General features: G+C 46.8%; 5 protein-coding genes across 8 annotated transcripts in view; 2 read left to right on the top strand and 3 right to left on the bottom strand.

Moving 5' to 3' along the window:
* The first annotated feature begins 3,371 nt into the window (after positions 1–3,371).
* Positions 3,372–23,520, top strand: LOC144737383 (uncharacterized). The gene is made up of 7 exons (XM_078620054.1): positions 3,372–3,489; positions 10,176–10,502; positions 11,492–11,770; positions 15,959–16,975; positions 18,332–18,376; positions 19,346–19,432; positions 21,520–23,520. The coding sequence occupies exons 1-7, from the start codon at positions 3,453–3,455 to the stop codon at positions 21,546–21,548; spliced, it is 1,821 nt and encodes a 606-aa protein (XP_078476180.1). The 5' UTR covers positions 3,372–3,452; the 3' UTR covers positions 21,549–23,520.
* Positions 23,521–24,435: 915 nt separating this feature from the next.
* LOC144737384 (uncharacterized) lies at positions 24,436–34,007 on the bottom strand. Of its 4 annotated transcripts, none has more exons than XM_078620058.1 (7): positions 33,771–34,007; positions 32,575–32,647; positions 31,358–31,453; positions 30,544–30,656; positions 29,048–29,174; positions 27,416–27,588; positions 24,436–24,621 (listed from the first exon to the last, which is right to left on the bottom strand). In XM_078620058.1, exons 2-7 carry the CDS (start codon positions 32,612–32,614, stop codon positions 24,556–24,558), a joined length of 615 nt encoding a protein of 204 aa, XP_078476184.1. In that variant the 5' UTR covers positions 32,615–32,647; positions 33,771–34,007; the 3' UTR covers positions 24,436–24,555. The 4 variants fall into 4 exon arrangements, with proteins under 4 accessions (XP_078476184.1, XP_078476183.1, XP_078476182.1 ...); XM_078620057.1 differs by having other exon boundaries at positions 33,681–34,007; XM_078620056.1 differs by having other exon boundaries at positions 33,658–34,007.
* Positions 34,008–34,773: 766 nt separating this feature from the next.
* LOC144737386 (cytochrome c oxidase subunit 6A1, mitochondrial-like) lies at positions 34,774–41,774 on the top strand. Its single transcript, XM_078620059.1, has 3 exons — positions 34,774–35,013; positions 38,697–38,839; positions 40,924–41,774. Exons 1-3 carry the CDS (start codon positions 34,920–34,922, stop codon positions 41,017–41,019), a joined length of 333 nt encoding a protein of 110 aa, XP_078476185.1. The 5' UTR covers positions 34,774–34,919; the 3' UTR covers positions 41,020–41,774.
* Positions 41,775–46,668: 4,894 nt separating this feature from the next.
* On the bottom strand, positions 46,669–53,707 carry LOC144737370 (ly6/PLAUR domain-containing protein 2-like). The gene is made up of 3 exons (XM_078620040.1): positions 53,562–53,707; positions 51,106–51,228; positions 46,669–47,535 (listed from the first exon to the last, which is right to left on the bottom strand). Exons 1-3 carry the CDS (start codon positions 53,611–53,613, stop codon positions 47,351–47,353), a joined length of 360 nt encoding a protein of 119 aa, XP_078476166.1. The 5' UTR covers positions 53,614–53,707; the 3' UTR covers positions 46,669–47,350.
* A 10,389-nt stretch (positions 53,708–64,096) lies between these two features.
* Positions 64,097–70,965, bottom strand: part of LOC144737397 (DNA dC->dU-editing enzyme APOBEC-3Ca-like) — a 7,727-nt gene continuing 858 nt past the window's right edge. The window contains exons 2-3 of the mRNA XM_078620076.1: positions 68,215–68,343; positions 64,097–64,126 (exon numbers count right to left, since the gene is read on the bottom strand). Of these exons, the coding sequence (XP_078476202.1) occupies positions 64,097–64,126; positions 68,215–68,343 (159 nt within the window). The remainder of the gene's footprint in view (positions 64,127–68,214; positions 68,344–70,965) is intronic.

The following is a 70,965-nucleotide window of genomic DNA, read 5'->3' on the forward strand; positions in this document are numbered from 1 at the left end:
GTGTATCAAAATGGTTTATTACGTCTTTCCAGTGATTGCTAAGCCAGAATCCATCTTCTCGGTTAAAATTGTCTCTGTGTTTGTAAATGTGGATCGCCTCATGTACGAATCTCTCATGATAGCCAGATGGCTTGCAGAGAACCTCTGTCTTGGAGAAGTCAATGTCATGTGAGCCCACTGAGTTGTAACAGTGATCTGCCACGGCTGAGGTGTTTGTCCTACAGTGTTTCAGGTCAGCTTTATGTTCACGGATGCGGTCCGAGACATGTCGTTTGGTTTCCCCAATGTAACTGCTACCACAGAGGCAACTTAGTTTGTAGACACCAGGGTACTGTATGTCTGGAACCACATCTTTTACAGACGGTACCAGATCACGGATTTTATGTACTGTGTTGAATCGGACCTGGATCTTGTGTTTAATCAGGATTTTGGAGATCTTTTTTTTTTTTTTTTTTTTTTTTTTGTTCACCAAGGTGCCTGTGCCTGACACCATCGCAATCATTGAAGACTTGGTTCATCAAGGACTGAATGCTGGGGTACCCCCCCTGGTGAGACACTGCTTAACCAATACATACTTCACCTGGAATGGAACCTTCTACAAGCAAATTGAGGGCACCCCAATGGGCTCCCCCTTATCTCCGGTTGTAGCCAACATCTTCATGGAGAAATTTGAGACGGACGCCATCCAGACTGCCACTCTACGCCCGACCTTATGGAAGAGGTACGTAGACGACACTTTTGTCATCTGGCCACATGGCCGGCCTGCTCTAGACCAATTTCTCGACCATATCAATTCCATACACCCAGCCATCAGATTCACCATGGAAGTCGAAAATGATGGCAAGCTACCCTTTTTGGATGTCCTAATCAAAAGGAGACCTGATGGTTCAATGAGCCACTCTGTCTACAGGAAAGCCACCCACACGGATGCTTATCTAAAACCGGATTCCCACCACCATCCATCCCAGAAGAATTCCCTCATCAAGACTCTATATCATAGAGCCCAATGCATCTCCGACCATGAACACATTTCCAGTGAACTCAAACACGTACGCCAAGCTCTTAAGGCTAATGGTTACTCCGACTACACAATCCGCAAAGCCATCACTCCAACCACCAAGAAGGATCCTGTTGAGGAGCCTTTCAAGACCATCACCTTACCCTACATTGCTGGGGTCACAAAAAAGATCTCCAAAATCCTGATTAAACACAAGATCCAGGTCCGATTCAACACAGTACATAAAATCCGTGATCTGGTACCGTCTGTAAAAGATGTGGTTCCAGACATACAGTACCCTGGTGTCTACAAACTAAGTTGCCTCTGTGGTAGCAGTTACATTGGGGAAACCAAACGACATGTCTCGGACCGCATCCGTGAACATAAAGCTGACCTGAAACACTGTAGGACAAACACCTCAGCCGTGGCAGATCACTGTTACAACTCAGTGGGCTCACATGACATTGACTTCTCCAAGACAGAGGTTCTCTGCAAGCCATCTGGCTATCATGAGAGATTCGTACATGAGGCGATCCACATTTACAAACACAGAGACAATTTTAACCGAGAAGATGGATTCTGGCTTAGCAATCACTGGAAGGACGTAATAAACCATTTTGATACACATTAGGGTGGGTAGAATAATACATAGTGTTATATTAAAAATGTATAAGGTATAGGGTGGTTTATAGCAATACAGTATGTAATTTAATGTTGGTTTTGCCTATGGAAGTATATAGTACGGTATAGACGCGTGTGATGTAAGAGAATAAAGTTTAGATGGAAGCATATTATATAATTTTTTACAACGTAGAATTTTTCATGTATTACTTACTGTTAGTAACTCAGCTTATTGTAGAGTATAGTAAGTTTACTGATGATGCTATGTAGTTTATACTTTAGTTTGTCATGCAGTTTATACTGTAGTTTTTTACGTGGTTGTTTAGTAACTACAGCTACATACTATTAACATTCCTTTCCTTTGTTAATGCTCCCCCACTTCCCCCCCCCCCTTTGATGCTGCTAATCCTGCATAATGCACGGGCATAGTATTGATTTGGAACCCCCCCCGCCCACCTCCTACGCATTTTCCATATGCTGAATTCCTCTTGATATGCAAATTATTTTGTTTAGGCGCTCTTCTTCCCACCTCCCCCCCCTCTAACCCAGCTTAAATATACGCTCCAAGCTTGGGGTGTTTCATTCTTCGCCTGAGGATGGCTGCTTGCGTTGTGGCCGAAACGTCGTGAGAATTGTTTTATTATGTTTTATTTTTATTATTTTATTACTTCCCTTCTACGTGACTTTACCGAAAGAACCAAGAAGAATTATTTTATTATGTTTTATTTGTATTATTTTATTATTTCCCGTCTACGTGACTTTACCAAAAGAACCAAGCAGATGAATCCCTGCAGTCACGAAAGCTTTAAATCGAAAATTAGCGGCTTTATTGCGTGGTCATTGTTGTGGCTTCGGGCAATGGAAACGAAATTCCGCGGCTTTAATAACAAGCACAGAGGGAGAGACGCCTTCTCCAGCCACCCATCTGTGACAGCGTTGAAGAGCCCTCTCGATTCAAGCCACGGGGGCGAGTCGAGTGCCGTGCGCATACCAACGCACTGTTGAACTTCTCATGCGCAATCGTACGGAGCCAACCGCGCCAATCTGTGGGCCTCTTGTAGGTCTCTATGAGTGTCTGTGGGTCTTTGTGTATGTGCGTGTGTGTTAAACCTCTTCTGCACCACCGCACGTAGCCCATTGTGCTAATCTGTGGGTCTCTGTAGGTCTCTATGGGTCTCTGTGTATGTGTGTATGTTGAACTTCTTTCGCACGACCGCACGTAGGCAACCGTGCTAATGTGTGGGTCTCTGTAGGTCTCTATGGGTCTCTGTGTATGTGCGTTTAATTTATTTTGCTCCATATTCTTAGGTTTTTTCGGTAAAGTCACGTAGGTAAAAAATTAAAATTAATAAAAGTAAAATAAAATAAAAATCACAACGTTTCGGAGGCAACGCAAGCTTCCGTCTTCAGGCGAGGTAGTTAACATCTCCCGAGCCACCGTGATGGTGATGAGAGAGGGATGCTGACTCCAAATATACAGCAGCAGGCATCGTCAGGGTCGGGAGCGAACCCACGACCTCCTGTATACCAGGCGAGGTGGTTAACATGTCCCGAGCCACCCTGGCGCCCCGTGTGAGGTGTTGGTGGCGGAACTAGAACTATACACTAACATTTATTTCCGCAAATTATTTCCACTCGGTTCAAACCGCCTCACCCCCTCCCTCCCTCCAGACTCTGAGCTTCAGCCCACAAAATGTTACTCAGCCTCCCCCCTCTATCCCCTCAGCAAACCAAATGCACACTTAATCAATATATATTTCAGCAACTGGTATCACAGTTTAATTTTTCCGGCACGCTCGGCGGAACGGGGTGCAAAGCGTCGGCACAGGCCACGATGTTGCTACTCTTCGTTCTGACGGCGAATCTCGGAGGTGGGTGAACTTAACTAATTTAACTACCTTAAGATGGTATTTTTAGGTTTTTTCGGTAAAGTCACGTAAGTAAAAATAAAATTAAAATAAAAATACACGACGTTTCGGAGGCAACACAAGCTTTCGTCTTCAGGTGGAACCGTCACAGCCACGACAGCTGTATCAAGTAATTTTTTTTATTTTTTTTATTTTATTTTTACCTACGTGAATTTACCGAAAAAACCTAAGAATATGAATCCTTGCAGTCACGAAAGCTTCAAATATAGAATTACCTTAAGATGGCTTCACTATTCTGGCAAATCGCCCCGAAGATGGTGGATGTAATTACCAGCGAAACGTCGTACTCAAATTGTAAATGTTGTAGATTCACTCTTCAAACACACCGGTGGGCTGAAGAAGCAACTAATTGGCGTTTTGTTAACGTGACACATTTCTTACTGATTGGCCGTGTCGGGTGGTGGAGGGTTGCAACACATTTATACTTACGCGATCTGACCCAAAAAAATTTATTATGAATAATACTGGTCGCGAAAGCCTACGTGTTAAACTGACCTAAAACTATGTTTTTGGGCATTCATTAATCCCGCCCCCCACATCGCTCAAGAAGTGCTCACAAGTGATGCCATCACATCTACCCCTCTATTTAAGGAACGAAACGGGAGGATTTCTCCACAAATCTGGCTGTGGCCTGATGAAGCTGGTTGCAATTACTGGCCACCACATTTACAATTTGCAGTATGACATTTCGCCAGTAATTACAATGAGCATCATCAGGTGACAGCCAGATTTGTAAAGACATCCTCCTGGAGGGAGGGGAGGGGGGATTAATGAATGCATATACATGACAATGGGTATCCATTGCCGGTTTGGTTGTTTGTATGGTCATCAACGTACATTATGCAAGCCCATTGTTCTGGCAACTCCTGTCGATTGTGTGCAACTCAAATAGCAGTACTCGTTAATGTTCAACGTCGTACTCGGAGTGTAAATGTTGTGGCTTTGCTCTCCAACACACAACCAGTGTGGCTGTACTTGTAACGAAGTGGCACGTTCTGTTCACGTGAGAAACCTTACTAATTGGCTGTCCGGTATTCGTTTTATTTGTATATATTTTTTTGGTAAGTGATTTGTTTACCTTTCCTATACTATGCACTACTCTCTGTCGTTTTTGTGTATTGCTGTTGTTGTCACGTTCTGACCACCCCGTGTCACTACTGGACATCTCTGAAAGAGCTTTATAGCTCATCAGATTCCGCCTGCAGTGTTAATACCGATTGCGATTCTGAGTTGATAATAGCATTGCCCATTGACTAACATTGCTCATGGACGAACATTGACCTTAGACTAATGTTGCATGCAGACTAACATTGCCCCTAAGCTAATACTGCCCATGTGCTACATTTGCCATAGACTAGCATGATCCATTAACGTACATGCTCATAGACTAACATTGCCCATATACTAACATTGCCAATAGACTAACATCGTCCATTGCCTTTCATTGCTCATAGCGTAACATTGTCCATGTACCTACGTTGGCCATAGGCTATTACCCATCGACGAACGACGTTCATAGATCATGGGACCTCCTTTGCCAGTACCAAAATATAATAACAGGTTTTTCCCCTTTTTTCTGGCAACAAAACAGGTGTTAAGATGTTAAAACACCAAACTGAAACATTTTACAAGGAATCGTGTCTGCATTAACCACAATGCTTGTGGTCAGAATGCAAGCAAAAAAACATACTCTGATAATATATGCATTGTCTTTAAAACTGATTGGTCTACACCAGAGACAGCTTTCTTTTGAGTTTCGTCCCAAACGATATAACATGCTTCAAATCGATTTAAACTATTGTCATTGTAGTGCGTATTTAATGTGGCGCTGCACTCTGATGTTATAGGAGAAAACATTTATTAAAAATAATATTTAATTAAGTAGAACGTGTTGTCTATATTTATTTAAAGTTGCGCAATTTGATGTGACGTCACATTTCTCAACCCCCCCCCCTCGTCACACATCGTCACAAATGTCTGACCCCCCCCCCCCCTTAGGTGCGTGACGTCATTTATGGACGGCCCCTAAGCCACTCGATGTTATCGTGACCTCCGTGTTGTATTCGAGAAGCCAGTTTCAACTTGTTTGCTTCTGTGGCTGTGGGGTTTTGGTGGCTATGTGTAACTAGGAGAGATAAGCCTTGTCGGTGCCTTACAGCCACCACCAAACCCGGGGGGGGGAGGAGGGGGGGGATCATGCTCGCATGAATACATTTTCGACTCGCATGAAAAAATAAATGTCACGTACAGTGAGGGAAAAAAGTATTTGATCCCCTGATGATTTTGTACGTTTGCCCACTGACAAATAAATGATCAGTCTATAATTTTAATGGTAGGTTTATTTGAACAGTGAGAGACAGAATAACAACAACAAAATCCAGAAAAACGCATGTCAAAAATGTTATAAATTGATTTGCATTTTAATGAGGGAAATAAGTATTTGACCCCCTCTCAATCAGACAGATTTCTGGCTCCCAGGTGTCTTTTATACAGGTAACGAGCTGAGATTAGAGCACACTCTTAAAGGGAGTGCTCCTAATCTCAGCTTGTTACCTGTATAAAAGACACCTGTTCACAGAATCAATCAATCAATCTGTAGGCCCTCTGTTAGATAGGATTGTTTCCTGAAAAAACTTTCTATTAAATTGCAGTTCATATAGGTAGGCTAAGAATTTACCTTGTTTTTTTAGCTTTACATTTTACTGTGCAATACGGTATTATAATTAATAAATACATACAGTATATCGTTTATACAGTACGGTACTGTAAATTGCTCTGTTTTGCTAAATTATAATCATTCTTTAAAACTCCTGGGTAAGCTAGGCCATCTTCGACTTACGATATTTTTGACTTACGATGGGGTCGTCGTAACGCATCTCCATCGTAAGTAGAGGACTACCTGTATAGTAGTGTAGGGTATAGTGTAGCATATCGTAGTGTAGTGTATAGTGCAGTGTATAGTGTAGTGTATAGTAGTTTATAGTGTAGTGTATAGTGCAGTGTATAGTGCAGTGTATAGTAGTTAATAGTGTAGTATATAATAGTGTAGTGTATAATAGTTTCTAGTGTGCCGTGTTCTGTATAGTAGTGTAGTGTATAGTAGTGATGTGAACAGTAATGTACTGTATACTGTAGTATATAATGGTGTAGTGTATAGTGGTGCACTGTACACTGTGGTGTATAGAAGTGTACTTTATAGTTGTATATAGTAGTGTAGTTTATAGTCGTGTATAGTAGTGCAGTCCATAGTGAATAGTGTCAATGACATTCTTGGTTCTTTCGGTAAAGTCACGTAGAATGGAAATAATAAAATGATACAAATAAACACAATTACATTCTCACGACGTTTCGATTATGTTTGCTCTGCAGTTCCCCACATTAATATTTTCCCTTTTCCAATAAGTACTTGTAGGGGTTGGGCTATGGTAGCGAACTGTGGGACGAATTTCCTGTAGTATTGAGACGAATCCTCGGAATCGTCTGACCTCGGGCGCTGATGTAGACGTAGGCCATTCCTGTATGCAGGCGGTTTTTGAGGGGTCAGTGGCATTCTCGGCTAACTACATGGCCTAGGTACCGGACTGATGTCTGTGCCAGGTGGCATTTGGCTGGTTTTAATTTCAGGTTAGCCTGCCGGATCCTAGAGAAGACTTGGCTCAAGCGATTAAGGTAGTCGTCGGGAGTGTTTGTGAGCACTATAACATCATGGAGTTAGACGACGAGGCAGGTCTCCCATTCAAAACCTGCCGACACCAGCTCCATGAGACGTTGAAATGTGGCCAGGGCCGTATGTAACCCCAGCGGCAAAAAAGTTAAAATGGAAAAATCCCTGCAGAAAGGTCAAGTGTGGAGAAAATGTTTTGCCCCGAAGAAGGCTTCGAGTGAGCCGTCGATGCGGGCGATGGGGTATGTATCTGCCAATGTGACCTTATTTAAGCGGCGGAAATGCACGCAAAATCTTAATGCGCCATCCGTTTTTCGCACAAGGACAACTGGTGCCACCCCGAAGGTCTGCTTGATGGTGCTTTAATATCGGCCTTTAACATTTCTCTGACCCTATCCTGGATGTGTAGTTGTTCGGTGGGGCTCATGAGGTGCGGATTTCCCCGTTTCTATGTGGTGCTTTAAAAGATGAGTGCACCCAAGATCATATTTGCGTTTGATAAATACATCTTGGAATGTGTGTAGCATAGAATGTAGCTCTAGATTTGAAGCTTTCGTGACTGCAAGGAATCATATTCTTAGGTTTTTTCGGTAAAGTCACGTAGGTAAAACATCAAAATTTATGAAAATAAAATAAAATAAAACAAAATCACGACGTTTCGGAGGCAACACAAGTCTCCGTCATCAGGCTGTGACGGTCCCACCTGATGACGGAGACTTGTGTTGCCTCCGAAACGTCGTGATTTTTGTTTTATTTTATTTTCATTAATTTTGATGTTTTACCTACGTGACTTTACCGAAAAAACCTAAGAATAGAATGTAGCTGTGTGGTCTGTGTGGGTGGCAATCGTGCAGTGTCTATGTTCATCTAATCTATCTGTGAGGCCTCCTGTTTATTCTGACCACTGTGTTGGATTCAAGCAGTCCCGTCCTCCTCTGAGTTGTCATGGTTCGCACTTAATTGCAAGACATGTGCTAGGATTGCAAAGGTTTCAGTTTGGTGTTTTAACATCTTAACACAACTGTTTTATTGCTAGAAAGGGGAAAAACATATTATCATAATTTAATACTGGCAAAGGAGGTCTCGTGTTGTAGCTGCTCTCCCCGAGCTCTCAATGTCCTGATAGTGACATTGTCTTTATGCTGGTCGCCTTTTGGCGTCCTCCGGTCGAACACTGTTTGAAACCAGGCTCTAAAGAAAGCTGTCTCTGGTGTGGACCAATCAGTTTCAAAGACAATGCATATACTGTCAGAGCATGTTTTTTTTGCATGTTCACTACAAGTATATGTGGTTAATGCAGACATCATTCCTTGCAAAGGTTTCAGTTTGGTGTTGTAACATCTTAACACAACCTGCCGTTTTATTTCCAGAAAGGGAAAAAAACCTATTATCATAATTTAGTGCACACAATCGACAGGAGGTATTAGAACAAATGCGCATGCATAATATAGGTTGATTACCATAACAATAACCAAAAAAGCAATGGATACCCATAGTCATTTATATGCATTCATTAATCACCTCCCAATTCGTGCTAAAAGTGCTCACGAGTGTCGTGATCACATCTACCCGTCTATTTAAGGAACGATACAGGAGGATTTCTCCACAAATCTGACTGTTGCCTGATGAAGCTAGTTGTAATTACTGGCAAAACGTCATTCTCAGATTGTACTCGTAACGAATTGGCATGTTCTGTTTAGGTGACAAACCTTACTAATTGGCTGTGTCGGGTGGTGGCGGGTTTAATGACACATGTATATATTTACGCGATCTAACCCAAACAAACCTGTATTATGGAGTGTAGTGTATAGTAGTCCAGGCTATAGTAGTGTAGTGTATAGTGCAGAGTATAGTGTAGTGTATCGTGTGTACTGTATAATGGGGCCGTTCGTAAATGACGTCACGCACCTAGGGGGGGGGGGGGTGGTCAGACATTTGTGACGATGTGTGAAGAGGGGGGGAGGGGGTCGGTTCAGAAATGTGACGTCATGTCAAAATGCGCAACTTTGAATAATTAAATATAATTGTTATAACAACACAAAATTGGATTACTTTTAATTATTAACTATTTGATTATTTAAATTTACTAAGGCCACCTATTATAATTATTCCATGAAGGAGCATTTCGTTTCTCCATGGGAGAATGGAGAAGCATACATTTTGTAAATTATTTGAATGATTGTTATTAAACATTTTGATTCTAATGATTCTACCAGGGCTTTTCATTCTGTGAAATGAATATGTGATTGCTATAATTGTCCTCTCCATTTTGCTTCGTTCTACTTTAAAGTAAAACGTATTTTTTATAGTTATAATTACTTTTAATATTTTATAATTATGGCAGAATTTCAATATAATATTCTGAACATCTGCAGTTTTAGTTACACGTTGAATATTTGCAAGTTATTTTTATGCTAAATTTCAGCTTTCCAACGCCTCCTTTTTAATACACGTGTTTCCCTACAACATCAGAGTGCAGCACCACATTAAATACGCACTACAATGATAATAGTTTAAAGTGATTTGAAGCATATTAATTTTTTTATAGTTCAGTCTTTAGTAGTGTAGTGTTTAGTGCAAAATGGAAATATGGTTTTGGGGGGGGGGGGCAGAGCTTTGTGACGTCATATTTGAGGGGGGTCTGACTTTTTGTGACGTCGTGTGACGTCATGTGACGAGGGGGGGAGGGGGGGTCAAAAACCGGACAAAATCGCGTGACGTCATTCATGGACGGCCCCAATTATGTATCGTAATGTATAATAGTGTATAGTAGTGTAGTGTATAGTAGTGTCGTATCTAGTGTAATGTATATTAGAATTTAGTAGTGTAGTGTATAGTAGTGTATAGTGTAGTGTAAAGTGCAGTGCATAGTAGTGTATAGTGTTATGTATAGTAGTGTATGGTAGTGTATCGTGTAACGTACAAATGCGTGCCGTGTAATTTTTTTCCCCCTTTCGTTCCGCAGGTCCCGTGGACGCTCTCGAATCCGTCGCCAGTTGCCCCGGAGCGTCCGTCACCCTCCCACGGAGGTGCACCATTCCGGACGGAGCCAAGTTGAGCTGGAACGTGATGCGAAAGGGAGACGAAAAAATAATAATGTATGATCTGTTCCAAGTGTCTGATTGGTCGTCTCAAGAACCCACCCCGAACTACAAGGGGCGAGTGGAGCTCACCTCTGACATGTCTCTGCTGCTCAAAGGGGTGGGCGACGGAGACCGGGGAGTCTACGAATTGGAATACAAACACAGTCACACTTTTACGAAGTGCCAGTCGTATGATTTGCGCGTCACAGGTACGTTCACGTCGGTTTATTGATTAAATGTTTTTTTCTTGTGCTAGGTGTAAAGAGGTCCCACCACCGAGCAGCTGTGTAGCTTCTCTTTCAGACAAGCGACCCAATCATAGCAGCTCAACCAAGTGGCTGATATCATCATCATCATGTGGGAATACATAGCAGCAGTCAAAAACTCTAAACGCGTGGTGATGTTCATTCTAAATTTGGAGGGACAAACCGGAGGACCCGGAGAAAAATCCACGCGACCACCACGGGGAGAGGGAGACACACAGACACCAAATATACAGCAGGTATCGTCAGAGTCGGGATCGAACTGACGACCTCCTGCATACCAGGCGAGGTAGTTAACATCTCCTAGCCATCACGACGCTGGTTACATGTCCACAAAGACAAAGGACCCCCCCCCCCCCCATGTAGCCTCTAACAGGGGGAAAGTGCTGTTACACATAATTCTTTGGCACCGAACGTAGTGTATAGTAGTGCATTGTGTAGTGTATTGTAGTATAGTAGTGTAATGTCAAGTGTATAGTGCAGTGTATGGTGTAGTGTATAGTGTAGTGTATAGTAGTGTAATGTAAAGTGTATCGTTTAGTGTAAAGTGCAGTGTATAGTGTAGTGTATAGTAGTGTAGTGTAAGCAGTGTAATGTAAAATGTATAGTGAAGTGTATAGTGTAGTGTACAGTAGTTTATAGTGTAGTGTATAGTATTGTATAGTAGTGTAGTGTATAGGGAAGTGTATAGTAGTCTATGGTGTAGTGTATAGTAGTGTAAGGTAAAATGTATAGTGTAGTGTATAGTGTAGTGTATAGTGTATGGTAGTGTATAGTAGTATAGGGTAGTGTGTAAAGTAATGTGTAGTGTATAGTGTAGTGTGTAGTCGTGTAGTGTATAGTGTAGTGTATAGTAATGTACAATGCATCTAAAAGTGCGTGCGACGCGGCTAGACGGTCGTTGTCCGTTTGATTTAATTTCCTTCGCCTTGCAGGGCCACTGCCCATGCCGTCTATCTACGTCCACCCCAACCGCATCGTCGAGGGCGACAGCGTCACCCTCAGCTGTCGCGTGCCCGACGGAAGCAGCGGAAGCGGCGACGACGTGACCGTGAGCTGGTTCCGAGACGGCTGCCCCTTGGGGGAGGATGCGGGGGGCAACCGTTCGCTGGCGCTGAACTCCGTCGACAATGGGGTCGTGGGTCACTATGACTGCGTCGTGAGCAACGCGTGCGGACGCAGCCCCAGCGCAGAAGTCAGAGTCGACGTTCACTGTGAGTGGTGTCCCCCCTGCTCGTACGGTGCATTTTGCACTGCACCACTATACACTACACTGCTATATACTACACTATACACTACACTACTATACACTACACTACTATAAACTACACTATACACTACACCACTATACACTACACTGCTATATACTACACTATACATCACTACTATACACTACACGATACACTACACTACTATAAACTACACTATACACTACACTACTATACACTACACGATACACTACACTATACACTACACTACTATACACTACACTACTATAAACTACACTATACACTACACTACTATAAACTACACTATACACTACACTACTATAAATTACACTATACACTACACTACTATACACTACACTATACACTACACTACTATACACTACACTACTATAAACTACACTATACACTACACTACTATAAACTACACTATACACTACACTACTATACACTACACTACTATATACTACACTATACATTACACTGCTATACACTACATGATACACTACACTATATTCTACACTATATACTACACCAAAATCCACTACACGGCTATACACTACACTACTATACACTACACTACAATACGCTACACTAGAATGCACTCCATTACACACTACACTAATGTACATTACACTATACGCTACACTACAATGCACTACACTACTGTACACTACACTACTGTACACTACACTATATGCTACACTACTATACACTAAACTATAATATACACTACACTACTATGCACTGCACGATACACTCCACACTACACTACGATACACTACACTATATGCTACACTACAATACACTATACACTACACTACTATACACTATACAATACTATATCCTGCACCACTATATACTACATTATATAAACTACACATTTACACACTACACTACTGTACAGTACACTATACACTACACTATATACACCACTATACACTACACTATACACACAACACCACTTTAGACTACACACTACTATACACCGCACCACTATACACTACACTATTATACACCACACTATACACTATACTCTTCGGTTCTTTCGGTAAAGTCACGTACGTAAAAAGAAAAATAAATAATATATCACAACGTTTCGATCGCAACACATGCAATCGTCATCAGGTAGAAAGATACAGCAGTAGAGCTGCTGAACAAGAAACGGCTGTTGCAACAAGAGGTTTGAGGTGGGTGTCAACCAAGGGTAAGTAGGCGGGGTCAGAGATGTAAAGGAGCATCGTCGCCGTACGCACGCACAGCAGTTGCGTTAATGATGGAGACATACAGCCTATTGAACAGCGAGAGCTACCGTTACACTATACACTACACTATATACACCACTATACACTACACTATATACACTACCCCACTATACACTACACACTACTATACATAGCACTGCTATACACTGCACTATATTCTACACTATACACTGCAACACTATCCACTACATAACTATACACTACACTACTATACACTACACTATTATACTTACACTATACCCTACCATACACTACACTATACACTACTCAACACTACACTACTATACACTAATTCTAGATTTGAAGCATTCGTGACTGCAAGGATTCATACTCTTAGTTCTTTCGGTAAAGTCACGTAGGTAAAAAAAAATAAATTAAAATTAATAAAAACAATAAAATCACGACGTTTCGGAGGCAACACAAGCTTCCGCCTTCAGGTGAAACTGTCACAGCAAAATATCTGTATCCTTATATACTGGTTAAGGGGGGAGGAGCCAGGAAGGGCTGCGGGAGAGGAGGAGCTGTGAGATGATCGGTACTGCTGCTGGAACTATGCCTTTGTAATGTAGCTGGCATATGTAGATAAGCCAGCTAGGATTAAGCCGCCTTTTGTTATGCTGCTGGGTGGGTAAATGAATTAAATACGATTCAAGCCGCCTTTTGTTATGCTGCTGGGTGGGTAAATTAATTAAATACGAAAAAGGAAGTACTGTTAAACGCTGGGGATGTTAACACTCGGTAGAGTAAAATAGTGCCTGTCAGATAAGATGGTCCAAAAATGTGTAGTTAAATCTTTTTTGTATGGTTGATAACATCTTTACTATACACTACACTACTATACACTACTCTACGCTACTATGCACTACACGATTCACTACACCACTACTATACACTAAAAAACACTACACTACTATACACTACACGAATATACACTACTATACACTACACTATTATGCACTACACTACAATCAATACACTACGATATTATACAACACTACTATACACTGCTATGCACTACACTGCGAAACACTGCCGTACATAATATAACTATACACGACACTACTGTAATTCCAGAAAAATTACCCCAAGTAAATGTGCAGCCTAATGGATATTCGAAAATAAACCAAGGTCTCCGATTGGCCGAAAGAGGCCTCCACAGGGATTGGTCGGGAGGAAGTATTTTAAAGTGATGGGAGAAAATGGTCTAAAGGAGAATTGGCAGGAAACAGAAGTGGAACCCAGAGGCGAAGGTTAGGATCCGTTGGAGGGGAACGACAGGGATTGGCTAAGGGGAAATACAGCGAGGGAACATTCCAGAAAAAATGCTACCGGAACCATATAAGTAATATAAAAAAAACTTATTTTTAAACACGCTTTAATGAAATGTATCGTACTAGTAATTAAAGAACTCCACGACTCCAAGAAGTGGCCAGGAAGCTTGCCATAACGTAAGGGACCGTGGTGATTTACAGCCAACGTAAGTTGAGCGTGGACAATTAGACCCAAGCCGAAACATATAAAAAATAATGTTTAAAACTATTTTTATTTTAATGATATAATATAGTATTGTCATCAGTATGACATAAGTATACCAAGTTTGCAGTCGATACCACATTTGGAAGTGGGTAGAAATTGAGTTACAAGATTTGAGGATACAACAGAGTGAGTTAATAAAAAATTAACCCGTAAAAACAAAGTTTTTCACTATAAATCCTTTATATGCGTGGCATCGGGGTGGCTAGAGTCCTCTCGTCCTCTGGCTTGAGATGGCTGCCACCTATGGGTCAGATGATTGTCTGGCAGCATTAAACAATTGGTAATTAAATATTTTAAAAAAATTCCCTAAACAGTTTAAAAATTTTGGAAAAATTTTTTCACGTTAATGCATTGTCACGCACAACGAGTCTGTGTGCAAAATGTCAGCTCGATTGGATCACAGGAAGTGGGTTAAAAAACGACCGAAAGATTTGCACGGTCCTAAGCAAGCAAGCGAACTTAATATAAAGGATTTAAAAAGCATGTAATAAAAGGGCAGAGCACAGGGGGAGGGCACGTTCGAGGGAAGACAAGTTGAAGAACAAGATCGAGGCCCAGCGTCCCATACTATGGCTGTGTCCTGATAAAGTGGCTCTTCCTACTTTGTCGTCAGTGTCGTTACACTCCTATACACTACTAAACACTACATTATACACTAGATCAACTTTTTACCCCCCCTTTCTATAACTTTTGTGAATCAGGCCTTCTAGTAGGTTCTCATAGTTTCGTTGACCGATAAATGGACAGACAAATGGAACGCCGGGCTTTTATAAAAGCTTAGTATTTGTGTATGTTGTGTTTTTTAAAGAGAAGACACGTTTTAAAACATGTATTTACCCCGGAAAACGCCGGGTACTTCCTGCTCGTACACTGTAAACAACATTTTTTTTATGTTACCAGGTGTATGGCACCACAGCAACCTGGCCATCACAAATGATAGCAGCTTATCAAAGTGGCTGATATCATCATCGTCGTCACGTTCAGTTCACACCGTGATGAACATTTACTGATTGGCTATGTTGGGTGGCAGGAGGGTGCACAACACATTTACATTCATGCCATCTAGCTCAATTCAAGACAAAACAAAGACGTCATTACGATCGGTCAGTCAATCATTCTATCGATTGGTTGGTCAATCGATCGGTTGGTCGATCAAACAGTTGGTCGCTTTGTTGATCAGTCTACTGACCAGTGAATCGATCAATTAATCGGTTGGTCGATATATTTATCAGTCGATTAATTGGTCTATTGATTGGTCAAATGGTTGGTTGATTGGTCAGTTGTGTGGTCGGTCAATCAGTCAATTGTTTGATCGGTTCGTGTTCAATCAGTCAGTTTGATCAGAATCCTCCCCCCTCCCGCGTACTTCACACAGACGAGCCAGAGAGGACGATGCTGAGAGCCGACTGGACGTCTCTCGACGTCGACAGTCACATCATCCGCATCCGCAGCAGCAACAGCGGCGTTGTCATAGTCCAGGAATATGATAAGAGAATGGTGGCCCGCAGGGTCTTCGACGCGGTGCGTGCGCTCCTCCAGGCCGCCTCCGTCTCCTCTCCGCGTTCTGGCGGCGACAGACCGCGACAGCCCGGCAAGTACCCAACCCTCGCGGGAATCTTCCCCGCGGAGGCGGAGGAGGAGCCGGCGTTCGCCGCCGAGGCCTTCGAGTTGACGCGCAGACTCCTGAAGGAGAAGGACAACGACACCGATGGCTGGATCTCCGCCAAGATGCACGCGGCATTCCGTGACGTCCTCCGGGCGTTCTCCGGCGACGACAGCCGTCGGATGTTCAGCGCGACGCGGGGAGCCTCCCAACTAGCGCCGTCGGGACCCTCCGCGAGCACTCGCGATGCCCGCGGCCCAGCCCCGCCATGCCCAGCCACGTCCGACAGTGACGACGCCCACGGAGCTCTGGTGCGCCTCGCCTACCCGGCCGGCCCGGGGGGCGGCAGTCACCATTCACCGTACGACGCCGTGCGCCGGGCCCTGGCAAGGCCCGGCGAGCGGCCCTCGTCGCTGTTCGCCTTCGGACGACGCTCGGGCGACGGGGCTTTCGTCGTCGTCGTCGTCGCTGCCGGCGACAACGGCAGCGGCAGGGTCGTCGTCGCGTTTCATTCGGTCGGATCGCCGCCCGGCGCAAGCGGCTGTCACAACGCGACGAGGGGCGGCAGCCTGAGCCTGGCGTGCATCACCGCCTCCGGCCCAGGGGCCGTCTGCATGTGGAGCCTCAACGGTGGGAGGCTGCCACTGCCGGCGTCGTCGTCGCCACCGTATGCTTGCGAGCTGACCATCCACAACCTGCAAGTTGGCCACGAGGGGCGCTACGAGTGCGTGGCCACCAACGTCGCGACCGGACGCAGAGCGACGGCCTCCACGTGCGTCTACGTCAGCGGTGAGATACTGGCGTGCGTCTGTGCGTGCGTCTGTGTGGGCGTCTGTGTGTGTGTCTGTGTGTGTCTCTGTGTGTTTCTATGTGTGTGTATGTGTATCTCTGGCTGTCTATGTTTATGTGTGTGTGTGTATGTGTATGTCTGTGTGGGGAGCGGTAGTGTAGCGGTTAGCGCGCTGCGCTATGAACCCGGCGACACAGGTTCGATTCCCGCTCACGGCCAACACCGGTGACGATTATCTGAACTGGTCCCGGGCCTCCCCTAGGTCGACTCAGCCTCAAATGAGTACCTGGTGCGGTGTGTAAACATTGCCACTAGGGAGACAAAGGCGGTCGGGCGTGGTGCTGGCCACCCACCCCCTTGTGTACCGTTCCGGCCTTTATAGGTGCTCGCTAACAGCACTTGCCCCTACAGTCTGTTAAGGCTATATGGGGGATCTTTATCTTTTATGTCTGTGTGTTTCTATGTGTGTGTGTGTGTATCTCTGTGTGTCTATGCCTATGTGTGTGTCTGTGTGTGTGTATGTCTCTGTGTGTGTCTGTATGTCTATGTTTGTGTGTGTGTCTGTGTGTCTGTGAAATGTGCACACATAGCTGCTGGTTCTGTCTTAAAATGGTGTCCACCGACGCTAGGGAATGTTGACCGATTGTTGGTTCCAATGGCGAAACTATAATTGCTGCGTCCACGCGTGAGGTGATTAATGGTGATCGATATCTCAAGGGAATTAACACCAGCGCTAGCGGTGGAATCGTCATCGACTCTCCCACCGGGGCGTGTACTCTGGCGGCCTTTCCTGTCTCCGCATCAGGCCGCAAAAAAGATATTCTTTTCCCTGACGGCGTCTCAACACAGCCCTGGGCCATCATTATTTAAATCGGTTGCCACTCCCGCCAAAACCGATGTTCCCGTGGCTGCTTCTACCACTTGCCTCACTAACTTTTTCCACTTACCCCTAGATGTTGGCCAAATTTGCCCTGTTGTGCTGATCTGGGCTGCTGCGATCGAGTGGTGTGCCGGTGATGATGGCGATGAGGCTTTTGATAATGAGGTGTATGTGTGGGCTTGTGTCGTTCTGGGGGTGGTGGTGTGGAGGGTGGGTGGGTGACAATGGGGGGAGGGAGGTGGGAGGTAAGGGAGGGGAATTTTAGTTCGAAATCACACACACAACTCCTGTCTTCTTGCCAGAAAGGACAGTGAAGCCTCTTCTTATTTTTTATACTGGCAAAAAAAATGTCCCATAGCTGCAACCGCTACCACTACTCGCTTGCTCTGTGAATGGATTCACCTTCATATGAATGAGGATTGCTTGATGGTTGATATTAATGTGCATTTGTTGTTGTTGTTGTGATATGTTGCAGATGCCAATAACAAACTACCACTTGAAGGGAACGAATGGACGACTTGTGAGACTCCGCAAACTCCACAACACAACCCCATTGCATGCATTGCGCATTGGGGATCCTAGGATGGAATTCCATTCTTGTCAACCCATATGGGTTACCCCGTATTCTTGTACGGGGGAAATTGAGTTTTCAGGTCCATATGGCGTACAGCCGTGTCAATACAGGCTTTGGAGGATTAACGTTGAGATTTTTAAGGCCACGGGGTGACCAATAGGGTCTGAATTGGTCTAAGATAGGCACTGATAAGGGGTTGACAGGTTGTAGTAGTGTAGTGTATAGTGTAGTGGATAGTAGTGTAGTATATAGTGGGGTGTATAGTGTAGTGTATGGTGGTGTGTAGTGGAGTACATAGTGCAGTGTAAAGTGTAATGATAGTGCTGTATAGTGTATAGTGGAGTGTAGTATATCGTGTAGTGTATAGGATGAACTTTGACCTATGAGGTTTGATTTGGTCTACAATAAGGTAGGGCACTCATCTTCTTGGTTCTTTCGGTAAAGTCACGTAGAAGGGAAATAATAAAATAATAAAAATAAAACATAATAAAATAATTCTCACGACGTTTCAGCCACAACGCAAGCAGCCGTCCTTAGGTGAAGAACAGGTCTGTCGGAAAGACAGCGTCTTCACCTGAGGACGGCCGCTTGCGTTGTGGCCGAAACGTCGTGAGAATTATTTTATTATGTAAATGTATTATTATTTTATTATTTCCCTTCTACGTGACTTTACCGAAAGAACCAAGAAGATGAATCCCTGCAGTCACGAAAGCTTTAAATCGAAATTTAAGGTAGGGCACTGATAAGGGGTTGACAGGAATGGAATGCAGCACTATACATTTAATTTTTATTAGTAGTAAGTACTCTCCGAGCAGAAGCTGCACGCTGGAAAACGTTCGCCAGACACCCCTCTAGGCGTGCCTCATGGTTTACTTCCCCACCGCCCCACCCCATTTGCCCCATCGTTTGTTACAGACCACCGCACTTGTACGATCTTAGCTGTGATCATCTCCGTCGCCATCATCAGCGCCGCCGCCGCCGTCGCCGCCGCCGTCGCCAGAGGTAAACCCTCGATCTCTTTGAGTTAAAAATCGCCACCGACCATCTGCCTTTTGGGAACTGACCGCACTGGTACTGGGGCCAGACTCTGGCTCGGTGCTCCTTAGGGGCCGTCCATAAATGACGTCACGCACCTGGGGGGGGGGGGGGTCAGACATTTGTGACGATGTGTGACGATTGGGGGGGGGGTTGAGAAATGTAACGTCTCATCAAAATGCGCAACTTTAAATAAATGTAGACAACACGTTCTACTTCGTTAAATATACTTTTTAAATACATGTTTTCTCCTACAACATCAGAGTGCAGCGCCACATTAAATACGCACTACAATGACAATAGTTTAAAGCGATTTGAAGCATGCTTTTTTGGGGGGGTGTGGGGGGGGGCAGAGCTTTGTGACGTCATATTTGAGGGGGGGGGGTCTGACTTTATGTGACGCCGTGTGACGAGGGAGGGGGGGTTAAAATCGTCCAAAATCGCGTGACGTCATTTATAGACGGCCCCTTAAGACGCGCTGAGCAGTGAGCGGCGCTCATCGACAGTGCTAGGTATTAGGCACGCCCCTCTCGGCTGCCTGCTTAACTAACTAAAACTATATTCTTAGGTTTTTTCGGTAAAGTCACGTAGGTAAAAAATTTAAATAGAAATTAATAAAAAATAATAAAAGTAAAATAATAAATAAATAAATAAATCACGACGTTTCGGAGGCAACACAAGCTTCCGTCTTCAGGTGGAACCGGCTCCTCCCAGTATATATACAAGGTCGGATCTCTTGGAATTTCTCATTTACTTGATACAGCAATCGTACTGTGACGGTTCCACCTGAAGACGGAAGCTTGTGTTGCCTCCGAAACGTCGTGATTTTTATTTTTTTAATTGAACTTTTATTAATTTCTTTTTTTTTACCTACGTGACTTTACCGAAAAAAAAACCTAAGAATATGAATCCTTGCAGTCAAATCTAGAATTAATTACAAATTCATGTTACCAGGTGTAAGGTCCCACTGAACTACATAGCTCTTTATCAGAAGCGACCCAGGCCATAACAAAATGATAGCTGCTCAACCGAGTGGCTGATATCGTCATTAAGTTTGGGGCAAACCTTCGCCCACTTTTCACCCAGTCTCTAATACTAAACTAAACATGTGTTGATAATTGTTTTTTTTACCCTTTTATCTGGCAACAAAACTGACACCTTTTTTACAAGGAGTCATGTTTGTATAGACCACATTACCTGCAGTCATAATGCAAATAAAAAACATAACTCTGATAATGTATGCACTGTCCTACCATACACAACACTACTATACACTACACTACTATCCTGAATGCCAAACCGAGAGCGTAAGGTACACGACACTACTATACACTACACTACTACACTATACACTACAGCTCTGGATATAATTGATGCAGGCTGTGTGTATGAATGCGTTTGGTGCGTGAAAAGTTTGGAAAACAAATTTGGATTATTATTTCCATATTGGGGCACGAGGCACTGGAGAGTCACCATTTTATACAATTCGGAATATTGGATAATTCGGCAAGGCCAGTGTGGTATTAACAAGAGGTTTTACTGTATATAAAAATCCGTTTTCCGCGTTATAACAAAAAATGCGTTGCCTGTAATAACACGTTCGTCGCGTTATATTACATTTTCTATCTCCACACTCTTTGGTTCTTTCGGTAAAGTCACGTACGTCGAAAAAATAATAGATCACGACATTTCGATCGCAACGCAAGCAGTCGTCATCAGGCGGAAGAAAGAGGGAAGCTGGTGATGCAGGCTGCTTTTAAAGGTTAGAGATGGGCATAGCCCCAGAGTCATAAACGAATTGGGGGGGGGGGGGCTAGTGATGTTAAAGTGAGACATCTGAACGTAAATGTACTGTGTAAATGTGATTAGCATGTCAATGTAAGCTGGCAGCGCGCCGTCTATCTCCAATTCGCGTTAAGGAAACAACAAGAGCTCAGGCGCTGCGTTACAGCAGAGCGGGCTGTATTTCATACAAAAAAAACACGCAAAGTTGAATCTATTTGTTGCATTGTTTCACTCTCTTCCCCCACCCCCTTCGACACACATACACACAGCTCGGCGCATCGGAAACTTCGGAACATAACCCGGAGCCGCCCAGTGGCCAGTCCGGGGCCTGGAATCCAGCCCTAACTGGATTTGAGGATTGACAAACGACGGTGGTGTTGAACGATCACCTCTGGGTTGATTTAAGTTGAAATCCGAGTTTCGAGTTGTAGCGCGTTGATGGTTTTGGGTCGTTCAGAATATTCGGACGACGACGCCTGCTCCTGTACATCTGGAGTCTGCGTGTCTCTCGCTTGTTCTCTCTCTCCCAATGGTGGTTTCTAGGTCCTCCATTTTTTTTACCTCCGTGTGTAGAATTAACATCACCACGCTTTTAAGAGTATTTGGCTACTGCTATGCAGCAGAACCACCCCGTTTAAAGACTAATCGCTTAACGACGGGCCTCCATAGAGCCCAATGTGTAGTGTATAGTAGTGTAGTGTGTAGCAGTGTAGTGTGTAGTAGTGTAGTAGAGTGGTGTGTAGTAGTGTAGTGTATAGTCGAGAGTAGAACCCCTCTTAATGACCATCCCTGAAAACGACTAATCGCTTAATCACGGGCCTCCATCCAGCCCAATGTATTCGCTTACCCACCATACAGTAATGATTTATTAACGCATTGATTTAACCATGCTTCTTGTTCATATTATGTGTTTATAACGTTGTTAGCATCTTGGTGTATTAATAACCATTGTTTAAATATAATGAAGTACCTTTTTTGTGGCGGAAATGGGATAACCTTCGATACTATCAGACGAAATAAGCCTTTAACGTGCATTTTCTATTACTCACTTAACGACCGGTTTCGTAGAACGAATGACCGTCGTTCAGAGGGGTTCTACTATAAATGTCCACGTGATGATGATATCAGCCACTTGTGTTGAGCTGCTATCATTTGTGATGGCCAGGTCGCTTGTGATAAAGAGCCAGAGAGCAGTTCAGTGGGACCTGATCTGGTAAAATGAAAATGGTTTAGTTTAAGTATGGGTAAAGTCACGTAGAAGGGAAATAATAAAATAATAAAAATTAAACATAATAAAATAATTATCACGTTTCGGCCACAACGCAAGCAGCCGTCCTCAGGTGAAGAACAGGTCTGTCTGAAAGACAGCGTCTGAATAAAACACCACCAGGCTTGGAGCGTATATTTAAGCTGGGTTGGAGGGGGAACGTCGTGAGAATGATTTATTGTTTTATTTTTATTATTTTATTATTTCCCTTCTACGTGACTTTACCGAACGAACCAAGAAGATGAATCCCTGCAGTCACGAAAGCTTTAAATCGAAATTTAGTATGGGTCTCAATGACTATGGGCCTTTTTGGGTCTCTATGAGTATGGGTCTCTTTGGGTCTCTGAGTCTAGGTCTCTGTGGGTCTCTATGAGTCTGGGTCTCTTTGGGTCCCTATGAGTCAAGGTCTCTGTGGGTCTCTATGAGTCTGGGTCTCTGTGGTTCTCTACGAGAATGGGTCTCTGTGTGTCCGTGGGTCTCTACGAGTCTGTAGAAACACCGGAACGTAACAACGCCGGCAGGAGAGATGTTAACTACCTAGCCCAGGGGTCGGCAACCAAAATAACAAGAAGAGCCATTTCTTTCCAATTCGGTACAAAATTCAGTATTTCAAGAGCCGCAATGCATCTGAGTACATACTGTACATACGTACATATCGTCAAGAAGCAGCCCGTAAAGAGCCGCATGCGGCTCCGGAGCCGTAGGTTGCCGACCCCTGACCTAGCCTGATACACAGGAGGTCGTGGGTTCGATGCCTGTTGCTGTATATTTGGAGTTTGCATGTCTCGCCGAGTTCCTCTGGGTTTTCCTCTCAACATTTAGAATGGACGTCACAGCGTTTAGAATATTTGGCTGCTGCTATAAATGTCCACGTGACGACGATGACGAAGATATCAGCCACTTGGATTGAGCTGCTATCGTTTAATGATGACCAGGTCGCTTCTGAAAAAGAGCCACATAGCTCAGTGGGGCTTTATCTGGTAAAATAAAAAGTTTCGTTTTATTATGGGTCTCTGTGAGTATGGGTCTCTGTGGATCTGTGGGTCTATATGAGTCTGTAGAAACACGCGTTTAGAGTATTTGGCTGTTGCTATACGTTCCCAAGTGATGGTGATGATGATGACGGTATCAGCCACTTGAGTTGATCTGCTATCTTGTTGCGATGGCCAGTTCAGGGCTTCTGACAAAGAGCTACGCAGCAGCTCAAAGGGGCATTACACCTGGTTTATTGAGTAATAGGTAATAGTTATGCATGTATGCGCCCCCCCCACCCCCAAATGTGTTTACTGGCAAATGAGGTTCCAGTGGTGTGGGTGCTTGCCCCGAGCTCTCATACTCTGGTGGTGCATTATCTTTGGGTTGTGCGCCTTTTGGCGTCATCTGGTCCAACCCATGTGAGACTAGGCTCTAAGGAAAGCTGTCTCGGGTGTGGACCAGTCGGCTACAAGGACAGTGCATATATCGTCAGAGTTATGTTTTTTGTTTGCATTATGGCTACAGGTGTTGTGGTCTATACAAACATGACTCCTTGTAAGAAAGGTGTCAGTTTTGTTGCCAGATAGAAGGGTAAAAAACCAATTATGATAGTTTTTTTTTACTGTAATACTAGATTGACTATCCGGCTTCGCCCGGGACTTGTCTTGGATTAATACACGGCCTGCGCGGAGGGTGGGGGGGGATGCGTGACGCCAGCAGGCACACTGCGTGACGCTGCCGCATGCGGGTGACATCACAGATATGACGTCACCGCTCACTTGCGTGCCAAATATATGCATTTATGCGCCCCCCCACCACCAAAATACAAAAGTAAATTTTTATACGTTTTCTATTGTGTACAGTCTGGAAGCTACCCACATGCCAAATATCAAGTGTGTTGCATGTCGGGAAGTATGCTAAACATTTCGAACAGACACATATATTCACACATTTCCCTTTTATATATATAAATACAACAGTGTCATCGAGAGTTGATGGTCTTCCAATGGACCGGATAGACAAAAAAATATCTGCATCCACATCGCGGGTTTTTTGGTCTTCCTCAGCGTCTGGCGGGTGACGATTGGAGAGACGCCAGATAGCGGATGTGATTCCACACACACCACACCTGTCGCACGCACACACCACACAAATATCTCTCTCTGCCTTATGTGTATACCTGTGCGTGTACGTGTGTGTGCGCATACACGTGTGTTTACACGTCTGTGTGTGTGTACACGTGTGCGCATACACACGTGTGTGTGTGTACAAGCGTGGTTGTGCGTGTACACACAGGATCTACCGTGGAGCTGATCTGCCCACTGACCATTGGCTTGTCATCTGTATGATGCGCCTGCCATTCTTCCACTCCGGTGGTGGGTGTCCATCTAGGACCCCATTGAAACCCACAGTGGTCTGGTCTCAGCTCGCTGATGAAAGTTGCAAGCAATAATTGTATTATCGCATGCAGCTGGGGTTGGCATCATCCCCCACGCATCCTGATGTCGAGGGGAAATGGGTGAGGTAGCTGCAATTGCTGTTTGGGTACGCGGTCCAGACCTCCCCAGAGACCCTGGCTGACAGGGGAGGTGTTCAGGTTTGCTGATATAAAGCGACAGGCCCACTCTCATCGTCTACAGCATCCCACGTCGGAGAATGAGGCTTCCTGCAGCCTTCGCTCGAAAGTTCCGAGAGCCGTGCAGCGCTGCAAGGATGGGTGGTGATCGCGGGTTGCTGAGGAGATGGAGTCTGCCTTGAGTTGCTTGCGATCACAAATTACTCTTTAATTTCATCAAACAAGTGTACTTGCAGCGCCACACATCACCATTCTTAGAGGAAAGAAAGGTGTTTCGATCTCTGACCCCCAGGAACAAGTTTGCAGATGTTCTGAGCAATTCTGTGAGGTCTTGGGGAGGGGAAATTCCTCAGCCTGGAAACCATCATGGGGCAAAGTGGAGATGACCCTGGTGAGGCTGCAGTGCCTCAAATATTGGAAGAAGTTGTCACCCCCTGTGAGTGGCTGGCTGAGGTGCCATCTGTTGAGGAAGTACTGAAGGTGATCCAGAGCCAGAGACCATGAAAAGCACCGGTCAGAGATGATCTCCCAAGCGACTGCTTAGGGAGGGTGGCGTTTCTGTGCAGACTTCCCTATATGAAATCATATCAGTCTGGACCACGGGACGCGTTCCTCAGGATTGGAAGGATGCCCTGGTGACTCTACAGACTAATTACAAGAGCATCTCACTCCTCAGTGTGCCGGGAAAGGTCCTGGCAAGGATTATTCAACATTACTTAGCCAGGTACGCTGAGGAGAGGCTTGCATAGCCCCAATGTGGTTTCAGGCCAGGGCGGTCCTGCACAGATTTCATATTTCCTGTTCATCTGCTACAGCAGAGGTGTTGGGATTTCCAATTCTGACCTACATCTCTGCTTTATTGACCTGGTCAAGGCCTGTTATACTATCAACAGGCTTAGGCTCTGGGTTGATCTTCGTAGTTTCGGAGTCCCTAACTCTCTGCTCACAATCATTAAGGACCTTCATGATGGTGGGGAGTCAGAGCCACTCTCTGTTGACCTTGGGGTGCGGCAGGGATGTCCTCTGGCACCGACACGATTTAACATATTTTTCAACCACGTAGTTCGAGAAGAATTCCATGGCTGCAACGGTGGAATTTCCATTGTATCTGGGACAGATACAATGGGAGGCTGATCGATGCTCGGGTGCGGTCAAGGGATGACTCCCCATTGGTCAACCATATTACGTATGCCGATGATCTGGTTATTGCTGCTCACTCAGAGGATGAGTTGGAGGTGCTGCTGCTGAGCCTGGAATTTGCCACTAGGAGGTGGGGCCTTACCATCAGCCCCTCAAAAACTAAGCACCTGCCTGGGTATTTTGTGTCATCGGAAACATCACCCCCTCAACTCCCCATTGGTGGGACAGTTGTGGAGAGAGTGGAGAGTTTCCCATACCTGGGCAGTGTGCTTATGACCAGCTCTGGTTTGACAGTAGAGGTCTCACTCCAAATCAGTCGAGTGGCATTATCTTTTCATCAGCTGCATAACGCCGTGTGGAAGCTACCTGATCTGTCGCTCCACACGAAGCTTCGGGTCTTCTCGGTCACAGTAATGTCCTCCCTTCTCTATGCTTGTGAAACGTGGGCCCCCCTAATGGAAAATATTCGCCAGTTAGAAACATTCAAATGTGGCTTGCTTACGATCCATCCTGGGTTCAACCAGGCTGGATTGTGTGAGGAGCTCACAATCCTCAAAAGATCTGGACACAGTCCCATCGGTGAGCTCCTCCAGCAGGCAAGTTTGCTTTGGGTGGGTCATGTAGCCCGCATGCCCAGCCACCATATGCCAAACCAGCTAGAGGGGGCAAAACGGGTGCAGCATGGGCTAGAGAAGAGATGGAGCGATGTAGAGTGAGAGGATGTGGAACTGAGTGGACTTGCCAATAACTGGAACCAGCGGTGTCAAGATCGGCCTCTATGGAGGAGGCTCATGAAGGACGCTGCTACTGGGCAGTTGGAGGCAGTCACCCTCCAGCAACGTTGGAGGGCAGAGGAGCGACGCTCACAACAACGAGCGGAGCGCCGGGTGGCTAAAGCACAGCAAGTTGGCACAGTAGGGGACTCAGCTGGTGCATCAGCCAGTCATCTCAATCAGTAAACCCATGGCACCTGGGGGTCTGTCCCGTGACCTCTTGCTAGCAGGCGTTCGACACTTATTGCCTGGCACATCGCCGTGGTGACATTACTGCCACCGAGTGGCAAATGGCGGTTGTTGTTGTGTGTGCTTTCAAAGATATTGCTCGCTACCACTTGCCCCAAGTCTTTTCAGGCTATACAGGGGGATCTTTGTCTTTGTGCGTGCGTGTACACGCGTGAACGTGTGTGCGTGTGTGCGCGTGTCCACACCTCCACGCCCAGGCACATCGCGCGCCCGCTCATCAGCAGTGCCGTGCCGGCTGTGAGCAGTGGCAGTGTGAAGGGAGCCAGACCAAGTGGCTCTCGGTTCTGACTCATGTAGAGCCACAGGGGTAAGACGTCCAGACCCATGACGGCGAACAATCCCAGCGGCGTGCAGAATCCTACGCACACAAATGCAAAGGTGCCCCCCGTGTAGTCTTAACAGACTGTTGGGGCAAGTGCTGTTAGTGAGAACTATATATTTTTTTAAAGCGTCACGCATACGACGGCCGGCACTGTGGGTGGGTGGCCAGCACCATGCCGCTACTTACCCACTCACTCAAGTCACCATCTCGCTCACTCACTCACCCACTCACTCACCCACCCACCCAACCACTCACCCATTAATCTGCTCACCCACTCACTCGCCCATTCATCTTCTCACTAACTCACCCACTTACCCATTCATCTTCTCACTAATTCACCCACTCACCCATTCATCTCACTCACTAACCCACTCACTCACCCACCCACTCACCCATTCATCTTCGCACTCACCCACTCACCTATTCATATTCTCACTCACTAACTCACTCATCCACTAACCATCTCACTCACTCGCCCATTCATCTTCTCACTAACTCACTCACCCACCCACTCATTCATCTTCTCACTCACCCACTCACCCATTAATATTCTCACTAACTCACTCACTCATCTACTCACCATCTCACTCACTAACCAACTCACTCGCCCATTCATCTTCTCTCACCCACTCACCCATTCATATTCTCACTCACTCATCCACTCACCTTCTCACTCATGCACTCGCCTACCCACTCATTCACCCGTTCATCTTCTCACTCACTAAGCTATTCACTTATACCACACATACTTGTGGTGAGCATGCAAACAAAAAAACATGCTCTGATAGTATATGATGCATTGTCTTTGAAACTGATTGGTCCACACCCGAGACAGCTTTTCTTAGAGCCTAGTCTCACATGGTGTTGGACCAGATGACGCCAAAAGGCACACTTTCGGCTTCAATGCAAACATGACTCCTCGTAAAAAAAAGGTGTCAGTTTTGTTGCCAGATAAAAGGGTAAAAAAAACAATGATAATATTTTGCTACTGGCAAAGGAGGTTCCAATAGTTGTGTTCTTTATATTTTGATGCTGGCGAAGGAGCAGAGGTCGCAACCGGGTACCCGATACCCGTACCCTACCCAATACCCGGCTACCCGTACCCGGCCGGGTACGGGTATCCGTTTGCGATCCTGGTGCGGCCGGGTACGGGTACGGGTAGACCGTGAGTCACTAGTGAGTAACTGTTTGTCACTCATTTCCCAAAATCTTGTCTCTTCTCACAATTCAAGTTCCTAGAATCAACCCACCTGCGCCTGCAACATGGCTTCATCCCAGAGGTCGCAATCAGGTACCCGATACCCGTACCCTACCCGTACCCGACCGGGTATGGGTAGGGTACGGGTACCCGTTTGCGACCCTGGTGCGGCCGGGTACGGGTAAGGAATCAAAACCCGTTTGCGACCTCTGCGAGGGAGGTCCCATGATGAAGCTCAAAAGCTCATCGGATTCCGACGCTCGTGTTGTTTTTTCTTTCCCCTCTCCCGCACAACACCGTTGGCCATGACGGCTTGAACCCAGCGCGGTGCTCCGTCGAATTTCTCCTTCCAGTCGGCTCCCAGCGATCGGTGATTGCAAACGAAGACGATCCACTCGAGTGCGGAGATCAGGTAGCCCCATCCCTGCGTCGACGACGAAGAACAGAGAAGGCAGAGATTCGCCCCGTCCCCCGCCCCACAGTGTAGTTTTAACAGACTGTTGGGGCAAGTGGTGTTACATACACACACACGTCTACACACCACACACACACACAAAGTTCTCCTCGGTGAAGCATTCGAAAAACAGTGCTGTTGTCTCTGTGTATCTCTGTGTGTCTCTGTGTGTCTCTGTGTATCTCTGTGTGTCTCCGTGTGTCTCTGTGTTGTATCTGTGTATCTCTGTGTGTCTATATGGGGTCTCTGTGAGGTCTCTCTGTGTCTCTGTGTTGTATCTGTGTATCTCTGTGTGTCTATATGGGGTCTCTGTGAGGTCTCTCTGTGTCTCTGTGTGTCTCTGTGTGTGTCTGTGTGTCTCTGTATATCTCTGTGTATCTCTGTGTATCTCTGTGTGTCTCTGGGTGTCTCTGGGTGTCTATATGGGGTCTCTGTGAGGTCTCTGTGTGTCTCTCTGTGTCTACGTGTGTCTCTGTGTATCTCTGTGTCTCTGTGTGTCTCTGTATGTATCTGTGTGTATTTGTGTGTCTCTGTGTATCTCTGTGTGTCTCTGTGTGTCTCTGTGTGTCTCTGTGTGTCTCTGTGTGTCTCTGTGTGTCTCTGTGTTGTATCTGTGTATCTGTGTGTCTATATGGGGTCTCTGTGAGGTCTCTCTGTGTCTCTGTGTGTCTCTGTGTATCCTCTGTGTGTCTCTGTGTGTCTCTGTGTATCTCTAAGAGTCTCCGTGTATCTCTGTGTGTCTCTGTGTATGTATGTGTGTCTCTGTGTATCTCTGTGGGTCTCCATACCTGTCAACCCCTTATCAGTGCCCCAGAGGTCGCAAACGGGTTTTGATTCCTTACCCATACCCGGCCGTACCAGGGTCGCAAACGGGTACCCGTACCCTACCCGATACCCGGCTACCCGTACCCGGCCGGGTATCGGGTAGGGTACGGGTATCGGCTATCCGATTGCGACCTCTGGGATGAAGCCATGTTGCAGGCACGGGTGGGTTGATTCTAGGAACTTGAATTGTGAGAAGAGACAAGACGTTGGGAAATGAGTGACAAACGGTGACTCACCAGTGACTCACGGCCCACCCGTACCCGTACCCGGCCGCACCAGGGTCGCAAATGGGTACCCGTACCCGGCTGGGTACGGGTAGCCGGGTATCGGGTACCCGATTGCGACCTCTGCAGTGCCCTACCTTATCGCAGACCAATTCAGACCTCATTGATCACCCCGTGCCCTTCATAAAATCTCAACGTTCATCCTACAAAGACTACGGGGTAAACCGTATGGCGTTGACAGGTATTGGCGGTAGGCGAGGGGGTGGGGTGAGTGAACCCCGGTTCGACACCTGGCACAGGTGACTCCACAGGAGCCCGCGTCCCAGGTTGTCGATGGCCACGTCGAGCCAGGCCCCGTAGGCGAAGGTCTGATGCAGGCGGCGCGCCAGCCACCCGTCAATCCCTGCACACGCCGGGGGTGGGAGTGGTGGTGGTGGGGGTGGTGGTGGTGGTGGGGGTGGTGGTGAGGGTGGTGGTGGTGGTGGGGGTGGTGGTGGGAGTTGTGGTGGGGGTGGTGGCGGTGGTGGGGGTGAGGGTGGTGGTGGTGGTGAGGGTGGTGGTGGGAGTGGGGGTTGTGGGAGTGGTGGGGGTGGTCGGGGTGGTGGTGGGGGTGGTGTTGGTGGTGGGGGTGGTGGGAGTGGTGATGGTGGTGGCGGTGGTGGGGGTGACGGTGGTGGTGGGAGTGGTGGCGGTGGTGAGGGTGGTGGTGGTGGTGGAGGTGGGGGTGGTGGGAGTGGTGGTGGGAGTGGTGATGGGGGTGGTGGCGGTGGTGGGGGTGAGGGTGGTGGTGGGGGTGGTGGCGGTGGTGGGGGTGGTGGTGGGAGTGGTGGTGGTGGGGGTGGTGGTGGTCGGGGTGGTGGTGGTCGGGGTGAGGGTGGTGGTGATGAGGGTGGTAGCGGTGGTGGGATGGTGGTGGTGGGAGTGGTAGCGGTGATGAGGGTGGCGGTGGTGGGGATGAGGGTGGCGGTGGTGGGGGTGATGGAGGGGGTGGTGGTGATGGGGTTGGTGGCGGTGATGAGGGTGGTAGCGGTGATGAGGGTGCTGGTGGTGGGGGTGGTGGTGGGGGTGGTGGTGGGGGTGGTGGCGGTGGTGGAGATCACTTACAGTCCAGAGCTGCAAAGGTCGAGTAGAGAGGCACGAACAGGTGAGGGGAGTCCAACCACCACCACGCAAGCGCGAGGAGCAGTAGGCGGACATAGCCTGGCACGTGCGCGCACAGACGACACGAGGGGCCGACGCACCCTCCGATTGGCGACGGTTGGGGTGACGTCACGGGTGGCGTATGACGTGCGTACAATGGCCGCTCGCTCACAACACTTACCTAGGCGTCCAACTCACCGCCCACCCACTCACCTAGGAACTTGCGCACACTCACCCCACCCACTCACTTACCCACGAAATCACCGACTCACTCATCCACCCACCTATCCACCCACTCATTCACCCATCCATTTATCCACCTAATCAGTCACCCAATCACCCACTCACCCACCCAATCACCCACTCAACCACCCACTTGCTCACCACCCACCTACCCACTCACTCACTCAACCACAGGCTTACCTAATCATTCACTTACTCACTGGCTTAACCACTAATCCACTCATTCAACCACTCACCCACCCGCTCAACCACCCACCCACTCATTCACTGACTTATCCACTAACCCACCCACTCACTCACCCACCCACTCACCCACCCACCCACTCATCCACCCACTCACCCACCCACTCACCCACTCAACCACCCACCCACTCACCAAGCACCCACCCACCCACTCACCACCCACTCACTCACCCACTCACTCAACCACTCACCCACTCACCACCCACCCACTCACCCACTCACTCAACCACTCATCCACCCACAGACTTACCCAATCGATCACTCACTGGCTTACCCACGAACCCACTCATTCAACCACTCACCCACCCGCTCAACCACCCACCCACTCATTCACTGACTTACCCACTAACCCACCCACTCACTCACCCACCCACTTACTCACCCACCCACTCACTCACCCACCCACCCACTCACCCACCCACCCACTCACCCACCCACCCACCCAATCACCCACTCAACCACCCACCCACTCACCACCTACCCACCACCCACCCACTCACCCACTCACTCACTCAACCACTCATCCACCCACAGACTTACCCAATCGCTCACTCACTGGCTTACCCACGAACCCACTCATTCAACCACTCATCCACCCACTCACCTACCAGATTATAGGACGCACCCGCAAGTGTCTTACGATCCGGTATTTTGTCACAATCCTTGTTTAATGTTGGGAATGCGAGGAGTCTCACCTACAATGTTCGGAGTCCAAAATAGAACTTTCAACGGCATTCCGTCTCCCTATGGATGGTCCACTCCCGCTTCCTGCACGGTTTAAAGATTCACAAAGCTCCGGTTAGAACCAATTAAACTGGTCAACAAAAAACAAAATTTCTGGCCTGGACTTTTGCAGCTGTTTTAGACTAATTTCAGGGTGCTGATTCCAAATCTGATCTCACATTTGCTCTATCACATATTTTTTATGCTATCGGCATACCCCATTTTCATTGATTTTACCCAAAATTAACTCTGTCACTTATGATTGCAAGTTGTTGCGAGTCAGTGACTGCTTTAGTGTTAAAATAGGGCGCTGTATTTTTAGGATAGTGTGTTTATAATATCATTTTATGTAGATATCCACATTTATTTAATATTTTTCTTCTGCAGTTTTTATTGAAAATGCAATATTTGATATCTCAAAAACCTGATGTGATAGACAAAAACTGATGCCAGATTTGGAATCAGCACCCCAAAATTACCTTAAACCCGTTGCAATACCTTATGCCAGAAAAAGGTGTGTTGACCAGTATTAGCGTTACCTACGAATAACAAAACTAAACTCTTTTTTGAGAAGCGATCAAAAAAATTACAGCAGCTCAATCGGGTGGCTGATTTAATCACGTGGAAATTGATAGCAGCAGCCAAATAACTCTAAACGCGTGGTGATGCTGATTCTACAGTGACCTTCTGTCTTCGTGGCTAACGAGCATGCCCGGCCGCCTTTGTCTCCGCTGCGTTGATCTTACACACACACAACACCGTGATATGGACGCTACAATTTTTCATGAACTAAAGGCCGACTCCGCCTACAATGCTCGCCCTTCAACAACACAACACCAAAGCTCCCCCAGGTAGCCTCTAGCAGGGCTGTAGGGGCAAGTGGTGTTAGCTAGCGAGTAGCAGCAGCAGTGTCTATGTACTACACACACCACACACAGACAAAGCTCCCCCCCAGGTAGCCTCTAGCAGGGCTGTTGGGGCAAGTACTGGTAGCTCGGTGGAGACGTTTCGTACACTTGGCTACACCAGGTTACTCATTTCGAGGCTGAGTCGACCTAGAGGAGGAGGCCCAGGCTACCGGTCGGCGAGAGGCCGCGGTGATGACCGTGACATCGAACTTGGTTCTCGCTCCTAGCCGTGCACACACACACACAAAATCATTAATTACAAATAAATAATTAAGCTGTCAATCAACTCGCTCGCCCCTCCCCCCGCCTCTGAATGGCGGGACAACTCCGAATCACGTGGGCGCGACTCTCGGATCCAGGAAGCGATGACGTCACAGGGCTATTTTTAGCCCTCCACGGACGTGACGTCATCCCCCAGCGGGTTCCCACCCTTTCACTCCGTATGACGTCATCCGGCTCTTTTCGGTTCCTTTGGCGACACGCGTTTGACGTCATGCAGAGTTGTCCGCGCGTAATGACGTCACGATCGCCGCGTCCCTCTCTCTCGACGCATCCTTATGAATAAACCAAGCGAGATGATGATGTCATTGACACGGTGACGTCACTATCCATCGAAGGCTCCCTTGACTTGGGCCCCTCCCACTTACGTACGCGATGACGCACGTCCTCCCTCACCTTGAGCATTGCCCCTCTCCCCCTCCAACTGACTTCGTGACGGGATGACGTCACACCCTATCATTATGGATCCAGCGCGATGACGTCACCAACCACCACATCACGCACGTCCTCCAACCATTGGGCACCCCCCACCACAATGTACGTCGCGAGGTGGTGACGTCATATCCTTTCAATGTACATCCAACGCGATGACGTCACCGTCCATCCACGTCGCGCACGTCCCTCCTCACATTGAGCATCCCAACCCCCCACATACGTCGGGAACGCGGTGACGTCACATCCGCTCATTATGCACCCAACGCGATGACGTCACGGTCCATCCACGTCGCGTACGTCATCCTAACCTTTGGTCCCCCCCTCCACCCCTGCGTGTTCGGTGACGTCACACAAGACCGTGCGTGCTGACGTCACTCCCCCTCACGTACGCGCGAACATCACACAGGCCCGTGCGCGCTGACGTAGCCCACCACCCCTCACCACCCACCCCTTCGTGCGCGCTGACGTCACGTGCCCCGTTGCGTGCTGACGTCAGTCACCACCCCCACCACCCACCCCTTCGTGCGCGCTGACGTCACGAGCCCTTGCGTGCTGACGTCAGTCACCACCCCCACCACCCACCCGGCGTGCGCGCTGACGTCACGAGCCCGTGCGTGCTGACGTCACGGTTGTTTCAAGGTTGAGGAAGGCGGCCATTCGCGTATCTCATCTCTCATTCCCCGATCTCGGCAGCGATGTCTCCTCCGTTGTCTCTCGCCTCGTCCGCATGGCGCCTCGTCCGGGTGCCCGCGAGGCGGTACGCCTCGGTGGCGCACGAGGAGCACAAGAGTGAGTTGTCGGGAGAGACGCGGGGGTTGGTGTGGTGGTGGTGGCGGTGGTGAGGCAAGGTCAGGAGGAGGCTTCGGTGTGACGGACTAGGCCTCGAGAAGTTGTTTTTAACGAAATTTTACGGAGGTTTTAATTATACTCTTTGGTTTTTTCGGTTTAAATCACGTAGGTAGAAAATAAAATAAATAGCGACGTGGTTCAGCACTTCCACTGCTGGATTATATTTTTTTCCCGCTGGTGTTGCGATCGAAACGTCGTTATTTATTTTATTTGATACCTACGTGACTTTACCGAAATAACCAACCAGTATGGATTTCTGCAGTCACGAAAGCTTCAAGTCAAGTTTTAATTAGAGTTGGAGCTTCTGCTCGACGTTCTGCTCACGCTAATTGGTGCGTTTCTTAATGTTTTGCGAGGCTCCGAGTTTACATTAACCACACAGTGTCCATACCTGTCAACCCCATATGGTTCATCGCGTATTCTTGTATAGGCGTACAGCCATTTCAATTCGGGCAACAATTTTGTTTTCGTCTACTTGTGTTTCTCTCTTGTGATGGGACTTTGTGGGGTGAAGGTTGAGATTTATAAGGGCACGGGGGTGACCAATCAGGTCTAAATTGGTCTGTAATAAGGGCACTGATAAGGGAGGGGTTGACAGGTATTTAGTAGTGTATAGTGTAGTGTATAGTAGTGTGTCGTGTCGTGTATAGTAGTGTAGTGTGTAGTGGAGTGTAGAGTGTAGTGCATAGGATGAACGTTGAGATTTACAAGGGCACGGAGGTGACCAATCAGGTCTGAATTGGTTTGTAATAAGAAGGGCACTGATAAGGGGTTGACAGTTATGCACACTGCACCACGATACACTACACGATACACTACACGATACACTACACTATACACTACACTACTATACACTACACTACTATACACTACACTACTATACACTACTATACACTCATACCTGTAAACCCATACGGTTTACCCGTGTTCTCGTCCAGGGGAAATTGAGTTTTCAGGGCAATACGCCGTATAGCCGTTTGAATACGGGCAAAAAAACAATGTTTTTGTATATTTATTTGTGTTTTTCCCTTGTGATGGGACTTTGTGGGATGAACGTTGAGATCTATTAGGGCACGCGGAGAATTAGTTATTGCAATACACGTTTCCTTGCAAAGGGTTTCTATTTGGTGTTTGCACATCTTAATACAACTCCTGTTTTTGTAAGAGTAAAAGCTCTTCTTATTATTTAATACTTTGATACTGGCAAAAGGTCCCATTTTGTTATGGGGTTTTTTTTTACTGTGGGTAACACTGGTGGCGACAGCCTATGTGTTAAAACTGATTTTCTAAAGAATTACGGACAGCGAGAGAGAGAGAGATTATTCTATCTGTGGGGCCTTTTTGCCACTAGTATCATCTGGCAATTAAAACAGGTGTTCACACATCAAATGGACGCGCACCTATTGCAGGGCGTCGTCTGCATCAACCACACGGTCATCCTTGCGGTAAAACATGAAGACAAACGTTGCCTTTGGTAATACTGTTGTATGCGTTGTCCTTGAAACCGATTGGCCTACACCAGACCGACAGCCTCCTGTATGACCTTGTCTCTGCACCAGTGAACAACGGCTGACTTAGATGCACAGACAACGACTGCCAATGTCACATCCAGGTGGTCAAGCCACAGAGCCACCGTCTCAGCAGAAGCAGTAGCGGAGTATTAATCATCACCGCAGTGATGTCTGTCTCCTACTCCGTATTTGTGGTCTATTCTGGATGACCACAGTCGCACACGACTGGTCAGTTTGTAATTTTCCATGAGTGTATCATCATGCATCTGCATTTGCTGCAGTGGGGATGCGGCTTAGGATGGACCACGAGCTTAGTGGAAGTTCAAGCAAGGGATCTTATGGGTCGACCAGTTTTTCGGTTTGGCCATGTTTGTTTGTTGTAGTACAGACACGTAGGTAAAAATTAAAGTTAATAAAAGTAAAATAAAAATAAAATAAAAATCACGACGTTTCGGAGGCAACACAAGCTTCCGTCTTAAGGTGGAACCGTCACAGCACGATAGTTGTATCAAGTGAGAGAGATTCCAAGAAAACAGTCCTTGTATATATACTGGTTGAGGGTGGGAGGAGCCAAGGTAGGCCCTGAATATTATTATTATTGTGAGGTTCGGTGCAGTTCCACCTGAAGACGGAAGCTTGTGTTGCCTCCGAAACGTCGTGATTTTTATTTTATTTTTTATTTTACTTTTATTAACTTGAATTTTTTACCTACGTGACTTTACCGAAAAAAACCTAAGAATATGAATCCTTGCAGTCACGAAAGCTTCAAAGCTAGAATTGTAGTACAGAGTTAGACTGATGGCCTTAATCTAAGTTGTCTTGTGGTTGTTGTTGTTTGACTTGCATCCCACTGGAATTTTTGCACACAGTGTTGGTGTACGGTGCTTTTTCTGCAATATTTTGCTGTCTTTTCTGAATTTTCTGTTTGCACATAGTCACTTGAAGATGTTTTCTTGTTCATGTTTTTGTTTTTTTGTTTGTTGCGGTTGCACCCGATTCAAGAGCCGAATGGCTCACAGGGCTATACCTAATAAATGAAACTTGAAACTATATCTATGGGATGTGATGCCTTGCAATAGGGGTGTCTATTGGGTGTTGAGACCTCTTAGCACTTCCTGTAATATTGCCGGGCAGGGTAAAGTTTTTTTATTTTTTCATCATTTTGATACTGGCAATAGAGGGGTCGCATTTTAGGTATATATGATGCTATAGTACATGCGAGTTCCCGTTCCGGGCCATCTGCAGATTGCAAGGTGGGTGTGTGCTGTTCACCATTGAATCACCACGCAGAGACCCCATAGACTCGCCACACAGATCCATAGACTCATCAAAAGAAACCCATAGACTGACCACACAGAGACGCCATAGACTCACCACACACACCCCATATAGACTCATTAAAAGAGACCCATAGACTCACCACGCAGTGACCCACAGACTCACCACACGGATACCCGTAGACTCACCACACAGAGACCCCATAGACTCACCACACATACCCCATAGACTCATTAAAAGAGACCCATAGTCTAATCACGCACAGACCCATAGATTCACCACACAGAGACCCCATAGACTCATCACGTAGAGACCCATAGATTCACCACACAGAGACCCCATAGACTCATCACGTAGAGACCCATAGACCCACCACGCAGAGACCCATAGACTCGCCACACAGAGACCCAAAGACTCACCACACAGAGACCCACAGACTCGCCACACAGAGACCCACAGACTCGCCACACAGAGACCCACAGACTCACCACACAGAGACCCAAAGACTCATCACGTAGAGACCCATAGACTCACTACACAGACCCATAGACTCACCACGCAGAGACCCATAGACTCGCCACGCATTGACCCATAGCCTCACCACACAGAGACCCACAGACTTGCCACACAGAGACCCAAAGACTGGATTTTAGATTGAAAACGAATTTCTCGAGCGCTGCTTTTTTGTGTTTTTTTTTAGTTGTTCTTCCCCCGCACCTCCCGAATGGCAACGGTTTGCCTCCGTGCGGTGGTTTCCAAAAATAATTTCGGCGTACGTCAACATCAACACTCGTGTCATTCCCCCCTCGCCCCGTGTGTCCTGTGCCGTGCCAGGCTCTCGCATGTGGAAGATCCTCACCTTCACGGTCGCCCTGCCCGGCGTCGCCGTTTGCATGCTCAACTCCTACCTCTCGAGCCAGCACGAGCACGAGCGGGCCGAGTTCGTCCCCTATGAACATCTGCGCCTGCGCACCAAGGTGGGCCAACGCACGCGGGCGGGCAGGCTCACGCCAATACAGTGATCCCTCGTTTATCGCGGTTAATGGGGACCGGAACCCCTCGCGATAGGTGAAAATCTGCGAAGTAGGATTGGCCCCCTAGGAATTTCCGTATGTGTGTGTGGGTACCAGAATGTTTAAAATATGTATATTTATACTTTAAATATATATATTTTTTACTTAAATATATTTAATTATAAAACCTTAATATTATACATTCACTCTCTCTCATACGATACGTATTATGGTGTTCTACACTCACCAATGACAGTAGTATCTTGAGACTTGACTCCAGTAATGACGACGATGACAATGATGATGACAATGACGACGATGACAGACCTGTGCAGTTCGATGAATGTGATGATGAATTATGATGATGATGGTGTTACTGCACAGGTATAATGAGGCCTTTAAATCAGTTCGAAAAATCCGCGATGCACTGAGGCCGTGAAACTTGAACCGCGAAGTGGCGAGGGATTACTGTACACGCAAATACACGCATACTCACACCCACACTCGCACGCACACCCATACGCGCCTGCACACTCGCAAGCACACTAACACGTACACTCATACCCAAACGCGTACATACACTCACAAGCACACTTACACGCACACTCACACCCAAACATGCCCGCACACTCATAAGCACACTAACACGCACACACCCAAACGCGCATACACACTAACACGCGCATACACACTAACACGCGCATACACACTAACACGCGTGCTAACACGCGCGCTAGCACGTACACTCACAAGTACACTAACAAGTACACTAACACGCACACTAACACCGCACCAGGTACTCATTTTGAGGCTGAGTCGACCTAGGGGAGGCCCAGGACCGGATCAGACAATTGCCACCGGCGTTGGCCGTGAGCGGGAATCGAATTCGGGTCGCCAGGTTCGTAGCGCGGCGCGCTAGCCGCCGCTATGGGCATGCGCGTACGCAACTCCTGTTTCATTGCCAGAAAGGGTAAAACCAATTCTTATCTTTTCATACTTTGATACTGGCAACAACAACAAGCAGCGGTTATAAAAACAATGAACTTTCGATCGTTTGATGCAAAGTGTCTCGCTCCAGTGGCTTCCTAATTTCGAAAGAAAGAGAGCGCGTTCCAGACGGCCGCAGAAGCGGCGCACCCTGGAAGCACGATGCAGCGGTTAAATAAAATAGCTTCGTTCCATTCGCATATATTTCTTTTACGTGATTTATTTTTACCATTCCTATGCTGCTGGGCACTTCACTATCGTGTTTGCGAGCACTGCCTTTGTCCGGGAACTTTTTGCCAGTATCAAGGTGTAGTGACATAGGACGTCACTACTGTGTCGGCCCGTACGAGGGCTGGGGGCCCCAAGGGGGTGCCTGTGGGGGTCACGTGGTGGAGGGACCCAGACCTTCCCGTGAGGTGGGGGAAGGGAGGCGTGGCCTGGGAAGGGAGGCGTGGCCTGGGCAGAGCCGGCCACACCGGAGCTGATATAAGCGGGGTGTGGATGCAGAGCGGGGGGCTGTTGAACTCCGAAGTGAAGACGACATCATCAGTCCTCAAGTCCCGGGTCGTCGTCCTGGACCAGGCAGCCCGTTGCCTGCCTGGTCCACTCTGTGTCGTGTTTCAGAGTGATTAGTGAGTTGAGGAAGGTGGTCACCACCTCATGTACAGTGTTATATTACTTACCGTTTACTAAATAGTGTTGCCTCCAAGCTGTGTGTGTGTGTGCACCTAATTCGAACCCACTACAAAGGTATGAAAAAAATTGACGATTCCTTGCAAAAGGTTTAATCTCCTTGGTGTTTGAACATCTTGGCACAGCTCCCGTTTTATATTTCCAGAAAGGGTAAAAACCCTGTTGTTATTTTTCATGTCGTGTTTGTTGTTGTTGCAACGTTTTGTTACCACCAGTGGGGCCCTTCCCACCCCTTACCGGAGACATCCAGCGACAAAACAAGAGCTTCGCAACTCATCGGATTCCTCCCGCGGTCCCAACAATTTCCGGATGTCCCGTCCTGACCTCTCTGTCTCTCTCTCTCTCTCTACCCCCTCCCACTCCGCCAGCGCTTCCCCTGGGGCGACGGGAACCACAGCCTCTTCCACAACTCCCACGTCAATGCCCTTCCCACCGGCTACGAGGAAAACGACAGCCACCACTAGAGGCGTCCTGCGCCGCTCTGCCCTTCCGTCTGTGCTGCCCTCTTGGCTCTGCTGCTGCTGCTCTGGGCTCCTAAGGCGTGTGCGCGCGTGTGTGTGCGTGTGTGCGGGCAGAAATGTGGATTTGTCTCCGTGAAACCTTTGTGGGCGCCTCGATTTTAGAGGATTTTCTTTGGTTTCTTTTCATTGGGTTACCCCCCGCCCACACGCCTCCCCCGTCTCCCACATATACTGGGTGGCCCAAATCTCCGTGCCGCTGGTATTTGCTTGACACCCACCTAAGGCCTGGCTCGTTCGTCTGTCCTAAATGTATAATGCTCCAGGAGCCCTAAACTAAACTTTAAAGACTTTTTTTTTTGACCAGGTGTCTAAAGGTCGCTCTTCTTTCGGAAGCGACCTGGCCTATCACAAGTAAACTAAAGATATTTTTTATTTTACCCCGTGTCCATGGGCGCTACACACTTGAGCTACGTAGCTCTCGTTTCAGTTCGCTTCTGAAAGAGCGTTGTGGCCTTAAACGCCTGGTGAAGTACAAAAATCGTTAATAGATTTATAAGTTGGGGGTAGATGTTGAGCCGAAGGATGTAAATTGTTTATTTTCTTTCTCCGAGTGGGAATGATTGAACGCACGCACAGACGGCCCACACACGCTCACACACAAACGCAGGCTACACACACCCAAAGCCGCCTTTTAATTGCCGTAACAAGTTGCGTCGTCTTTCCAGGGCGCCGAAAATAAACACGCAGTCACAAACGTCTCGTTCGTCTCAGCCTGTCGTGTGTGATGGTGACCCGTCTGAGGTGGTAGCGCGTTGGACGTGTGTTTGTGGTGTTATGTAGTTTGGTGTACAGTAGTATAACACATTCCTGCGGAGGGAGCTGGTAGGAACGTTGGGTTGCTTGGTCAATGGCCAGGGTCAACGGCGGCGTGGTGTATTCGGCAAATATGGCCGACTGTGAGGGCGGGCACAAGCCGGCGTGAGTAGGTTAAACGTTGAGTTTTATAAGGGCACCACGGGGTGACCAGTCCCTCCCCACCCAGCCCCACCCCTCCCACCCTCCACCCAGCCCCACCCTCCCCACCCAGCCCCTCCCTACCCAGCCCCTCCCCACCCTCCCCTCTCCACCCAGCCCCACCCCTCCCATTTTTGGATGCACGGCGGACGGACACAATAATCCCCTGTGGGCTTGTGGAACCAGGTGGTTCCTACCAGTATGCTGGTAAACTGACCGCTGTTTACAGGCAAGGAGTGGTTTTGAAATTCAGTGTCTCATTGGTAGAACCAAAAATATTCAGTGTCTCATTGGTAGAACCAAAAATATTCAGTGTCTCATCTCTAAAGCGTCAGGCTCCCGTGAATCAATGCTGGTGAACTGCCCACTGTAGGTAAGGAACGGTTTCAACTTGATTTGAAGTTTTCGTGACTGCAGGGATTCATATTATTGGTTCTTTCGGTAGAGTATAGTTGTGTGTGTGTGTGATGAATTAGTTGCCCGTCGGTACAGGACCACCTCGTGAATGATTTCACTCGGAAGGTTGCTGCCGTTCGTCGAGAAACGGAAGGCGGCATTCCCGAGTCAGCTCTGCCGCCAGCGTCTTCCGTTCTGGATATCTTCGTGCCATCCACAGCCGAGGAAAATCCGGAGGATCATAACGGCTGCTCCAACAATGTCTCCCCTGTGCACTGGGACCCAATGCCGGCCGACACAAATTTCTGAAGGAGTTTCTTCCGGCGCTTTCTGCCTTTCATGATGAGCACGTGTAATGTTTCAGTCGCGCAAGGTTGTCGATGAACTAGCCAGCGCCATGCCATAGTCACACCACGGTGGAAGAAGGCTGGAGCAGACCCCTCTGACAAATAGTCGAGAGACTGGTATGTCCTCAGCTATCTGGAGCAAAATAATAAAATATGTAAAACATTTTTAAACACGCTTTAATGAAATGTACTGTCCGAGCTGCACCTTCCCCTGCCCCCTGCCTTTCATCACGAGCACGTATAATGCTTCAGTAGCGCAGGGTTGTCGATGAACTAGCCAGCGCCATGCCATAGTCACACCACGGTGGAAGAAGGCTGGAGCAGACCCCTCTGACAAATAGTCAGCTATCTGGAGCAAAATAATAAAATAAGTAAAAAAAAAAATTTCAACACGCTTTAATGAAATGTACTGTCTGAGCTGCACCTTCTCCTGCCCCCTGCCTTTCAGCACGAGCACGTATAATGCTTCAGTAGCGCAGGGTTGTCGACCAACTAGCCAGTGCCATGCCATAGTCACACCACGGTTGAAGAAGGCTGGAGCAGACCCCTCTGACAAATTGTCGAGAGACTGGTATGTCCTCAGCTATCTGGAGCAAAATAATAAATTATGTAAAACAAGTAAACCCGTTTTTCACTATAAATCCTTTATATGCGTGGCATCGGGGCGGCTAGAGTCCTCTCGTCCTCTGGCAGCATTAAACAATTGGTAATTAAATATTTTTAAAAAATTCCATAAACAGTAAGATTTTGGAAAACAATGTTCACGAAAATGCATTGTCACGCACGACGAGTCTGTGCAAAATGTCAGCTCGATTGGATCACGGGAAGTGGGTTAAAAAACGACCTAAAGATTTGCACGGTCCTAAGCAAGCAAGCGAACTTAATATAAAGGATTTAAAAACATTTCATTTAAACACGCTTTAATGAAATGTACTGTCCGAGCTGCCCCTTCTCCTGCCCCCTTCCCCCATCGCCCCTCCCCTCCTTCCACATCCTCCGCCACTCGGCGTGGCTCCCCGAGGCTTGCCGTGACGTCAGGGACCACGTGGTGATTTACAGCCAACGTGAGTTGAGCGTGGACAATTGGAGCCGTAAAAATTCTCGTTTAAATTTTGTTTAATTTTCAATGATAGAATATAGTATTGTCATCAGTATGACGAACCTATACCAAGTTTGCAGTCAGTACGACATTGGGAAGACGGTTAAAATTGAGTTACAATATTAGAGGATACAACACAGCGAGTTAAATAAAAAAGCGTCTCAAATGTTTTAAAATAGATATTTTTTTAAATTTTAATGATAGAATATAGTATTGTGATCAGTATGACATAAGCATACCAAGTTTGCAGTCGATAGCACATTGGGAAGTGGGTAAAAATTGAGTTCGAAGAGTTAAATAAAAGCGTGTAAAACGGCCTCATTCCAAGCCTTCAATCATTAAACCAGCGTGGTCACTCAACAGACGGCAATGCTGAAGGTCATCCATTACGCACTCACGGCGGCTGACCGTGGCGATGTCCAGCTGCTCTGACTACTAGACCTGTCTGCTGCGTTTGACAGTTGATCATAACACGTTGGTCACCTTCCAACTGCAAATGGTATACAAGGTACCGTGCTTTCATCGATTGAGTTCTTCATTACAGGTCGGACAAGGTACTCTGCAAACCTCCTGGCTACCATCAAAGGTTTGTACACGAGGCCATCCAGATATACTAACAGACATAATTTCAACCGTGATGATGGGTACAAACTGAGTAATCATTGGAAAGATGTTATTAACCATGCAAAAAAGATTTAACTACACATATTTGGACCATCTTATTTGACAGGCACTATTCTTTAGTTACCGTACAGTTACCTGATAGCCAGTTTTGTTTGATCATGTTTAGCTTTTTTCACACGCTGGTTTCCTGCTTTAAGTTTTAGCCACCCAGCAACATAGCAAGGTGCTGTTTCTTCCTGACCTGCTTTTCTGCTTCTACCATCTACATAACAAAGGCTAAGTTCCATTAGCAGCAGCTGCACCTTAACAACTCTGGCACCTCCCAGCTCAACCAGTCTACATAACAAAGGCTCAGTCCTAGCAGCAGCCTCAGCCGCACCAACCTTATCATAAAAAACTCCTATCCAGCGGCCTACCCTGGCTCCTCCCCCTCAAACAGTATATATACAAGGTCGGGTCTCTTGGAATTTCTCTTTACTTGATGCAGCAATCGTGCTGTGACGGTTCCACCTGAAGACGGAAGCTTATGTTGCCTCCGAAACGTCGTGATTTTTGATTTTACTTTTATTAATTAAAATTTTATTTTTTACCTACGTGACTTTACCGAAAAACCTAAGAGTATGAATCCTTGCAGTCACGAAAGCTTCAACTCTAGAATCAAGGCCTAAATTCAGTTTAACGCGTAGGCTTTCACGACCTATATTATCCATAACAGATCTCTTTTTTTTTGGCTTGGATCGCATAAATATTGTCAACGTGCCGTTAAAGCTGCCACTATCCGACACAGCCAATTAGGTCAGGTTTGTCACGTGAGCAGAACATGCCAATTCCTCCTGTTTACGTGACGAGACTTAAAGTTCATCGTACTGGGGACCCGCCATCAGCTTGCTCGAGTAAACCGTAGAGTCTCTCTCCACATAGATGGCTGTGACATCTCAGTGTTGGATAAGGGCAACGTGGTTTCCTTGTCGACGGCGAACTTGACAGAGGCCGCCAAGATCAGGCGCCCGACTGGACGGCGCTTCCACCAGCTTCGACAACTGCGCAGAGTCAGTCGTGCTCCGATTCTGGAGACTGCTAGGATACTCGGAGAGTTGTGTGGAATTCCTGGACGGATGACCCCGCCCCCCTCTCTATTTAAGGCCTCGACACAGATGTGTTGTCTTTCTGTGTGTCTCTTTGTGTGTCTCTCCCTGTGTGTCTTTGTGTGAGTCTCGCTCTGCTTGTGTGTCTGTCTGTGTGTCTCCGTGTCTGTCTGTGTGTCTCCGTGTCTGTGTGTTTTGTCTCGCTCTCAAATTTAGCAATCTTGGGAAGAACGTTAATCAACCAGGTATGGTGTTGACTGTTATATTAGCCGACTCTCTGTGCTGTATTGCATTGTATTTACAAGTTTACTAGGTTTGATAATTGGTTTTTTTACCCTTTTATCTGGCAACAAAACTGACACCTTTTTTTACAAGGAGTCATGTTTGCATTGACCACAATACTTGCAGTCGGAATAAAAAAACAACAAACAACACAACTCTGATAATGTATACATTATCAGAGTTGTGTTTTTTGTTTGCATTATATTTTTTCACCTACGTGACTTTACCCAAATAACCAAATAGAACGGTTTCGACATCCAGTGTCTGATCAGCACCATCAGCAGAGTCGGGCTCCCGTGAATCAATGCTGGTGAACTGCCCACTGTAGGTAAGGAACGGTTTCAACTTGATTTGAAGTTTTCGTGACTGCAGGGATTCATATTCTTGGTTCTTTCGGTAAAGTCACGTAGAAGTGAAAAAATAAAATAAAAATAAAACAATAAAATATTATAAAATACTTTTTTTTAATAGAAATAACTAAATTACATCGCTAATTTAGTTATTTCATTTTTAAAAATATTATTTTATTATTATATTTTTTCACCTATAATAAAATAAAATAAATAAAAATATAAATAACTAAATTAAATCACTAATTTAGTTATTTCAATTTTTTTAAATGTTATTCTTATTTGTAATTTATTATTATTTTTTATCATATTTTTTCACCTACGTGACTTTACCCAAATAACCAAATAGAACGGTTTCGACATCCAGTGTCCCATCAGCAGCATCAGCAGAGTCGCTCTCGCCCGAGCCAGTGCTGTATGCCGTCGAGTAAATGACGTTCAGATCACGCGAGCGATGTCAGCAGATTTAGCGTTTATTTCGCGATAGACGGCACGACATTTTAATTCACAGGATCATTTAAAAATCTGTAATCAAACCACCACCACCGTCGTCGGCGTCGCACTGCAGGGGTGTGGATTCACAAGCCATTGCGACGTTTGTTTCATTGATTTCACATCTATAACTCCGGGAGGAATGCGTTAATCCGTACGCTCCGTCTGTCTGTAACGTGGGGGGCGGGTGGGGGTTGACCCGATACGCGTGGACCTCTCGTACAGAGCTGCGTTGCTAATTAGCAGAGGTCGCAAACGGGTTTTGATGTCTTACCCGTACCCGGCCGCACCAGGGTCGCAAACGGGTACCCGTACCCGTACCCGGCCGTACCCGTACCCTACCCGTACCCGGCCGGGTACGGGTAGGGTACGGGTATCGGGTACCCGATTGCGACCTCTGGGATGAAGCCATGTTGCAGGCGCGGGTGGGTTGATTCTCGGAACTTGAATTGTAACAAGAGACAAGACGTTGGGAAATGAGTGACAAACAGTTACTCACTAGTGACTCACGGTCTACCCGTACCCGTACCCGGCCGCACCAGGGTCGCAAACGGCTACCCGTACCCGGCCGGGTACGGGTAGCCGGGTATCGGGTAGGGTACGGGTATCGGGTACCCGGTTGCGACCTCTGCCTGCCGCCCTTTGCTAGAATCCCACCGCGCTGCTGATGAGAGCCATCGCCGTGGCCACGATGATGGAAGCCACGCGGCGCGGAGAGCCGGATACGTTGCACAAGTCGGTGGTGCAGCAGGAGACTTTCGTGCTGCCCACGTACAAGTTGATGTTCGTTGGCGTGCAGAGGGAGGCGCACGACTTGGTGTAGGTGCTATCTGCTCCTCGGGTCACGCAGGACGATGGCGATGATTTTGGTGGTGATGGTGGTGGTGATGGTGGTGATGATGGTGGTGGTGATGGTGGTGATGATGGTGATGGTGGTGATGGTGGTGATGGTGGTGATGATGGTGATGATGGTGGTCATGGTGGTGATCGTGATGGTGATGATGATGATGATGGTGATGATGATGGTGGTGATGGTGGTGTTGATGGTGATGTGATGGTGGTGATGATGGTGATGATGGTGATGATGGTGGTGATGGTGGTGGTGATGATGGTGATGGTGGTGATGATGGTGGTGATGGTGGTGATGGTGGTGATCGTGATGGTGATGATGATGGTGGTGATGGTGGTGATGATGGTGATGATGGTGGTGATGGTGGTGATGTGATGGTGGTGATGTGATGGTGGTGATGGTGATGGTGGTGGTGATGATGGTGATGATGGCGATGATGGTGGTGATCGTGATGGTGATGATGATGATGGTGGTGATGGTGATGGTGGTGTTGATGGTGATGTGATGGTGGTGATGATGGTGATGATGGTGATGATGGTGGTGATGGTGGTGATGGTGGTGATGTGATGGTGGTGATGTGATGGTGGTGATGGTGGTGATGGTGGTGGTGATGGTGATGTGATGGTGGTGATGATGGTGATGATGTTGGTGATGATGGTGATGGGTGGATTGGGGGTATGGGAGGAGGCAATGGGTGGGAGGGGGGTGGAAGATCAAAGTGACGTGAATTCCAGAATCAGAATCATCATTTATCTTGCTGGAGGAATCCGATGAGCTATAAAGCTCTTTTGCACACGTGTCCAGTACAGTCAGGTCGTCAGAACTGGAAAATGTGAATGTGGGTGGGTGAGTGAGTGAATGGGTAAGTGAATGAGTGGTTGAATGAGTGAATGGGTAAGGGAATGAGTGGGTCAGTGAGTAAGTGAATTAGTGAGTGAGTGAATGAATAAGGAAATGCGTGGATGAGTGAGTGAATGAGTAAGTGAATCAGTGGGTGGGTCAGTGAGTGAATGAGTAAGTGAATGAGTGGGTGAGTGAATGAGGAAGTGAATGGGTGGGTGAGATGAATGAATGGGTGGGTGAGTGAATGAGTAAGTGAATGAGTGGGTGAGTGAGTGAATGAGTAAGTGAATGGGTGCGTGGTGAGTGAATGAGTAAGTGAATGGGTGGGTGAGTGAGTGAATGGGTAAGTGAATGAATGAGTGAATGAGTAAGTGAATCAGTGGGTGGGTGAGTCAGTGAGTGAATGAGTAAGTGAATGAGTGGGTGAGTGAATGAGGAAGTGAATGGGTGGGTGAGATGAATGGGTGGGTGAGTGAGTGAATGAGTAAGTGAATGAGAAAGTGAATGAGTGGGTGAGTGAGTGAATGAGAAAGTGAATGAGTGGGTGGGTGAGTGAATGAGTCATTGAATGGGTGCGTGGTGAGTGAATGAGTAAGTGAATGAGTGGGTGGGTGAGTGAATGAGTAAGTGAATGAGTGGGTGGGTGAGTAAGTGAATGAGTAAGTTAATTAGTGGGTGGGTGAGTGAGTGAATGAGTAAGTGAATGAGTGGGTGGGTGAGTAAGTGAATGAGTAAGTTAATTAGTGGATGAGTGAGTGAATGAGTACGTGAATGAGTGGGTGAGTGAATGAATGAGTGGGTGAGTTAATGAGTAAGTGAATGAGTGGGTTAGTGAGTGAATGGGTAAGGGAATGGGTGGGTGAGTGAGTGAATGAGAAAGTGAATAAGTGGGTGGGTGTGTGAGTGAATGAATGGGTGGGTGAGTGAGTGAATGAGTAAGTGAATAAGTGGGTGAGTGAATGAGTACGTGAATGAGTGGGTGCTTGAATGAGTAAGTGAATGAATGGTTGGTTGAGTGAATGAGTAAGTGAATGAGTAAGTTAATTAGTGGGTAAGTGAGTGAATGAGTAGGTGAATGAGTAAGTGAATGAGTGGGTGGGTGGGTGAGTGAATGAGTAAGTGATTGAGTGAGTGAGTGAGTGAATGAGTAAGTGAATGAGTGGGTGGGTGAGTGAATGAGTAAGTGATTGAGTGAGTGAGTGAATGAGTAAGTGAATGAGTGGGTGGGTGAGTGAATGAGTAAGTGAATGAGTGAGTGAATGAGGAAGTGAATGGGTGCTTGAGTGCTTGAACTTTTGTCGCAAAACCGCACGTAGCCAACTGTTCTAATCGGAGGTGCGGGGTCTTGTGTAAGGTGCAGTGTTGAGTCTATGGGCAACGTTGAGTCTATGGGCAGTGTTGAGCCTATGGGCAGTGTTGAGTCTATGGGCAGTGTTGAGGAGTCTATGGACAGTGTTGAGTCTATGGGCATTGCTGAGTCTATGGGTGGCAGTGTTGAGTATATAGGTAGTCTTGAGTCTATGGGCAGTGTTGAGTCTATGGGCAGTATTGAGTCTATGGGTGGTAGTGTTGAGTCTATGGGTAGTGTTGAGTCTATGGGCAGTGTTGAGTCTATGGGTGGCAGTGTTGAGTCTATGGTAGTGTTGAGTCTATCGTGTAGTTTCGAGTCTATGGGCAGTGTTGAGGAGTCTATGGACAGTGTTGAGTCTATGGGCATTGCTGAGTCTATGGGTGGCAGTGTTCAGTCTATGGGGAGTGTTGAGTCGATGGGCAGTGTTGAGTCTATGGGTGACAGTGCTGAGTCTATGGGTGGCAGTGTTGAGTCTATGGGTGGCAGTGCTGAGTCTATGGGTGACAGTGTTGAGTCTATGGGTGGCAGTGTCGAGTCTCTGGGTAGTGTTGAGTCTATGGTAGTGTTGAGTCTATGGGCAGTGTTGAGTCTATGGGCAGTGTTGAGTCTATGGGTGGGAGTGTTGAGTCTATAGTAGTGTTGAGTCTATCGTGCAGTGTCGAGTCTATGGGCAGTGTTAGGTCTATGGGCATTGCTGAGTCTATGGGTGGCAGTGTTGAGTCTATGGGGAGTGTTGAGTCGATGGGCAGTGTTGAGTCTATGGGTGACAGTGCTGAGTCTATGGGTGGCAGTGTTGAGTCTATGGGTGGCAGTGTCGAGTCTATGGGTGACAGTGCTGAGTCTATGGGTGACAGTGCTGAGTCTATGGGTGGCAGTACTGAGTCTATAGTAGTGTTGAGTCTATGGGCAGTGTTGAGTCTATGGGCAGTGTTGAGTCTATGGGTGGGAGTGTTGAGTCTATAGTAGTGTTGAGTCTATGGGCAGTGTTGAGTCTATGGGTGGGAGTGTTGAGTCTATAGTAGTGTTGAGTCTATCGTGCAGTGTCGAATCTATGGGCAGTGTTGAGTCTATGTGCATTGCTGAGTCTATGGGTGGCAGTGTTGAGTCTATGGGGAGTGTTGAGTCGATGGGCAGTGTTGAGTCTATGGGTGACAGTGCTGAGTCTATGGGTGGCAGTGTTGAGTCTATGGGTGGCAGTGTCGAGTCTATGGGTGACAGTGCTGAGTCTATGGGTGACAGTGCTGAGTTGATGGGCAGTCTTGAGTCTATGGGTGACAGTGCTGAGTCTATGGGTGACAGTGTTGAGTCTATGGGTGGCAGTGGCGGTGAGGAGTAAAAACGCAAGGCGCTACTCACAGACAAACGTCGAGAAGACGGTGGTCATGCACGTCCCATTGCCACCTGAGCAGGTCTCGTTCCCCTGCAAGTTGCATGCCGAGTTGCTGGAGGCCGTGCATTTGTAGCACATCAGTGCGTTGCCTGCAGCAGCAACAACAACAACAAAAACCATAATCAATGGAAAGCAAATATAACACTGGTCAACAAAAAAAAGTTTTTTTCTGGCCTGGACTTTTGCAGCTGTTTTAGACTAATTTCAGGGTGCTGATTCAAAATCTGATCTCAAATTTGCTCTTTCACATCTCACTTTTTATGCTATCGGCATACCCCATTTTCATTGATTTTACCCGAAATTAACTCTGTCACTTATGATTGCAAGTTGTTGCGAGTCAGTGACTGCTTTAGTGTTAAAATAGGGCGCTGTATTTTTAGGATAGTGTGTTTATAATATCATTTTATATCGATATCCATATTTATTTAATATTTTTCTTCTGCAGTTTTTATTGAAAATGCTATATTTGATATCTCAAAAACCTGATGTGATGCCAGATTTGGAATCAGCACCCCAAAATTACCTTATGCCAGAAAAAGTGTGTTGACCAGTGTATAATCGATGAGCGATCGATCGATCGTACCGACTGACGTGGCACTGCAAGCTATCTAATGAATCTTTCAGCGTTACTCGTGGAGATAAATGTAAATTACGCTTTCAACTAATTTTTTGGTTATTTATTTTCCATAACACCGATTTGTTTGATCGCCGAAAATATATCTAAGTTGCGTGTGTCGTTAAACCCGCCACCACCCGACACAGCAAATCAGTAAGCAGGGGGGGGGAGGCTTGTCCCGTGTGAACACAACACGTGCCGATCCCCTTAGACCAGTTCAGCTCTAACCTGTTTGTTGTGTTCGCGTTGGAGAGTTAAAGCCACGATGCACATTCACAAAGTTGAGTCGCGGTGTGGACATTTGTTCCGGTGATCACAACCTGCAGTTTAACACGGAGGCCGTCGAAACAATGGGGCCTGCGTAATGCGCCCAAATACAAAGGGGCCGTCCATAAATGACGTCACGCGATTTTGGACGATTTTTGACCCCCCCTCCTCCCCCCCCCATCGTCACACGGCGTCACAAAAAGTCAAACCCCCCCTCCCTCTTTAAATATGACGTCACAAAGCTCTGTACCCCCCCAAAAAACATGTTTCAAATTGCTTTAAACTATTGTCATTGTAGTATGTATTTAATGTGGCGCTGCACTCTGATGTTGTAGGAGAAAACATTGAATTTCGATTTAAAGCTTTCGTGACTGCAGGGATTCATCTTCTTGGTTATTTCGGTAAAGTCACGTAGAAGGGAAATAATAAAATAATAAAAATAAAACATAATAAAATAATTCTCACGACGTTTCGGCCACAACGCAGCAGCCGTCCTCAGGTGAAGAACGGGTCTGTCGAGAAGACTATAAATTAAATTAATTATATTTTATTATTATTTTATTTTTTCCATTCTACGTGACTTCACCGAAAGAACCAAGAAGACAAAACACACTGATAATATAAGCATTGGACAATGCCTATTACTATATTTTGGTACTGGCAAATGAGGTCTAATGATTTACAGTCTTGTGTAAATGTTCTCAATGTTGTGGAATGGCTCTCCAACAAATCGGTGTGGCCGTACTTGTGACGAATTGGCACATTCTGTTCACGTGACAAAACCCCGTGACTAATTGGCTGTGTCGGGTGGTGGCGGGTTTCACGACACAACATTTATTTCGATTTAAAGCTTTCGTGACTGCAGGGATTCATATTCTTGGTTCTTTCGGTAAAGTCACGTAGAATGGAAATAATAAAATAATACAAATTAAACATAATAAAATAATTCTCACGACGTTTCGGCCACAACGTGACTTTTCCGAAAGAACCAAGAAGACAACATTTATTGTTACGGGATCTCACCCCCCCAAAAAACACCCCTGTATAATGGATAACGATGATGTTGGATGATGGTGATGATGTCTCCTTCATAATGATGTTGGATGATGATGGTGATGATGGTGATGATGACGATATTGAATGATGATGGTGATGATTTATCCTTCGTCATGATGTTGCATGATGATGGTGATGGTGATGATGACGATATTGAATGATGATGGTGATGATGTCTCCTGCGTAATGATGTTGGATGATGGTGATAATGGTGATGATGACAATATTGAATGATGATGGTGATGATTTCTCCGTCGTAATGATGTTGGATGATGATGGTGATGATGGTGATGATGGCGATATTGAATGATGATGGTGATTATGATGATGACGACGATGTTGGATGATGATGGTGATGATGGCGGTGATGATGGTTATGGTGATGTTGGTGATGATGATGGTGATGATGATGGCGGTGATGATGGTGGTGATGGTGATGCTGCTGATAATGATGGGGATGATGATGATGATGATGGATCTTACCAAGCGAGAAACTTGACACGAACAAGACGAAGATGATCACCCTGCAGTCCATGGCGACTCGGAACGTTCTCCTAGATGCGACCTTGACTCGAAAACTTGAAACCTCCACTGTCGATTGCCTCTCGTGAGGTTGCTGAGTGATCGGTCTGATCCCACTTGCTCTTATATAGCTATCCTGGCTGCACTGCTCACCACTCACCCACCCACTCACACGCCCACTCACTCACCCACCCACTCACTCACCCACTCACACGCCTACCCACTCACACACGCACTGCAGCAAACTTTTCTTGTGCTTGTAGATTGATTGTCCTTCCACAGCACCTTTCGATTAACACGGTTGGCATACATCCGGTGCCATGTACATACCACACTGCTAGACATTACACTACACTCCTATACATTAAACTATTACACACTACTATACACCACACTATATGCTACACTACTATACACTACACTATACACTACACTATACACTACACTAAACACTACTATACACTACACTATACACTACACTATATGCTACAATACTATACACCAGAGGTGTGGACTCGAGTCATGTGACTTGGACTCGAGTCAGACTCGAGTCATGAATTTGATGACTTGCGACTCGACTTGGACTTGCATAACAATGACTTTGTCCCACCTATGAGATGTGGACTCGAGTCATGTGACTTGGACTCGAGTCAGACTCGAGTCATGAATTTGATGACTTGCGACTCGACTTGGACTTGCATAACAATGACTTTGTCCCACCTCTGCTATACACTACTATACACTACACTACTATACATTACACACCACAACTTACAAATACGCTACACTATTATATTCTACACTATTATATACAAAAATACTATATACTACACCATATTTTACACTACACAACTATACACTACACTACTCATACTATACACTTGACTATACAATACACTATTATACACTACGTTACTACTATATTCCACTACTTACTATACAGTACACTATACACTACGATAAACTAACCTACATTTTGACTTAAAACTTTCGTGACTGCAGGAATTCATATTCTTGGTTATTTCGGTAAAGTCACGTCGAAAATAAATAAAATAAAAATTAAATAAAGATTTAAAAATAAAAGCAATTTTACTTTATTTTCTAATTTAAATTATTTTCCTAAATAAATTTAGTTATACCTGATGACGACTGCTTGTGTTGCAATCGAAACGTCGTATTCTATTGAATTTATTTTCTCTGTACGTGACTTTACCGAAATAACCAAAGCGCAATTCCTGCAGTCACGAAAGCTTCAAATCAAGTTGAATTTCTTTAGAACTGCTTTTCCTTTGTTGTCCGATTAGCAACGGTTGGCTACGTACGGTGCGATGCAAAATAAGTTTAATGTACACACACGCGACACACATACACGACACACATACACGACACACATACACGCGACACACATACACGACACACATACACGCGACACACACACGCGACACACACATACACGACACACACATACACGACACACACGACACACACACACACACGCGACACACACACGCGACACACACATACACGACACACACACACACACGACACACACACATACACGATACACACAACACACGACACACACAACACACACCACCAAACACGATAACCATAATTTTAGAAAATAGATTTACGTATTAAAATTATACCTTTGGCAAACAATTTCTGAACCATTTGAGTAGCCCGGGGGCTGCTCAAGCTGTCCCTTGGTAACGCCAAGGAGATCTTTAGAAATGAAGGGAGATGCGTCATATCGACTAACCCCCCCCCCTCCCTCCAGGTGAACAGAAGAAGCATTTACACCATTGGAACCTCATTTGCCAGTAAAAAATATGATAATTGTTTTTTTTACCCTTATATCTGACAACAAAACTGACACCTTTTTTTTTTCAAGGAGTCATGTTTGCATAGAAAAGGTTTTTGGCGTCATCTGGTCCAACACCATGTGAGACTGGGCTCTAAGGAAAGCTGTCTCGGGTGTGGACCAATCAACTTCAAGGACAGTGCACATTATCAGAGTTATGTTTTTTGTTTGCATTATGACTGCAGGTATTGTGGTCTATGCAAACATGACTCCTTGTAAAAAAGGTGTCAGTTTTGTTGCCAGATAGAAGGGTAAAAAAACAATTATCAGAAGAAGTATTATGAAGTTGAGATCGGTAGCAAACATCATGGACAGAGCAATCTGTTGCGGCATGGACAAGACGGCAGTGACGTGCACAGGGGTGGCGCAGTGGTCAGCACGCATACGGAGGTCCGGGGACTCACAGAGAGACCCATAGACTCACAGAGAGACCCACAGACTCACAGAGAGACCCACAGACTCACAGAGAGACCCATAGACCCACAGAGAGACCCATAGACTCACAGAGATACCCATAGACTCACACAGAGACCCCATAGACTCACAGAGAGATCCATAGACTCACAGAGAGAACCACAGACTAACAGAGAGACCCATAGACTCACAGAGAGACCCTTTGACTCACACATAGACTCATAGACTTACACAGAAACCCATAGACTCACACATAGACTCATAGACTCACACAGAGACCCATAGACTCACAGAGAGACCCACAGACTCACACAGAGACCCATCGACTCACAGAGAGACCCATAGACTCACACAGAGACCCTTAGGCTCACACAGAGACCCATATACTCACACATAGACCCTTAGACTCACACAGAAACCAATAGACTCACACACAGACCCTTAAACTCACACAGAGATCCATAGACTCACAAATCGACCCATAGTCTCATACATATACCCATAGACTCGCACAGAGACACATAGACTCACACAGAGATCCATAGACTCACACATAGTTCCATAGACTCATACAGATACACATAGACTCACACAGAGGCCCATAGCATTTTTAAGAATATATTTATTTAATTTGCACCTTTAGCAAACAACATCTCAACCCTTTTGATCAAAGACGTAGTCGTCTTGGCCGAGCGACCCGGGGCTTCTAAAGCTGTGTCTTGGTAACGGTGAGGAGATCTTTAGAAATTAAAGGAAGGGAACAAACGCTCGATGTCGCATTGAGTTTGCGTTCCGTGGCGAACGCGATCGACAGAGAAATCCATTGCGACGTCGGTGGCGAGGGAGACGTTAGCTCCCTCGCCTCGTATGCAGGAGGTCGTTGGTTCGATCCGGGACCCTGACGATGCCTGCCTGCTGTTGAGAATCACGCGAGGATGCTATAAATATCCACGTTATGATGATTATGAGATCAGCCACTTCGTTGAATCTGTTATCACGTGTGCTAGCCCAGGGTTCGCTTCTGAAAAGAAGGGCTGCATGGAAGCCTTAGTGGAACCTTCCACCCAGCAAAATAAAAAAAAATAGTTTTGTTTATTAATTGTCTGTGTCGGGTGGTGGTGGTCGTGGTGAGCTAATGACACATTTCTAATTACGCGATCTAATCCCCCTCCTTCTCCCCCCCTGCAAAAAAACCCCCTTTTATCCCGATTAATATTTGGTCGCGAAAGCCGATATTAGCACCACCACTACAACTACGTGTTAAAATATTACGCGATGTTACGTAACTCGCGGATCAGCTGTCGAAGCCCTCCTGAGCGCTACATCACTGACGACCGCGCGACAGGCATCATGACCCCCGTGACAAAAGCGACAATGATTGATGGGTGCGGTTACTACGCCAGTGGGTCTCTACGCGAGTCTGTGGGTCTCTGTGCGAGTCTATGGGTGTCCGTGTGAGGGTGCCGGTCTCCATACCAATCTGTGGGTCTATGCGAGTCTGCGGGTCTTTTTTAGCGAGTTTATGGGTCTCCATGCCAATCTGTGGGTCTCTATGCGAGTCTGCGGGACTTTGTGCGAGTTTATGGGTCTCCATGCCAATCTTTGGGTCTCTATGCGAGTCTATGGGTCTCTGTGTCAGAGTGCGAATCTCCATGCCAATCTGTGGGTTTCTATGCGAGTCTATGGGTCTCAGTGTCGGAGTGCGGGTTTCTATGCCAATCTGTGGTTTCTATGCGAGTCTGTAGGTCTCTATGCGAGTCTATGGGTCTCTGTGTCAGAGTGCGAATCTCCATGCCAATCTGTGGGTTTCTATGCGAGTCTATGGGTCTCGGTGTCAGAGTGCGGGTCTCTATGCCAATCTGTGGGTCTCTATGCGAGTCTATGGGTCTCTGTGTCAGAGTGCGATTCTCCATGCCAATCTGTGGGTTTTTATGCGAGTCTATGGGTTTTTGTGTCAGAGTGCGAATCGGTCTCTGTGTGAGCCTAAGGGTCTCTGTGTGAGTATATGGGTCTCTGTGTGATCCTAAGGGTCTCTGTGTGAGTCTATGGGTCTCTCTGTGAGTCTATGGGTCTCTGTGTCAGTCTATGGGTATCTGTGTCAGTCTATGGGTATCTGTGTCAGTCTGTGGGTCTCTGTGTGAGTCTATGGATCTCTGTGTGAGTCTATGGGTCTCTGTGTGAGTCGTGGGGAGCGGTAGTGTAGAGGTTAGGGGGGCTGCGCTACGAACCGCCTCGACTCAGGTTCGATTCCCGCTCACGGGCCAATTATTTATCCTGTGCGTGTCTAGATGTATTTGTGTATATGTGGGTATATGTAAATCACTTGTTCTCTATGTGATATGGGTCTTTGTGTGAGTGTGTGAGACTATGTGTGAGTCTATCAGTCTATGGGTATCTGTGTCAGTCTATGGGTATCTGTGTCAGTCTGTGGGTCTCTGTGTGAGTCTATGGGTCTCTGTGTGAGTCTAGGGGCATATGTGTACGTGTGTATGTTAATCAATTATTCTCTGTGAATGCATGGGTCTCTGTGCGAGTCTATGGGTCTCTATGCAAGTCCATGGATCTCAGTCTAGGGGCATATGTGTATGTGTGGGTTTGTTTGTAAATCAATTATGCTCTCTGTGAGTGTGTGGGTCTCTGTGCGAGTCTTTTGGTACTTTGTTTGAGTTTGTTTAAGTATATGGTTCTCTGTGTGTGTCTGTGGGTCTATGTGCGTGTCTATGGGTCTGTGTGTGAGTCTATGGGTCTCTGTGCGAGTCTATAGGCCTCTGTGCGAGTCTATGGGTCTGTGTGAGTCTATAAGTACACGTGTTTGTGTGGGTGTGTATATCAATTAATGGTTCTCTCTGTGAGTCTATGAGTATCTGTGTGAGTCTCTGGGACTATGTGTGAGTCTATGGATCTCTGTGTGAGTCTATGAGTCTGTGTGAGTCTATGGGTCTCTGTATGAGTCTCTGGGTCTCTGTGGTCTATGGGTTTTTGTTCGAGTCTATGGTTCTCTCTTTGAGTCTACGGGTCTCTGTGTGAGTCTATAGTTCTCTCTGTGAGTCTATGGGTCTCTGTGTGAGTCTATAGTTCCCTCTGTGAGTCTATGGGTAGCTCTGTGAGTCTATGGGCCCCTCTGTGAGTCTATGGGTCCCTCTGTGAGTCTATGGGTCTCTCTGTGAGTCTATAGTTATCTCTGTGAGTCTATGGTATCTCTGTGAGTCTATGGATCTCTCTGTGAGTCTGTGGGTCTCTCTGTGAGTCTATAGTTTCTCTCTGTGAGTCTATGGGTATCTCTGTGAGTCTATGGGTCTCTGTGTGAGTCTATGGGTCTCTGTGTGAGTCTATTGTTCTCTGTGTGAGTCTATGGGTCTCTCTGTGAGTCTATGGGTCTCTCTGTGAGTCTCCGGACCTCCGTATGCATGCTGACCACTGCGCCACCCCTGTGCACGTCACTGCCGTCTTGTCCATGCCGCAACAGATTGCTCTGTCCATGATGTTTGCTACCGATCTCGACTTCATAATGCTTCTTCTGTTCACATGGAGGGCGGTGGGGGTGAGTCGATATCACGCATCCCCCCTTCATTTCTAAAGATCTCCTTGCCGTTACCAAGAGACAGTTTGAGCAACCCCGGGCCACTCGGCCGAGACGACTACGTCTTTGATAAAAAAAAAAAGGGTTCAGACGTTGTTTGCTAAAGGTGCAATTTAAATGGACACATTTGTATTCTAAAAAGAAAGATAATGGTTATCGTGTTTGGTGGTGGATACGTGACTGTGTGTGTGTGTCGCGTGTGTGTGTCATGTGTGTGTGTCAAGTGTGTACATTGATCCCAGCATCAATTGTCAATGGCCAGTAGTGTAGTGTATAGTGGTGTCGTGGAAAATATGGTGCAGTATATAGTAGTTTGGTATATAATAGTGTAGTGTATAGTAGTGTAATGTATTTGTAAGTAGTGGTGTGTAATGTATAGCAGTGTAGTGTATAGTAGTGTAGTGCACAGTGTTGCATATAGTAGCGTAGTTTATAGTGTCGTGTAGTGTAGTGTAGTATATAGTGTAGTGTATAGTAGTGTAGTGTATAGTAGTTGAGTATATAGTAGGGCAGTGTATAAAAGTGTAGTCTATAGTGTTGTAGTGTAGTGTATAGTGTAGTCTATTGTAGTGTATAGTGTAGTGTATAGTAGTGTAATGTATCGTGTAGTCTATTGTAGTGTATAGTGTAGTGTATCGTAGTGTCATGTATAGTAGGGTAGTGTATAGTAGTGTAGTGTATAGTGGTGTAATGCATCGTAGTGTAGTGTATAGTAGTGTAGTGTAGTCTATTGTAGTGTATAGTGTAATGTATTGTAGTGTATAGTAGCGTAGTGTATAGTGGTGTAGTGTATAGTAGTGAAGTGTATGGTAGTGTAGTGTATGGTAGTGTAGTGTATAGTAGTGTAGTGTATAGTAGTGTAGTGTATAGTAGTGTAGTGTATAGTAGTGTAGTGTATAGTAGTGTAGTGTATAGTAGTGTAGTGTATAGTAGTGTAGTGCATAGTAGTGTAGTGTATAGTAGTGTAGTGTATGGTAGTGTAGTGTATGGTAGTGTAGTGTATAGTAGTGTAGTGTATAGTAGTGTAGTGTATAGTAGCGTAGTGTATCGTAGTGTAGTATGTACGTTGAACTTTCGCACCACGCGTAGCCATCCGTGCTAATCGGAGGTGCGGGCGAAGGACAACAAAGTGAAACGCACAAACGCGGCCATTGTTTTTCGTCGTCCATTTTTAATTCCCGAGCACCGAAGATGTCGCCCCACCGCCCAAAACCCGGCGATCGTCGAGTACGAAAGCGCGACAAGTACACGCGTGTCGACCGCAAATACATTGCGCGTGTTTTTTGGTTTGATTTGATTGTTAAGTGAGATTTGCCACGTTTTAAAAAAGTATTATGAACGGAATAGTTCAATCGTCAACTTTTCCGCACCTGAGCAACTATCCGAATTAAAATTATGACACACGTAGAGAACACGCTTTCAATGTTCATTCAGCCCTCCCCGCACGATTGAAAGTCCGGTTTACCATGAGAGTCCAGTTTACCATAGCAGTCTAGTTCATCATGGAAGTCCAGTTTAGCATAGAAATTCAGTTTACCATGGAAGTCCAATTTACCATGGTAGTACAGTTCATCATGGCAGTCCAGTTTACCATTGAAATTCAGTTTACCGTGGGAATCTAGTTTACCATGGCAGTCTAGTTCATCATGGAAGTCCAGTTTAGCATGGAAATTCAGTTTACCATGGGAATCTAGTTTACCGTGACATTGCATTTCATCATGGAAGTCCAGTTTAGAATGGAAATTCAGTGTACCATTGGAATCTAGTTTACCATGCCAGTCCAGTTCATCATGGAAGTCCAGTTTAGCATGCAAATTCAGTTTACCATGGAAGTCCAGTTTAACATGGCAGTCCAGTTCATCATGGAAGTCTCATTTAGCACGGAAATCCAGTTTACCATGGGAATCTCGTTAAACATGGCAGTCCAGTTCATCATGGAAGTCCAGTTTAGCATGGAAATCCAGTTTACCATTGGGAATCTAGTTTACCGTGGCAGTCCAGTTCATCATGGAAGTCTAGTTTAGCATGGACATTCAGTTTACCATGGGAATCTAGTTTAACATGGCAGTCCAGTTCATCATGGAAGTCTAGTTTAGCATGGAAATCCAGTCTACCATGGGAATCTAGTTTACCGTGGCAGTCCAGTTCATCATGGAAGTCCAGTTTAGCATTGAAATTCAGTTTACCATGGAAGTCCAGTTGAACATGGGAGTCCAGTTCATCATGGAATCCAGTTTACTATGGAAATTCAGTTTACCATGGAAGTGCAGTTTCCGAATCAGAATATTGTATTTTATACCGGAGGAATCCGATCAGCTATGAAGCTCTTTTTCACAGATGTCCAGTAGGGGCACAGGCTATGAACGTTACAACAACAAACACTGTGAAAAACACGATGGTATTGCAAAGTACAAGAAAGATAAACCAATCGCCCAGATACAGACACATACAACACTAAACCATCCTACCAGGCAAAGGTCAATGAAGTATTAACTTATTTTTCAGAAGCGACCTGGCTTTCACAAATGATAGCCGCTCAACAAAGTGACTCAGATGATGTGGACATTTGTGGCGGCAAAATTACACTGGTCAACAAAAAAGAAAAAAATTAACCCGTAAAAACAATGTTTTTCACTATAAATCCTTTATATGCGTGGCGGCTAGAGTCCTCTCGTCCTCTGGCTTGAGATGGCTGCCACCTATGGGTCAGATGATTGCCTGGCAGCATTAAGCAATTGGTAATTAAATAAAAAAAACATTCCCTAAAAAGTGTAAAATTTACCAAAAAATTTTCACGAAAATTAATTGTCACGCACAACGAGTCTGTGTGGAAAATGTCAGCTCGATTGGATCACGGGAAGTGGGTTAAAAAACGACCGAAAGATTTGCACGGTCGTAAGCGCGCAAGCAAGCAAGCAAGCGAACTTAATATAAAGGATTTAAAAAAATTCTGGCCTGGACTTTTGCAGCTGTTTTAGACTAATTTAAGGGTGCTGATTCCAAATCTGATCTCAGATTTGCTCTATCACATCTCATTTTATGCTATCGGCATACCCCATTTTCATTGATTTTACCCGAAATTAACTCTGTCACTTATGATTGCAAGTTGTTGCGAGTCAGTGACTGCTTTAGTGTTAAAATATGGCGCTGTATTTTTAGGATAGTGTGTTTATAATATCATTTTATGTAGATATCCACATTTATTTAATATTTTTCTTCTGCAGTTGTGATTGAAAATGCAATATTTGATATCTCAAAAACCTGATGTGATCGACAAAAACTGATGCCAGATTTGGAATCAGCACCCCAAAATTACATTAAAACCGTTGGAATACCTTATGCCAGAAAAAGTGTGTTGACCAGTGTTATCTAAGCAGTCTCAATGCATGCTTCTAAATGTGGAGGCAAAAGCCGGAGGACCTGCAGAAATAATTAATGGCGCCCACCTCCCCGCTCCCGTGAGCGGGTGGGGCGCGACGTCCACCCCCTCCACTCCACCCTCCTCTTCGTCCTCTTCTCGCCGGGCCCCCGCCGATCGGGTGATCGCCCCCCCCCGCACCAGTGCCTTCTCTGAGGGACACGGCTAAGTGGCTGGCTCACCACCGCCCGGAGTTATCCCACACACTCACACGTACACCACCACTAATGCAGAGGTGGCTGCGTGCACGCACGTGCCAGTGCAGATGCACCTTTCCCACCACGGCTAGCACTAAAAATAGCTGTATGAATACTCTTCGATTTAAAGCTTTCGTGACTGCAGGGATTCATCTTCTTGGTTCTTTCGGTAAAGTCACGTAGAAGGGAAATAATAAAGTAATAAAAATAAAACTTTATACGTAATTTTATTATGTTTTATTATGTTAAATTTTTATTATTTTATTATTTCCCTTCTACGTGACTTTACCGAAAGAACCAAGAAGATGTATGAATACTATTTGGTTCTTTCGGTAAAGTCACGTGGGTGAATTTTTTTAAAAAAATAACTAAATTAAATCACGACGTTTCAGAAGCTACACAAGCCTCCGTCATCAGGTAGCCTTAGTTATTTTCATTTTAATTTATTTATTATCATTATTTTAAATTTTCACCTACGTGACTTTACCGAAAGAACCAAAGTGTATGGATCCTTGCAGTCACGAAAACTTCAAATCTAGAATTAGCTGTATGAATATGCACACCCCGCCCCCCCCCCCCCGTGGATAAGCCTTAATCCGCGGGGTACCACTACTGATGCTACACGAAAAGAAGGAGATGACCTGCGGCAGGACCCTGGGTGCACGTCTCGCCGTTGAGGCTATTTTTAAATCCTTTATATTAAGTTCACTTGCTTGCTTGCGCGCTTACGACCGTGCAAATCTTTCGGTCGTTTTTTAACCCACTTCCCGGGATCCAATCGAGCTGACATTTTGCACACAGACTCGTTGTGCGTGACAATTTATTTTTGTAAAAAAATGTTTCCAAAATTTTACACTTTTTAGGAAAAAATAAATTGTATTTAATTACCAATTGCTTTATGGTGGCAGGCAATCATCTGACCCATAGGTGGCAGCCATCTCAAGCCAGAGGACGAGAGGACTCTAGCCGCCACGCATATAAAGGATTTATAGTGAAAAACTTTGTTTTTACGGGTTAATTTTTCTACTGTGTAAATGCGCTGCGTAAAGCGTGCTGTGCAAACACGCAGGCGAGCGCAAGCACGCGTAAACGATAGATGGTAATTTACGCGCACCTCACACACCAACCCCGCGCTGACACCCTGCAGCCCCGCGCTCGCTCTCTCACGCACCCAGCCCCGCACGCGGTCGCTCCACTCAAAAATCACAGACGCCACGCCGAAGTTCACCCACACACACATAAATCACACCACACCGATCTTCTGAACTGAAGTTTATTAATGGCGCCTATAAAGGAAACCCTGTGCGGCCCGGAGTAAATATTCTGCGAGCAGCGCCTAGCCCAGGGGTCGGCAACCTACGGCTCCGGAGCCGCATGCGGCTCTTTACGGGCTGCTTCTTGACGATATGTACGTATGTACATAGATGCATTGCGGCTCTTGAAATACTGAATTTTGTACCGAATTGGAAAGAAATGGCTCTTCTTGTTATTTTGGTTGCCGACCCCTGGCCTAGCCTATCCCTATTCAATCCCTGGGTGTACTCCAACTCTACATCTCACCTCGCGGATGCACTCACGGTGTCGCACGAACGTGGTGGGAGTCAAAGGGACGAGGATCCGAGAGGTCTCTGCCTGGGGTCGAGTCATAGCAGCACTTGCTAGCGTCTCTCGGATGCTGCGAGTGGCTGGGAGCCTGACCGGGCAGCTGAACGGCTGGAGGAGAACTGCCAAACGTTTTTTCCGCTCCCTCCTTTTATGCCCTCGGAATCCAAAGATCCAGGGACACGTGGTGTTATCCTGCGCGGCCAATCGGGCGCCTACCTTTTGATTTTAAACCGATGCCCCGCCCCTACCTGGAGCGTTGCTTTCCATTACGCCTCGATCCATTGTCTACGCCCCGTCCTCCTACCCCGTCCCGCGGAACACACAGCTGCAGTCAATCCAGAAATTTCTCTCCCACCCCCTCTTATAAGCTGCTCGCAGAGTGTTTGCCCTCGAGGCCCTATCTCCCTGTGCTGTGAGTGTCTCATTGCAGTTAGCCCGGTGAGCTTAGTCGCGCCCATACAATTTTAAGCCAATTAACGGGGGCCGCAATGCAATTTGGCCTGGGGGGGGTCGGCCAATCTCCTGGCAATGGGAAACCGTGGAACATCCCGCTATGGGACCCTCGGGTAAAAACCCATGGTACCAGGTGACCCCCCCACGAGACCCTACGTGGTGCGTGTGTGTGTGTGTGTTTAGTGAGGGTGGGAGTGAATTTGTGGGGAGGGGTGAGAGGGCGGAGTTGCTCCTTGCTGTGGCACCACTGGTAGAGAGAGAGAGATGCAAACTTCAAACATACAGCAGCAGCAGGCCTCAGGGTCGGGATCGAACCCCCGACCTCCTGCATACCAGGCGAGGTAGTTAACATCTCACCACCCTGGCACCCCTTTAACAAATAAACAAAATACATGAGTTCATGTTACATCTTGAATTTCTAAGCTTGGGAAAAGGGGCATTAAAACGGCAGCAACAAACAGTCCCAGGCCACACCAAAACAACACCGCACAGTCCCTCAATAACAAAACATTGTCACGTTAACTTCGAACTCTCAACACGTGGCCAAGGATTCGATTCGCACATCACGTTGGTAAATTCGGATGCATCCCCAGGCACCGATCTTCTGCTTCAGGATATTGTTCGAGGGACGATTCATGATGGTGAGGCGGGAAACAGGGTCGTCGTTCCGAAACGTCGCTGCCGCAGTGGCAAAGGCTTTGCGTCACCTCTTCCGATTCTCGTTCTTGGGATAGTTGAAATGGTAATTAGAGGGACGCCTTCGGATGTCTTGGGGTTGACAATGCCAGGGGTTCATTAATTAGCTAAATTTATCGCGCAGATTTGCCAAGGTGGAATGATTTTATGGATGGCCAGGGCACCCCAGTGTAGATTTCGTCTTGCATGAACTGATGAGAGATTGTATTTTAAGTCGAGGTCACAACGGTGGGTCCTGCATGGTACATCCAGTGCAAATCGACGAGCAGAACGATGAAGCGGCTTTTAATTTGTATTTACCATGGAAGTCCAGTTTACGATAGAAATCCAGTTAACCAAGAAAGTCCAGTTTACCATGGAAATCCAGTTCAACAGGGAAATCCAGTTTACCATGGGAGTCCAGTTTACCATGGAAGTCCAGTTTACCATAGAAGTCCAGTTTATGATAGAAATACAGTTAACCAAGGGAGTCGAGTCTACCATCGGAGCCCATTTTACCATGGTAATCCAGTTTACCATGGAAATCCAGTTTACCATGGTAGTCGACTTTATGCTTGAAGTCCAGTTTACCATAGGAGATCAGTTTACCATGGAAGTCCACTGCTGACCCTAGCACTAATGGTCAAGCCCCTCCCCTCCCCCTCCTCTTCCCCCGTCTCCTCTCTCCTCCTCCTCCACCAATCCACACCACAGATCTCAGCATCAATTGTCAATGGCCAGTAGTGTCGTGTATAGTGGTGTAGTGTATAGTGTAGTGTATAGTCATGTAGTGTATAGTAGTGTAGTGTATAGTAGTGTGTATTAGTGGAGTGTATAGTAGTGTAGTGTGTAGTAGTGTAGTGTATAGTGGTGTAGTGTATAGTAGTGTAGTGCATAGTAGTGTAGTGTATAGTAGTGTAGTGTATAATAGTGCAGTGCATAGTAGTGTAGTGCATAGTAGTGTAGTGCATAGTAGTGTAGTGTATAGTAGTGTAGTGTATAGCAATGTTGTGCTTAGTGTAGTGTATATGAGAGTAGTGTATAGTAGTGTAGTGTATAGCAATGTTGTGCTTAGTGTAGTGTATATGAGAGTAGTGTATAGTGGTGTAGTATATATCGAGTATGAAAGCGTGACAAATACACACGTGTCGACCGTGAATACATTTCACATCTTTTTGGTTTGATTTGTTTGTTAAGTTAGATTTGCCACATTAAAAAAAACATTTTCAGGTACGTATTAATTAAATCGTCAGCTATATTGCACCTGAGTAACTACCCATAGAAAACACGCTTTCCATGGAAGTTTACCATGGGAGTCCAGTTTACCATGGAAGTCCACTTCACCATGGAAGTTTACCATGGAGGTCCAGTTTACCATGGAAGTGTACCGTGGAAGTCCAGTTTGGCGTGGAAATCCAGTTTAACATGGATGTTTACCATGGAAGTCCAGCTTACCATGGAAGTTTACCATGGAAGTCCAGTTTAGCGTGGAAGTCCCGTTTGCCATGAACGTTTAGCATGCATGTTTACCACAGAAGTGCATTTTACTATAGGAGTTTACCATGGAAGTTTCGTTGACTGTTGAAGTTTAACAAGGACGTTTACCATGGAAGACCACCGCTCCCCCACTACACCCCTCCTCCCCTATCTTCCCCCCTCCTCCACCAATCCAATCCGCAATCATTTATACCAGCCCCTCCCCCCTCGTCACACCTCCCCACCCTCCTCCCCCTACCACCTCACCTCCCCTGATGTCCCTCCCCTATTACCACTCCCTTCCCTCACCTCCCCCCTCCCTCCTCCCCCTCCCACCCCCTCCCTCCTCCCCCTCTGCCCCCTCATCTCCCCCCCCCCATCCTCCCCCTCCCACCCCCCGCCCTCCTACCCGTCCCCCCCCCTCCCACCCCCCGCCCTCCTACCCGTCCCCCCCCTCTCACTTCCCCCCTCCCTCCTCCCCCTCCCCTCCCTCCCCTCACCTCCCCTGACGTCCCTCTCCTCCTACCCCAACCTCCCCTCACCTCCCCTGACGACCTCCTCCCCCTCCGCCCCCTCACTCCCCTCACTCCCCTCACCTCCTCTGACGACCCCCTCCCCCTCCACCCCCTCACTCCCCTCACCTCCCCTGACGACCCCCTCCGCCCCCTCCCTCCCCTCACCTCCCCTGACGTCCCTCTCCTCCTACCCCTCCCTCCCCTCACCTCCCCTGACGACCCCCTCCGCCCCCTCACTCCCCTCACCTCCCCTGACGACCCCCTCCCCCTCCGCCCCCTCCCTCCCCTCACCTCCCCTGACGTCCCTCTCCTCCTACCCCTCCCTCCCCTCACCTCCTCCCTCCCCTCACCTCCCCCCTCCCCTCCTCCCCTCCCCCTCCCTCCACTCCCCCCCATCCACCCCCTTCCTCCCCTCACCTCCACCCTCCCTCCTCCCCCTCCCCTCCCCCTCCCTCCCCTCCTCCCCCTTCCACGCCCCCCCCTCCCCTGCGATCCTTCCCCCTCTTCCTCTGCAGGCTCCATCTCTTGGTGGATCCACGTGCCCGCCTGGGGAGGGGCAGTGGGGGGGGGGAGTGAGTTGCAGCGGCCATAAATGACCCAGCATTCACTGCTGAATCCCCAATGTCTCTTTGTGAGTCTCCGTGTTTAGGTGTCTAGGAGATGTTAACCACCTCGCTGATTTTCCCTGGACTTTTCTGTTGCAGTAGTCACTGTAAGATGTTTCTTGTTCATGTTTTTGTTTGTTGCGGTTGCACCCGTTTCAAGAGCCACATGGCTCACAGGGCTTTACCTAATAAATGAACTGAATGAAATGGTATGCAGGAGGTCGTGGATTCGATCCCGACCCTGATGATGCCTGCAGCTGTCAATTTGGAGTCTGCGTCTCTCTCTCCGTGGAAATGTTGACTACCTCGCCTGGTATGCAGGAGGTCGTGGGTTCGATCCCGACCCTGATGATGCCTGCTGCTGTATATTTGGAGTCTGCGTCTCTCTCCCCGTGGAGATGTTGACCCCCTCGCCTGGTATGCAGGAGGTCGTGGGTTCGATCCCGACCCTGATGATGCCTGCTGCTGAATAATTGGAGTATGTGTCTCTCTCCCCGTGGAGATGTTGACTACCTCGCCTGGTATACAGGAGTGCGTGGGTTCGATCCCGACCCTGATGATGCCTGCTGCTGTATATTTGGAGTATGTGTCTCTCTCCCCGTGGAGATGTTGACTACCTCGCCTGGTATATAGGAGTGCGTGGGTTCGATCCCGACCCTGATGATGCCTGCTGCTGTATATTTGGAGTCTGCGTCTCTCTCTCTGTGGAAATGTTGACTACCTCGCCTGGTATGCAGGAGGTCGTGGGTTCGATCCCGACCCTGATGATGCCTGCTGCTGTATATTTGGAGTCTGCGTCTCTCTCCCCGTGGAAATGTTGACTACCTCGCCTGGTATGCAGGAGGTCGTGGGTTCGATCCCGACCCTGATGATGCCTGCTGCTGTATATTTGGAGTCTGTCTCTCTCCCCGTGGAGATGTTGACCACCTCGCCTGGTATGCAGGAGGTCGTGGGTTCGATCCCGACCCTGATGATGCCTGCTGCTGAATAATTGGAGTATGTCTCTCTCCCCGTGGAGATGTTGACTACCTCGCCTGGTATACAGGAGTGCGTGGGTTCGATCCCGACCCTGATGATGCCTGCTGCTGCATATTTGGAGTATGTGTCTCTCTCCCCGTGGAGATGTTGACTACCTCACCTGGTATACAGGAGTGCGTGGGTTCGATCCCGACCCTGATGATGCCTGCTGCTGTATATTTGGAGTATGTGTCTCTCTCCCCGTGGAGATGTTGACTACCTCGCCTGGTATATAGGAGTGCGTGGGTTCGATCCCGACCCTGATGATGCCTGCTGCTGTATATTTGGAGTATGTGTCTCTCCCCGTGGAGATGTTGACTACCTCGCCTGGTATGCAGGAGGTCGTGGGTTCGATCCCGACCCTGATGATGCCTGCTGCTTCCTAGTTTGCGTGTCTCTCTCTCCCCGTGGTGGTCAATGCGTGGATTTTCTCTTCGGCTTCCCTGCGGGTTTTCCCCTCCCACATTTCGAATCAACATCACCCACGCGTTCAGAGCTATTTGGCTGCGGCTATAAATGTCCATGCGATAATTGACTATATTGGCCACTTCGCTAGGCTGCTATCGTGTCGTGAAGGCCTGTGTAATGGTTCAATGGGGCGTCGTTAAACATGCCAACACTCGATACAGCCAATTAGTAAGGTTTGTTTGTTGTAGTACAGAGTTAAACTGATAACTTTAATCTAAATTGTGTTATGTTTTTTATTGTTTGACTTGCATCCCACTGGGATTTTTGCACACAGCATTGATATATGGTGCCTTTTCTGGAACGCTTTGCTGTTATTTCCTGGATTTTTCTGTTTGCGCGGAGTCACTTTAAGATGTTTCTTGTTCATGTTTTTGTTTGTTGCGGTTGCACCCCATTCAAGAGCCGAGTGGCTCACAGTACTATACCAAATAAATTAAACTGAAACTGAAATTATTAAGATTCGTCGCGTAGACAAAACATGGCAATTCGTTACTAGTGTAGTGACATAGAATGGGTCACTAAGGCGCGTAGTAATGTAGTCTATAGCAATGTAGTGTGTATAGTATTGTAGTGTATAGAAGTGTGTCATTAACAGTGACGTGCGGTGAGGTCAATGGCTGGGAAGGCACTGGCTAGTGTCAGAGACAGATTCAGGGGGGCGTGTTAAAAACGGCTCCCTCAGTGAGGCAGATGTGATAGCTGCCTCCCCTGGTGCGTTTTCATTGCAGTTCAATGACGAGACCAGCGAGCCTAAATATCTTTATACACGTACGTGAAATAAGTTACCTGGAGTATGGAAGGCGAGGACATGAAATGAAGGTGTCTACAAACATTACATTGGTGACACACTGAGATAGTAACAGGCACACGCTTATTGCCCGCGCTCCATCCAGTTACTGAGGGGTTGCGCAATCAGAAGGGAGGCTGAGCTCGTCGCTGCCTCACCTCTCGTCTCTTCCTGTATTTGCAGCGGAGCTCCGCGAATTTGGCGATTTTTACTATAAAAAGGATTGTAATCGTTCAGAAATGACATTAATAACACAGATCAGTGGAAAAATCTTAATTTTATTTGATTATT

Source organism: Lampetra planeri, chromosome 69 (assembly GCF_965212315.1).
Source record: "Lampetra planeri chromosome 69, kcLamPlan1.2.h2, whole genome shotgun sequence".
NCBI classification, from domain to species: domain Eukaryota; kingdom Metazoa; phylum Chordata; class Hyperoartia; order Petromyzontiformes; family Petromyzontidae; genus Lampetra; species Lampetra planeri.

Excerpts from the sequence above, each read along its gene's own strand:
- LOC144737386 (XM_078620059.1), top strand. The coding sequence starts at position 34,920 with ATGTCTCCTCCGTTGTCTCTCGCCTCGTCCGCATGGCGCCTCGTCCGG. Across the intron at positions 35,014-38,696 it reads GGCGCACGAGGAGCACAAGA|GCTCTCGCATGTGGAAGATC; the intron begins GTGAGTTGTCGG and ends GTGCCGTGCCAG. Across the intron at positions 38,840-40,923 it reads ATCTGCGCCTGCGCACCAAG|CGCTTCCCCTGGGGCGACGG; the intron begins GTGGGCCAACGC and ends CCACTCCGCCAG.
- LOC144737384 (XM_078620058.1), bottom strand. The coding sequence starts at position 32,614 with ATGCCGTTGAAAGTTCTATTTTGGACTCCGAACATTGTAG. Across the intron at positions 31,454-32,574 it reads TTGGACTCCGAACATTGTAG|GCTATGTCCGCCTACTGCTC; the intron begins GTGAGACTCCTC and ends CGCACGTGCCAG. Across the intron at positions 30,657-31,357 it reads GACCTTTGCAGCTCTGGACT|GGATTGACGGGTGGCTGGCG; the intron begins GTAAGTGATCTC and ends CGGCGTGTGCAG.
- LOC144737370 (XM_078620040.1), bottom strand. The coding sequence starts at position 53,613 with ATGGACTGCAGGGTGATCATCTTCGTCTTGTTCGTGTCAAGTTTCTCG. Across the intron at positions 51,229-53,561 it reads CGTGTCAAGTTTCTCGCTTG|GCAACGCACTGATGTGCTAC; the intron begins GTAAGATCCATC and ends TTGCTGCTGCAG. Across the intron at positions 47,536-51,105 it reads CGTCTTCTCGACGTTTGTCT|ATAGCACCTACACCAAGTCG; the intron begins GTGAGTAGCGCC and ends CCCGAGGAGCAG.
- LOC144737383 (XM_078620054.1), top strand. The coding sequence starts at position 3,453 with ATGTTGCTACTCTTCGTTCTGACGGCGAATCTCGGAG. Across the intron at positions 3,490-10,175 it reads TCTGACGGCGAATCTCGGAG|GTCCCGTGGACGCTCTCGAA; the intron begins GTGGGTGAACTT and ends TTCGTTCCGCAG. Across the intron at positions 11,771-15,958 it reads AGTCAGAGTCGACGTTCACT|ACGAGCCAGAGAGGACGATG; the intron begins GTGAGTGGTGTC and ends TACTTCACACAG.